The following is a 65,141-nucleotide window of genomic DNA, read 5'->3' as shown; positions in this document are numbered from 1 at the left end:
AGTCTTTGATGGATGAATCACTTTATTTTATTTTATTTTAAAAATTACTATATCATTAAAAATAACAAGAGTGGGTATTAAGCAGGCACTCCCAATTCTCTCTAGCAAAGCACAGAGTGCTTTTTCTAAGATGATGCTTGCTGTGAAGTATATTTTTCCTCTAAAAACAAAATATGTTTCCCCCATTTACTTCATTTGCAAATCTATTAAGATATAATTTTGAATATAGCCTGCATACGGACTTCTGAAACCAGATAGCACATAATCAAAGTGGACTTATCCCTTTCCTCACACTCCTCCCATGTTCATTTCACAGGTGTCTAACGAGAAAAGTCCACTTACCTGCTGGGAAGCTCCTAATTCTCTCGGTGACAAGTTTGCCACATTTATACTGGAGGGAGTCTCCAGCACATTAAGGTAGCATATACGGAGGTGTGTGGTAGGTTGAGTCATTGCTTCCTGGAGGAGGGAAAGTAAGCTCAGATTTGGGTCAATGCACATGGAATTCTCCTTAAACACGTGTTTACGTGTTTAAGTTTGGATTACTTAAAGGATCATGAGTTGGAGTGCTTGGGGCAGTGTGGTTTACTCAGCGCAGTGTGCTTAGGGCCCAAGAGAGGCTTTCTGGAGAAAATCTCGAATTTCTTCCCAACAGTACTAAAAGGGCATGTAGTACATCCTCTTTTGCAGATGCATCCTGTAGATGTTTACTCAGAAGTAATCCCCACCAGTGGAAGCTGATTGATTAGGACAAATGCCTCACCACTGCCCAACCAACCTCTTATACAGTGGTACCTCTGGTTAAGAACTTAATTCGTTCTGGAGGTTTGTTCTTAACCTGAAACTGTTCTTAACCTGAAGTACCACTTTAGCTAATGGGGCCTCACACTGCTGCCGCTGCGCCGTCGTCATGCGATTTCTGTTCTCATCCTGAAGCAAAGTTCTTAACCCGAGGTATTATTTTTGGGTTAGTGGAGTCTGTAACCTGAAGCTGTCTTTAACCTGAGGTACCACTGTACTAAGAACTAGCTGGCGCTTTGCTTCCAAGCCCAATTCAAGGTGCTATTGCTACTCTTCAAAGCCCTACATTATTTAGGGCCCCAAAATCTGAAAGACCACCTCCTTTCCTACAGATCCTCTCTGGGTCTATTAAGATCAACAGAGGAGCCCCTCTTGGTAGTTCCATCTTCCACATAGGTTTTGTAGTGATGGCCTGGCAGGGGGACATTCTCTGCGGTTGTGGAACTCTCTCCCACAGAGATATGCCTGGCTTCTTCATTACAGCTTTTGGTGAATGCAGAAGACATCCCACTTAACCCCGGTCTTTTGACACCTGAGATATGTGTTTTCTGGGTTCACCCTATCTCTGTGGCTGTACTCTGTTGCAGCTGTTTTTAATTCTGAATTTTAAATTGTTGTTACCTGCCCTGGGGTCTGCTGGTGAAGGGTAGATAATAAATGGGATTAATGATAATGACCACCACAGTGTGTCCTCAGCCAGCCCCCTCCTGCCTGCCTTACATGCTACCAGTCTAGGGGGTAAAACTTCCTGACAGTTTCCACCCCTCCTCCTCCTCCTCCTCCTCCTCCTCCTCCTCTTTCTCACTCGTAGCTGAGTTAGATTGTCTTCCATGAATATGGTCTTGACAGTGTGTCTGTAGGTACCAACAAACTGAAACTGACACGGGTACAAATAGAAGAAGATGCTTTTACCCCGGTATGGTTACCCTTTATCACATACACAGCCCAACAAGACAACAAGAAGAACCCGCCAACAGCATATGAATCAATCTGGCAAATACACACACACACACACCACTCACACACAAAAACAAAGCTCACTACAACCAACCAAAGACAACCAACCAAACCCAAGGCCACCCCCAAGGAAATACAACAAGTGAATAGTAAGAGAACACACACAACTGATGCTGACACAAAACCCCACACATACTCTAAGTAGATGAATTGTAGCATTGCCACCCGACCCCACCCCACTCCCCATTCCCCCTCCCCATCTTCTTCCTAACCTAACATTGTATATAACACTAATGTCTCACAACAAGTGAAACTGACCTGTAGAAAACGCAGCTTGGAAGAAGAGACAATGCATGTATTTTTTGTAAATTAAGAAATCTTTAATAAAATTTTTTATTATTTAAACAAGTGTGACTGTAGGTGTTTATGGAGGACAATTCTGGATCTTCACATCCTTCTGCAGTGGGGACATAGGTTGATTAAGGTGAGGATTTGCCCAGCATGCCTTCCTCTTAGCTTAGCTTAAAGGATCTTCCTTTATTAACGTCTCCAGCCTTCGTTTCTTGCTCTCACACCACACGCCCCTGTCTTCACTACTCAATGCTACCGCACCTCTTACTCTAACATTTCTTGGAACCCCCTCCTTAAAAGAGTTTGCTGAGCCCTTTGGTCAATATTTGTTGCCTCCTTTCACATGGGAGGGGATGGGAATGTATTTCGGCAGTCATGGCTCCTTAACCCTCTGTTGACTTAAGTCATGTCAGTCAAGAGGATTAAGAGCTCATGCCACCCACTGGAACTCACCCACTGCAAATGTTTTCTGTTATCTGATGCCTTGTGTTGCATGTTACACCGAGGGCCTTGGCCAGGGGTGGCCAACTCAGTCATCCAACCAATGACATTTGTGGGGACATAGAGGCCACCTTCATAATTCTGTGAGCCAACCTAGCACTTACAGACTAATGGGCCGTTTCCCATGAGATTCCATTAGTTTCACGTAGCGCTTGAGGACAAATGGAGCACACAGAATGTGACCGTTTTGCTGCAGTAGATGCAAGAATCCACCAGAACTTTGCTGTGACCATCTGTGCAGAGCACAAACTTGAGGGTTTAAAGTGACTATTGTGGGCTGTGACATCACGAAATGCTCAGGATGACAGGCATCACTCTTTACTTGTGAGCAAACAACAAACTCAAGATCCTGGATTGTGCACCCGGTACAAAAACAGAGCTGCTGAATGAAACCTTATCTCTGCATCGACTTTTTCTCCAGTGAAGTCAGATACCACAGATGAAAAAGATGACATTATGTCAAAGGAAACTGTTTGCAAAAACATCTGCACTGGGAGAAATGTACACGTAGATGCTGACAACTTTCAAAAGGACTATTTTTTTTTTTTAAAAAAGGGGAACTAATGTGGGAATGCACAAACTGACTTTAATATTTTTAAAATGTGTAATTGCCGGGCTCATCCTAGGGTTGCCATACATCTGGAATTTCCTGGACATAGCCGGAATACTGGTAACCCATGTCAACAGCGTCGTTTTCGGCGAATAAAAAAAAAAAGCTCAAAAATGTCTTTTTTGCCATTATGCCAAAAGAGCTCAACAACCCTAGTTCATGCAAAACTACTCCTTTCCAGTGTGTTGAGTTTTTTTTTTATTTTGTTTTGTTTAATCCATACTTTCTGGCTGAGCCATAGGATATTGTAAAATAAGCAAAACTGCATACAAAAGTATGTGCATTTGGGGAAATGTTGAAAAAAAATCATGTATATTAGACTTTTAAAAAGAACTACTGGTGCAGGAATGTAGCAAGCTGAATCTCAGACTGGAAAAAATGAGAACCTGAGACAAACAGATTAGTTCATGGTCCCACATACCCAGCATGAGTTGCAGATTTTGCTGGATTGAGCAACACAAGAGAATGAATGTGGAAGCCAAGCTTGCTTCTCACCCCTGTGTATTCAGGAAACTGCTGCTACAATATATCTGAAATGACTCAAATTGGAGGGGAATTCATTTTATGCTTGGTGTTTCCTGCTTACATCTGGGTAACATGAAAAGCAATTTGCCTTAGGGGTCTCACTTAGCACATTTATGAGCTGGTGCTATTGTGAACCACAGCACAGCAGGCCAGGGGTTGCCCTGTGGGGTTGTAAGGATTGTGGATGTGTAAGAACAGCAAGAATGGCACAGCAGCGTTTTGGAATTGAACATGGCCACAACTTTATTGATTACAGATGTAAGCAGGCGTTGGCTATGTATCCCGAATTAACCAATGCGCCTGCAGGATGATAATCCATCATAGTTGATCCTAGTGATAAGGAAGCCCCTCACAACACAAGTCATAATGAGGCAAAACCCACCAGGTCACCATTTGAGGTGTTTCTATGGCTTCAGGACATAACACTCTCCCCGGAGCCCTTTAACCCTGAAATTTGATCCTGAAGCTGAATTTGATCCTTAGCTTTAGGCTAAGGATCCAGCCCTATGCCTTTTCCCACCAAAAGTCGTGACAGTTGCTCCAAATAAGGCAAAGCCAAAATGAAACAAAACAAAAACCCAGACAGGCTGAAATTCCTTTCTGGCCCCAACTACAGTGACCAAATAGTTCCACAGCAAGGCCAAACATGTGCCCTGCCTCTTCTCTTCGGACAGAGCCACAGCATTCAGGGTGGGCAGGTGGGACATCCAGTTTGTGACTGCACTGCCCAATTGTACCACAGCTGCCTTTGGTCTGTTACCTGGGCATAACAGACCCTGACAGGTCTGCCCCACCACACCCCCAGGGCTGAGATTGGCCCATTTGGCGGGCAATCCCACCAGCACCCACAGCTGCCACGATGACAGCCGGCCACATATGACAACTATGTTACCCCTTGGCTCACCAGCACCCAAGCTGGGCCGCAACTGCTGCTGCCCTAGAAAAGCTAAGCCCTCTTTATTAGTGGAGCCACGCCAAATAGTTATTCCTCTGTTTACTTTCTCTCCATATGCCAAGAACCCTTATCTGTAACACAACGCAAAGCAATTGCAGCCGCACAATCAGCACAAACTGCTTCCTGTTCTTTCCTGATTCATATGGTCACCACAAAGCTCCATTGCTGCAGGAAACATCTCATGGTCGGGGGTATAGCAGAAATGTCCCCTGTTGACCCATGGCTCTCTTTAAGAACCGGACTCCCCTTGTCCAAACCTCAGACAACTGAGTGCTCATGAAGGCTCAGAGACACTCACATCAACTGCCTGCTTCTGCTGCCTCTCGTGCTACCATGTTCCCCTTCCCTAACCCTCAAGGCCATGACACAGAGACATAGAGAATCATAGAGTTGGAAGGAAACACGAGGGTCATTTTGTCCAAGCCCCTCCAATGCAGGAATCTTTTGCTCAACATCTTTTGCTCAAGCCCACGACCCTGAGATTAAGAGTCTGGCATGAGCACCTGACATCCCTGGGGATGCAACCATGTTTTAGCTAACAGTGTCAGCCAATTACACTGATTAGTGAAAGCTGAACCATTTGTATCCTGTGTACCCTTTTGGACATTTTATTTGGTAATGTATCTCTTATTGTGTAATAACCGTTTGTAGAATGTTCAAGTATATCATCTCATTTATTGTATTTGAATGTACTTGGTTTTATTTGGTATTATTATCAGCTGAGGAAGAACATTTTATCCTGGAAGGAGTGTCCTGCTGCTGTTTTTGGAGCACCAACATCCTTCAACTTATTTCCTGCAAAACACTGCATAAGTTGTGCTTTGTCTGACTTTACACTTACCTTGGAAGGCATGTTGCCTCAAGCTTGAGTGATTCTTTGTGATGTTATACTAACCAAACAATCCCTTACTTTGGGACATTTTCTTAACTTATATTAGTTGGTGTCATCCTGTATATATTGTAGGCTATCTGATTGTAAATTAAGATACAATTCAGTAGTGATATAGAAGTGTTGTACAGTGGTATCTCAGGTTACAGACGCTTCAGGTTACAGACTCCACTAATCCAGAAATAGTACCTCAGGTTAAGGATGAGATTGCTTCAGGATGAGAACAGAAATCGAGCAGCGGCGGTGCAGCGGCAGCAGGAGGCTCCATTAGCTAAAGTGGTGCTTCAGGTTAAGAACAGTTTCAGGTTAAAAATGGACCTCCAGAACAAATTAAGTTCTTAACCTGAGGTACCACTGTAATCATATTAGCCTACCATGTTGCTTTGAGGTTGATAGATTATTCTGTTTGCAACACAGGGGATCTTTGTTGTTTATCCCTGGGGAACTGCCTGAGTTCTGCAAGGCCCACCACCAATGCCTTCCCCCCTGAGACCCCACTTTCTGCTCCCCCCAACCTGACAGGGGCTCTGAGAACCACATTACAAAATTCGGAGAAGTGTGAATTTTGTAGGATGACTGTGTTTCGGTTGACATATTGTTTCAGAAAGTTCACATGAGATTTGCCTTTCAACATGAACTGAATCGGATTTCTCCCCCATCCCTATAAAGAACCCACAAAGGGAAAGCATGGTACTTGGAATCCAATGTCTGCTTGCATTACAGCTCAGTGGTGGGTCACCTGCCTTGCATGCAGAAGGTCTCAGGTTCAATCCCCAGAAACTCTTAATAATGCTCGACAAGACCCTCATCTGAAATTCTGGAGAGCCACTGCTAGTCAGTGTAGACAAGGCGTGAGAATGTTTTCGTTATGTATCTCCACCCCTGCTGGTTGTCGAGTGCTTGGGAACCACAGCACAAGGGGCTTTCTCAGCCCTGCACTTGGCATTTGCAAAGCTGCTCATCAGCTCAATGACCATCAGGTGATGGGTGTTGAAGTCAAGCCTACCAGCTGCAGGAATCGCTACCTTGAAGTGGGTTGCATTGAAATCACTGCTAAAACATAAGAAAAAAGGAACAATCAGGAGCTAACTGATTGTCCAGATTGTCCCTTTGTAGCCAAGTCAATACATGCCCCACACTTGACATCCTAGATGGCTTCAGGTGTGGGGCAGGTGGGCGTGGTTTGTGAAAAACAGCCTCATGGGCCAAATTGGGACTCCTGCTGGGCCAAATTTAGCACATGGTGAGCCATAGCTTCCCCACCCCTGGTGTAAACAATGCTGGGCCAAATGGTCTGATTCTGCAGTTCCCCTGGTTCCTAGGAGCACATCACTTGTTCTGCAAGCACAACAACCTTTGCTTGCACATTGCTGGTTCATAGCATAAATGCCCAATTTTGTTCCATGCCCATGTAACAAACAAATAAACAACACCTCCTGAACATGCGGAATGATGAATGAAATATATTTAATTTCCTGACCTAGGGACTTGTCCCGGAAGATCAGTTTTTGACTGGAATTTAACCACTCACTACGAAGTCTCAGAGAGCCTATTATTCTGTGGTTTGTGGCTCTCAGCCAAAGCTCTCCCTGGGGAATATGCATTGCTTGTAAATCACTGTGTAAGTTTACATTGCCAGAGGATGGAGTTAAACAGAAACCTCTCCTGTGTTAGCTGAAGGTGTTAGACAAATAAAACACCTGACATCCTACTCACGTATATGAGATTCCCACTGAAGCCTGAAGACGTACACCTCAAGCCACCGAGACCCAATGACCAAAGCAAACCATCCCTTTTCCCCCTCTTGGAACCAATTAGGATATTGGTTGCAATTTTCATGTGGGCTTACTGCAAAAAATATCTGATTTAAATAATTGCATCTCCATCTAAAAACAAAGCCCTGTTCACTAGTCATTCAGGCATACCTTCCTTCACAATACTCCAGTTCATTTTTATTTGGTTTTTCAGATTAAAATTTTATAAACACATATCCAACATACAACATAAAACAAGATTCCAAAGAATCTCCTGGGCTTCCCTCCTCCCCTTTGTGGGTCCTATTGTTAGTCATTTCCTCCTGCATCTTTTATGATAATCCAAATATTTTACATCTCCATAGTGTCCAAAATTCACCATTAAACTACAAGTGTTATTCCCATTTTTGTATATAGTTTCTATTAGTTTTCCATTTAATAATATACAATCATATCATTGTTATCCACTTTACCTCTCTGGCTCTTTAGAGCCCACCGACCTCCTTCCCTCCCGCCTTATGGTTTTCAAAATCAACCTTTATATCATTGCATTTTATACCTTTTCCAATTCTAGTTTCACTCATTACAAAAATACATTAAAATTTAGGTTAAAATAAAAAGGGAGAAAGTTTCTCATTACGAGTCTTCAGACAACCCTGCTAGTGATGTTAAATTGCTTAGAGTAATATTTCAAATATCGTATAAATTTACTCCAGTCCTTTTGGAATACTTGATCATGCTGGTTTCGGATCAAATATATCCTGAGTCTGTTGATACTTCTCTGATACACAGTGAAGGGAAAGTTGTGGCTCCCCAGATGTTGTTGGACTCCCATCAGCCCCCGTCGGTATGGGCAACAGCCAGGAATGATGGGAGTTGTAGTTTAAGAAGACTTGGAAGGCCACAGGTTCTCCATCCCTGTGGTAGAAAAAAGGAGTTTACCAGGGATAGAGGTATTTAGCAAAAGGAGGGCTCATCTACATTTACCTTTTGTCCCGTGCTTCCTAGGCAAAGGTCTCACACTTTAAAGCTCTGTGCCTGAGCAGCTACTGGCTAAAAACACTGTGAGGTGCAGGGCCGGATTTAGGTTTGATGAGGCCCTAAGCTACTGAAGGTAATTGGGCCCTTTATATGTCTAGCCGTCCTTTGTCAACACCAAATTGTCACTGTTTTTTGTGTTGAATATATGCTATATGGTGATTTATGGACCTAAAAGGTATCAAAAGCCATTATCACATTTTGTCATGCAACCAGTCCATGCAGAATGTAGGCACCCTATATATAGAAATGAGCAAACCAGTGATCTTTTAGAGAGCAGGCTAGCAGGTGGGGCCCATATTTGCAACATAGGAGCCTACACAACACAAAAAACTGTTGCTGTATGTAGGTTTTATTTTATTTGTTTTGTATCTTATATTTTGGAAATGTGCATCCAGTTTTTTTCCTTTAATTTTTTTGGGGGCCCCCAAAAGAGTAGGGTCCTAAGCTATAGCTTGTTTAGCTTATACGTAAATCTGGCACTGGTGAGGTGGAACAGCTACCCGAGCTCCTTTGACAGAAACCACTTAGAAGAGTAGCCATCCTCTCATAGAATTACAGAATCGTAGAATTGTAGAGTTGGAAGGGGCCATGTGGGTCATCAGTCCAATCACCTGCAATGAATGTTTGCATCACACTTGTAATGGGAATTGGGGTTGCTCGTGCGTAAGTTGCCTCTACTCTTGGCAAAGTTGCCTGGTTAAACCTTTCCCTGGCTGCACAGCCCTTACTCCGCGGCTGTGTCAGTCACTGGCAGAATCCGTCAGTGGGTGTTTCCTGAACTTCTTCCAGCATAAAAGTTCTTTGACGCCAAGTCTCCGTCTAGCCTCCCTGCGCGGAAGTCTTCTGCACAGGGTGGGCGTGGGCAGCGGAGGACCTGTGCTCTCCCTGCTAGTTTCTGTGGAAGAGTCCTGGAGACATCTCTCCGAAGCCCTCCCCTGCTCCCCTTTCTTCCTGGTGTCACGCTGAATTCCTTCCTCAGTGGATGAGTTCCCTCTCTCCCTGCTGGGCCCTTCTCTGGCATCGCTGGAGAGCCTTCCCTCCACTCCTGGCTCCGATGGCAGTTCCCTGACAACACTTAAAAAAAAGACTTTAAAAAAAGAAAAGAAAAGAAAGAAAGCACACTGTTTGAGGCCTCTGCCCAGGGCCACCAATTAAAACCTTCGCAGGCACCCTGGTTATAATAATAATAATTTATTATTTATACCCCGCCCATCTGGCTGAGTTTCCCCAGCCACTCTGGGCGGCTCCCAATCAAGTGTTAAAAACAGTATAGCGTTAAATATTAAAAACTTCCCTGAATTCATATGTCTTTTAAAGATAGGATAGCTGCTTATTTCCTTCACATCTGAAGGGAGGGTGTTCCACAGGGTGGGTGCCACTACCAAGAAGGCCCTCTGTCTGGTTCCCTGTAACCTCACTTCTCGCAGTGAGGGAAGCACCAGAAGGCCCTCAGCGCAGGATCTCAGTGTCCGGGGTGAACAATGGGGGTGGAGACGCTCCTTCAGGTATACAGGACCGAAGCCGTTTAGGGCTTTAAAGGTCAGCACCAACACTGTGAATTGTGCTCGGAAATGTACTGGTTCCTGCAAGGCCAGGTTGGCAACCCCTTCAAAAGGCTGTGGGTCTGCAGGATATCAGACTGGGGCCTCTCATAAGTTCTACTTGTAAATTATAGTTCCAGGGACTCACTGGGAGAAGTCATGCACTTCAAATAGCTCAGTTGTTTAGAGCATGGTGCTGATAACGCCATGGTTGCAGGTTCAGTCCCCGTAAGGGACAGCTGCATGTTCCTGTATTGCAAGGGGTTGGTCTAGATGATCCCCAGGTTCCCTTCCAACTCTATGATTCTATGAAATGTGTGTTAAGTGTACTTCAAATGAATGGCATGGTGCATGTGGCCATAGTGGAGCACACACATCTGTAAATGTCACCCACCAAAGTGACCATGGCCAACTCAGTCCCTAGACTGAGCTGAGTCTCAGCCGCCCATTCCAAACCAACAGATTTCGGCGAGGTTCTTGCCAAGTTAAACAAAAAAGTGTGGAAGCCAAATTTCATGGGTTTGCGTAAGAGGAGGTTCAGGATTCTGCTGGACTGATCCCGGAGTAGAAGTCTCAAGCCTATACGGACCATTACATACCCCAGAGCCAACATTTGTTCATCATTATTTGCAAGAGGGGGAGTGGAAACAGATGGTGCCCTGAGGGAACAGCTGACGAATAATGGTCTCTGTTGAACATAACAAAATAATTTATAATAATTGTGGAAATGAAAGGAAAATGTGAGCAAAGGGGAAGAAATGAATGAAGTGGGACGGTATTTGGGAGACTTAGAGAGATGGATATGGGTATTAATGCACCACTGTTATGAGATGCGGGGGGGGCGCTGTGGTATAAACCACTGAGCCTTGGGCTTGGCGGTTCGAATCCCTGCGACGGGGTGAGCTCCCATTTCTCGGTCCCAGCTCCTGCCAACCTAGCAGTTCGAAAGCACACCCAAAAGTGCAAGCAGATAAATAGGTACCGCTCTAGTAGGAAGGTAAACGGCATTTCATTGCGCTGCTCTGGTTTCTCCAGAAGCGGCTTAGTCATGCTGGCCACATGACCCGGAAAAAGTGTCTGCAGACAAACGTCAGCTCCCTTGGCCAGTAAAATGAGATGAGCACCACAACCCCAAAGTCATTTGTGACTGGAATTAACTGCCAGTGGTCTTTTACCTTTTTTTATTTTGAAACTGTGATATGTACTGTTGTATGTACAGTGTTACCTTGGGTTACATACGCCTCAGGTTACAGACTCTGCTAACCTGGAAGTAGTACCTCGGGTTAAGAACTTTGCTTCAGGATAAGAACAGAAATCGTGCTCCGGCAGTGCAGCAGCAGCAGGAGGCGCCATTAGCTAAAGTGGTGCTTCAGGTTAAGAACAGTTTCAGGTTAAGAACGAACCTCTGGAACAAATTAAATACTTAACCCGAGGTACCACTGTATTTGTATATGTGCTGCTTATTTTAGGGAACCTAGCATATTTTATATAATAATAATAATAATAATAATAATAATAATAATAATAACAAATTATTATTTATACCCCACCCATCTGGCTGGGCCTCCCCAGCCACTCTGGGCGTCTTCCATAAAAACCAAAAATACAGTAAAATATCACACGTTAAAAACTTCCCTGGACAGGGCTGCCTTAAGATGTCTTCTGAATGTCAGGTAGTTGTTTATCGCTTTGACATCTGCTGGAAGGGCGTTCCACAGGGCGGGCGCCACTACCAAGAAGGCCCTCTGTCTGGTTCCCTGTAGCTTTGCTTCTCACAATGAGGGAACCGCCAGAAGGCCCTCGGCGCTGGACCTCAGCATCCGGGCAGAATGATGGGGGTGGAGACGCTCCTTCAGGTATACTGGACCGAGGCCGTTTAGGGCTTTAAAAGTCAACACCAACACTTTGAATTGTGCTTGGAAACATACTGGGAGCCAATGTAGGTCTTTCAAGACCGGTGTTATATGGTCTCGGCGGCCGCTCCCAGTCACCAGTCTAGCTGCCGCATTCTGGATTAGTTGTAGTTTCTGAGTCACCTTCAAAGGTAGCCCCACGTAGAGTGCATTGCAGTAGTCCAAGCGGGAGATAACCAGAGCATGCACCACTCTGGCGAGACAGTCCACAGGCAGATAGGGTTTCAGCCTATGTACCAGATGGAGCTGGTAAACAGCTGCCCTGGACACAGATTTGACCTGTGCCTCCATGGACAGCTGTGAGTTCAAAATGACTCCCAGGCTGTGCACCTGGTTACCCCATTCAGGACCAGGGAATCCTCCACACCTGCCCGCCTCCTGTCCCCCAGAAACAGTACTTCTGTCTTGTCAGGATTCAACCTCAATCTGTTAGCCGCCATCCATCCTCCAACCACCTCCAGACACTCACACAGGACCTTCACTGCCCTCACTGGTTTTGATTTAAAAGAGAGGTATTAAAAGTTTAAATGAAATTAAGTGGAAGGATTTGCTGAACTAACATAATAGAAATTGGAATACAGAGAGGGGAGGTATGGGGAAGTCGGGAAAGTAAGGTATAAGGGGGGGAAAAGGCAATGAAATTATACTTGTTATTTTATGTTGTGTGTTTTTGTGTGTGTGTTACATTATTGTTTTATGTTGTTTTTATACAATTACTGGAAAACTCAATAAAATTCTTTAAAAAAATAAATAAAAGAGAGGTAGAGCTGGGTATCATCCACATACTGATGAACACCCAGCCCAAACCTTTATTTATATTTTATACTGCTTTATGCATGTATTTTATATGGCTATTTATTTTATATCGCTTTTATATAAAGCAATGTTTTGTGGGACACACCTTTTCTGCTGCATTTATACTGTTCTGTTCCATTTGGAATGTTTTTGTTTCGCAAATAATTGTAGCGGTTTTTACAACTGTGCATTGTAGTCTGCCCTTGGACCTTATGGTGAAGAGTAGTCCAACAAGCTCTGTGGACTTAAGGATGAAGAACACTGCTCTAGATCATATTGCTTCCTTGCCTTCTTGCTTGAACATCGCCTTCCTACCAGACCTGTCACATCTCTGCATATTCCCAGAGTTAAAATCATGCCGACAAAGTGAAGTTTGCCAAAAAAAAGCTTTATTGATTCTTAAGGAAAAGTGCCATCATTTTATTAGGCGGTCAGAGTAAACCTGATAACAGGTTGAGCAACTGTGAAGCCAGGGAATACGCCATACCAAGGAATTTTGCCCCAGAGTTTAAATGCGAAGTTTCTCCCAGAAGCAGCATAGGGAGGAGTTCATTTTGCTTCAGGCACTTTTTAGGCCTCACTAGAAGAGAAAATTGTGAAGAAGGCAATGCGAGTGTATTTACGTTTCAGTAAGAATCTTCTCAATGCTTCCTGCAGCACTGTAGAATTTTATTTAACATGTAACGGCTCAATTTGCAATGACTTTGCTCTCTGCATGTAATTAATCAATTACTCCTGGTTTTACAACCTGCTGTTTGCTACCAGATGCTATTTTTTTCTATCTGTAGGGAATAACTGCCTGCCTGCTATCCAGCCTGCTCTCTGGGGGAAGGGAGCATGGCAGGAGCTGCCTTGTCCTCCTGGCCTGGACACTGTTACCTTCCCTGCTCCTAGATTTGATCTGAGATGGAATGATGCTTCCAGGGAGAGCTGCTCTTTTTAAAAGACAAGAACTTAGAAAACTCCAAGACCCGTAACTTGAAGAGTTGAGTCTGCGTTTGAGTTTTCCATCCTTCCTCTTATTCCTGGTTTCACCCCTGCAAGTATGCAGGCAGGGATTTAATAACCAATTTTTGAAAACTGCTCTGAGTGCCTTTTTAGCTAATGAGCAACTTTCCATGGCCTTACTTCTGCTAAAAGACTGATACTGATACACTGGAAAGATAATACAGTCGTGCCTTGGTTCCCGAACGGCTTAGTTGCCAAACAAATTGGCTCCCAAATGCCGCAAACCCAGAAGTGAGTGTTCTGCTTTGCGAACATTTTTCAGAAGCCAAACATCCGACACAGCTTCTGCTTAAGCGCAGGATGCTCCTGCAGCCAATCGGAAGCCGTGCCTTGGTTTCTGAAACAGACTCCCGGAACAGTCAAACAGACTCCCGGAACAGATTAAGTTCGAGAACCAAGGTACCAGTGTACCATGCCCACCTTTGAATGAAGAAGAGTTTGGATTTGATATCCCGCTTTATCACTACCGGAAGGAGTCTCAAAGCGGCTCACAATCTCCTTTCCCTTCCTCCCTAACAACAAACACTCTGTGAGGTGAGTGGGGCTGAGAGACTTCAGAGAAGTGTGACTGGCCCAAGGTCACCCAGCAGCTGCATGTGGAGGAGCGGGGAATCGAACCCGGTTCACCAGATTACGAATCTATCGCTCTTAACCACTACACCACACTGGCTCATGAAGGATAGAAGATATGACCACACTTGCAACATGCAAATGGATTGCTTTTAGACATAGAGTATGTATGGATAAATACACTGATATTTGAAATCAATTTTTTCAGAAAGCATAATGACTTCTTAATAGGTATATATACTTGTTAGAATAACTGCAACACTTACATGTCCTCTTTGGTCAAAGACCTTTCTCAGAGCCGCTCACTTAGCACAGAATTCCCCCTCCTTCCAGACAGCAATGACCTCAGACAAGCTTCTTGCTACCTTCCCACTGGGCAGCTTCAGGTCATCAGAGCGATTTCCATTGAAGTTCCCGCAGGAGGCACAGAGCTTTCCTGCCAGGCTTTTGCAGACTTGCACCTTCATTTCCCCACGAGGTCTGAGCAGAATTTTTACTTCAGAGGCCAAATGAATAGTTATCCCGTCTTGAGAGAGGCTCACGTGGGCATCTTCAGATACCTTTGCTGGGAGCGTAATTTTGCGCCCATTGGCCTAAAGTGCAGAAAAGGAGGGAGAAAGGTGTTGGGTTAATGGGTGGAGCAGGGCAGGGAAACCTTTTCAGCCTGAGGGCCACATTCCCTTATGGGGGGGCCATGTGCCAGTAGTGGGTGGGACCAGAGGCAAAAGAGCCGAGGCAATGGATGGCCGCACACTTATCTTTGTATAAAAGGTAAAGGGACCCCTGACCATTAGGTCCAGTCGTGCCCGACTCTGGGGTTGCGGTGCTCATCTCGCTTTACTGGCTGAGGGAGCCGGTGTACAGCTTCCGGGTCATGTGGCCAGCATGACTAAGCCGCTTCTGGTGAACCAGAGCAGCACATGGAAACACCATTTACCCTCCCGCCGGAGCAGTACCTATTTATCTACTTGCACTTTGACGTCCTTTTGAACTGCTAGGTTGGCAGGAGCTGGGACCGAGCAACGGGAGCTCACCCTGTGGCGGGGATTCAAACCGCCAACCTTCTGATCGGCAAGTCCTAGGCTCTGTGGTTTAATCCACAGCGTAGGCTATAATTATGTTATTTTTTTATATACATATATGTTGGAAGCAGTCCAGAGTAGCTTGGGCAACCCAGTCAGACAGACAGGGTATAAATAATAAAAGGATTATGATTGAATATGATGTCCCTTCTCTATTATCCATCTAGGCAACCAATATGCATTATTCCTGCTGAAGTGCTATGATAAGAGGTGTGGCCAAGGAAGGGGGAGTGACCTGGGAAGAGTCCCATGGGCCAGATAGAGATGACTTGATGGCCTCAGTTTACCCTCTCCTGCTTTGGTCAATGTGATCTCGGGATGCTGCTCAACTACAATTCCCAGCGTCTCTCACCTTGGCCGGGATGACTAGTTGCTTAAAGAAGCCTGTTGCTCTGTTGGTGAAAGCCTAGCAAGGTTTTGCACTTCGGCAGCACAACATTAAATCTACTCAGGGTAGATCCACTGAAATGAATGAACCTAAGTTAGTCCTGTCCATTGTGTGTGACTAACACTGGACGCAAACCAGGATCCTGCACCGGGAACTTACCCATGCCTCCTTATTTGGTTTTACAGTGAGAAACAGGCATTTGAAAAATACATGTATCGTTGTCACTGCTGGCAAATCCCAGCCGTTGTGTTTGTCGACAACTGCCACAATCTTGAACCAAGAGGGGTCACTGCCATTGCAAAGGGTTGCAACCTCGTAAGCCCCTAGATATAGAATTTTCCCAGAGACACCGTCAAAGGAAGTCACGTGTGCTCCAGGGAGGATGGCACACTCTCCGTTTGGCCTTATGCAACCGCGCACACCGTTATGGAGGGCACAGATTTCTCCTTGCTGGCAACTGTTTTCTGCACAAACCAGTTGGCCTGATGGGCGGCAGGTGCATTTTTTCAGGCAGTCTTCTGAGACAATATTCTCTCCAGCCTGTAAGATTTACAGCCCAAGAGAGAGGGAAGGGGAGAAAAAAGAATGAAAATTTAAATGCAAATGTTTTAAAATATTATTATTTTTAATTCAACATGTACAAGCCTGAGTACTTAGAATTACTTCTATAAAGCTACAATCTAGTACACCAGTGCTGCATAAATGATAAATTGATAGTAAAATGGATATTAAAATAGGTCACATTTTGTACTTTAATACGTTTACTCATACTATTTTCGCATGAACTCTACGCCATGCTAATCAATGGATGTGAAACTGACATAGACCAGAAAGAGACAGATATATCTATCCCTGTTAACAACAGAGACATTCAATGGGGCAGAGAATAGGGAAGAATCTAATCTGGATTCTTCAAAGGGTCCAGATTTATATGTCATAGCATGCTGCATATAACATTATCAGGATCATGCAAAGTCCCAGAAGCCTTTCAGATTTTTCTGGCCCCTTGTCAAAGTCCAAAATGGAAGCAAATAACTTCCCCTCCCCAAATACAGTGGGCAGGTCTGGACTCAGTACATCCATCCTCTCACTAACTCCTTTGTGCTCAACATGTTTGGAGGTGAAACCCTGTTCTTCAGGGGTCAAATAAAGCTTTGTTATATAGCTGAGGTTATATAGCTCTGTTGGAGCACAGCCTGGACAAGGAATAGAGTGCCCATCTGTCCTCCTTTGCAGTCCTCTGTTTGAAGGCCTGTCTACTGTCCAGTATAAAGAATCATTAAAAGGAAAAACAGGAGTTATTGCCCATCAACAGTTCAGTGGTGTGCCTAACCCTCTCCCACTCTGGTGCAACTCAAATAATACCAATTATTTCAGATGTTAAGTTTTCTTGTGTCCATCATCTCCAAGGATTTTCACACAGCCAGTTGCTTATTACAGGTTCCACCTCTTGGCTCCTCAACTCCTCAAGGAGGAAAGTGCTTTTCTTATCAAAGGTTTTCTGCTGTGATGTGCAGGCCTTCTTAGTTACCTTTGTTATAACCTCAGGTCTCCCCCACCCCCCATCTCTTTCTCCTTCCCAGCTGCTCCTCTCACATCTGCTTCCCTCAGCCTCCTTCCTTGGCCTCTGCAACAGCCAGCTTTCTCTTGCTGTCCTCCCTCTCTCCTTTAGTACTCTGCCCCACCAGTTTTGCTGGGCCAGAGGCTGCCTCCCTCTATTCTTATTGTATCTCCTTTGCTCCACAATCTTGGCCTTTATCAGCAACTCTTCCTCCTTTTCGTCTCTCTGTGTTTTGCTGCTGCTGTCAGCCTCACCAGCTGTCCTTTATGAGGCCGAGGTGGGCATGAGAAGGTGACAACCACCCTTTGACATGGTGTGCTCCTTCAAGCCTCTCACAAGCATGCATATACTGGTACACTCACCTATGTTACTGTTGTGAAAATTTGAGTTCAGCACAAAGCAATGCATGAGTGGCAATCCGATGGAGGGAAGAGATACCAGCCCTTGCAGACTCACTAAGGGCTCATGTAGACTTCCGCTTGTCCCTTGCCTAGATGTTTTCCACTTGTCCTGTGCTTTCCAAGCTGTTTTGCCTTTGCCCCACCTCTTCCCCTTGGAAAACCCTTTCTATAATGCTAAATTGGAGCAATCTGCAGAATACCTAATCGCCATTTGTTCCAATTTAGTGCTAAACCATGGGTTTTCCTGGTGGAAAGCGGCAGGGCAAAGGGAAGTGTGCGTGAGCTCTTAAAGTGGCACACACATATGCACAGACACAACAGTTTCCACAAGTGCTGGACTTACCTTGATGTAGCGCCCCTCATGCATGCAGCCACAGTTCTCTATTGCCACGCACCTCTCACCGTCAAACAGGTAGCCACTGTCACACTGACAACCTTCGAAGCATTTCTTTGAGCATTGGCCCGGAGTGGACAAGCTGGTGCAGGTGGAACCACAGGTCCTTGCACACAACTCGTAGTGGCTGTTGGGTGGGCAAGTGAGAGCTGAGAAGAAGGAGAGAGAGGACCAGGGGTTATAGGAGGCAGGAACAGTTCAGGCAGGTATAGCTAACCATTCTTAAATTCTGAAGCATTTCATCCATATAGGACACCCCTCCACTCACCGTTCCATCTCTGGCTGCTTTACTGTCCCGTATCAGGGCTTATTTTTAAGGGCAGCAATAAAAGGACATAGGTGCTGGCATCGTCAAAATGAGGGCTGGAGAAGCAGGCCAGAGTTTTATTTTCCCCAACCCGGCAGGACAACTTTGACAGGTGAGTGGGACCTCCTACCTGCCCATCATCTGATGTCATAATGATGTCAGGTGCTTCACAAGTGTCAAAGTTGAAAGAGCTTGCAAAGCGCTTTGCCTAGTATGTCCCAAACACCCAACAATCTGCAAATTGACACGGGACTGGGAAGCACACAATGCTTCCAGCTGGTGGTGGAGCATTTGGAAAGCACTTGCACAAAGCAGTTTGTAAGTTCTGTGCTCAGTGCTTCTCAAATGCCAGGCACAATGTGCAAAGCTTGCAAAGTACTTCCAAAGCTCCTGGAAAACCATGACTCAGTTAGCAGGGCCTGCAAAGCCCCTTTTGGCCAAGCCTCATTCTTACCTGTGCCACACCTGACATCATAGCTGATATCAGGTCTATGTAGGGCAAATGGGTGTAGTTTAACCAAAATGGCTTAATAGGCCAAATGGAGCAGTGTGGAGGGTCTCATTTCTCACCCTGATCTAAATGCCAGACCCTCCAAGTGTCCCTATTTTCCAGGGACAGTCCCGGATTTACAGAAGCCATCCCGGTTTCTGATTTGATCCCAGAATGCCTTGCTTTTCTTTAGGACATCCCTATTTTCATCCCTATTTTCATTGGAGGGAATGGAGTTATGTGACCGCCGAGCCAAGGAGATAAGTAACTATACAACCTTTAGAAGAAATCTGAAGGCAGCCCTGTATAAGGAAGTTTTTTAAAAGTTTAATGTTTTATTGTGTTTTTATGTATGTTGGAAGCCACCTTGAGTGGCTGGGGCAACCCAGTGAGATGCGTGGGGTATAAGTAATAAAATTATTGTTATTATTATTATGGAGCAGGACATCCCTATTTTCACTGGAGAAATGTTGGAGAATATGAAATGCTGATTTAAATGTTGACCATGTTCTCCCACTGTGCTCCTCCCAATGGCATATATTAAAGTGGCTGTCTATTCTGACACAGTGGAGTAGCCAATATGGTGCCCTACAGTTGTTTTTGGACTCCAGTTCCCATCAGCCCAAGTCAACATGGTCAATGGCCAGAGTTGTTGGGAGCTGTAGTCCAGCAGCATATGCAGGGCAACATCTTGTCTAATATAGCAGAATGAATATTTTAAGCATCAGTGTGAGTGGGTGGGATAAAAAAGAAGGTGGTACTTCAGGTTGCTGTGCAAACTTACGGCAGAAGTTGTTTGTTCTCCAGGCTCCAATTGTAACTCCTGCAGCCTGACATACAGTGACGTAGGCCTGGATGCTCCTACAGAGAGTTTCTCTGGCACCATTGGCTGCACACATGTCATACAAACAGTGGTTGAAGAATTCGGTAGGGTCTACCAAGGAGTGACAGCTCCTGAAGGGGCCGGATTTGGCTTGGATCATTCCGCAGGAACTCTCAGGTCGGTACGGCGCTGTCTTGGCTGCATCACAGATGGGGCATTTATCTCCACAACCATCGGAGCATCTGACACCATCAATGGGAACCTTCCAAGAGGCCCCAAACTCGATCACATTCTGGGTGCTTTTCCCCGTAGGTAGAGTAAAGTCATCAGTCCTGTCACTATTGAAATTACCGCATAGGCCAGTGACATGTCCCTGGTAGTTACTGGGGACAGACACCAAGATATACGAAAAGGTATCAAAAAGGACTTTGAGACCAAAGTCAGACTGGACAATGATATTATTGCCTTCCTGGTTGGCCCAGAGTTTCCCATCCTTTGTCTTCATGGGCAGCGTGTAGAGCTGTCCATCCACCTGCATAAACCACAGAGAAGGTGACCATGTAAGGGGACAGTTTTAAATTACTATTATTTATTATTAAATGGATTTATCAACCACATTTTGGGGGGGGATACCTCCTAACACAGTTTTCGAACTAAGGGTGTCTGCAGGCTGCTACTATTTTGCAGGAGGGATTCAAACACATGCCAGAAATTTAAGTTTGCTTAACTGAAGCAGATTAAAGTATGCTTTCTCCCCAGGGCAAGAAATCCACTTAAAAAAAAAAATGGACTTTTTTCAGGTAGGAAAGTGATGGGGAAATCCACAGAAATGTGTGGAATGAGCAAATGTTTAACAGGAAGATGTGTAAATGCCGCTCAAGCAAATTAGGATGAATACTCGGTGGCATATGACCTGCCTGAAAACAAATCAGAACGAATGATCAGTGAAGATCAGACATAGTCTAGCCAGCGCACAAGATTTGTACGAGAAAACCAGGATGGATGCTCAATAAGGAGGTCATCTGAAGGAACCCTATATCAACACAATATTGATGCATCAAGTATCAATATATCAAAGCACAATATCAAAACCCCCTTTTAAATGTTTCCTTCAACAAGACCATTAAAACCGAGCATAAAACATACAATAATAATAATCCAGCACTACTCTAATATTTCAGAGCCAGCCCACATAATACCATTACTACAGCCCAAGTCATAATTTGTTAGCTACTAAAGACTACAGTCAAAAGGGAAATCCTTAAGGTCTATTTGAAAGAACTGAGGGATGGAACTTGCCTGTTCTCACTCAGGATCAAATCGCACAGCTATGGTAGAATTGCATGAACTCTTGTGCAAAATCCATGCAGCCATACCCTCAGTATAATCAAAAGCATCTTTAAAGTAGAGGTGGGTGAGTCCCTCAAGGCTCTTCTTGCATTGAATTAGGATTTTCCTGAGTTTCTCATGGAAAGAAGAACAGGAAAAACCTGGAAATTGTCCTGAGTCATTCCATAGGCTTGGAATGATTTTCCTCCACACTCCTTTCCTTGTCTCCACTTAGCAGGAGCAACAGCTACAGAATACCGAGGGGAAAGCAGAGAGAGGTTTTCCTCTCCTACCCTTCTCATAGAATCAAAGAATCATAGAGTTGGAAGAGACCACAAGGGCCATCGAGTCCAACCCCCTGCCAAGCAGGAAACACCATCAGAGCACTCCTGACATATGGCTGTCAAGCCTCTGCTTAAAGACCTCCAAAGAAGGAGACTCCACCACACCCTCCCCACCACAGTTGCTTACAGTGTGATGGGGCAGAAATTTGGTCTTGTTTGCCTTTGAATGGCAAACTCCTGAATTTGCACCTCCCAAAAACAATACATGAAGTGAAATGATCAATTTTCCAGATTTTACAATGCAGTTCTCCAACCAATCCATGAGCACAAAAACACATATATTTGGGGAAAATGATCATAAATGTAATTTACTGGCCAGAATAACATATGAAAATGCATTCTGTTAGGGAACATTCCTTGCCAAAATGTGTATATTATTTATTTTATTATTTAAAGAAGTTATAAACCACTTAATACTTTAAAAATCTTTGAGCAATCGAGACTGCGTATCACTAAAATGTTGATGGATTTCTATGAGGATTTTTTAAATATTAAAAAATCACATATTGCTGCAGAAATCTGGAGAACTGAACTTGGGGGAAATGAGAAATGGAGAGAAAACAAAATTAGCAGATTAGTCAATATCTACTGATAGGGAATGGGACGCGGGTGGCACTGTGGTTTAAACCACAGAGCCTAGGACTTGCCGATCAGAAGGTCAGCGGTTCATCAGCGGTTCAAGTCCCCGTGACGGGGTGAGCTCCCGTTGCTCTGTCCCTGCTCCTGCCAACCTAGCAGTTCAAAAGCACATCAAAGTGCAAGTAGATAAATAGGTACCGCTCCAGCGGGAAGGTAAACGGTGTTTCCGTGCGCTGCTCTGGTTCGCCAGAAGCGGCTTAGTCATACTGGCCACATGACCTGGAAGCTGTACGCTGGCTCCCTCGGCCAGTAAAGCGAGATGAGCGCCGCAACCCCAGAGTCACTCACGACTGGGCCTAATGGTCAGGGGTCGCCTTACCTTTTTACTGATAGGGAACGGGGGACAATGGGAGACGAAGTTCTCCTCAGGGATCCTGAAACCGTGGGTGAACTTTGTCACCATTTCTACCACAAAAAGACAAAACCTGGAACAGGACTTACCTTGAGCTTCCATTTCATTGCCCTCTCAATGACAGCAGTGTATCCATGAAAAGAGACTATAAGCGTCTTGGTCAGTGACCTGTCATTCTCCACCAACACTGAGAAGTTTGCCAGCTGAGAGTTCTTCCCTTGCAATTTAGCTAAAGTATAAGTGCAGGTTCCTTGGAAGTTGTAGGCCTGTCCATCAAAAGTTATGTAGTGGGAGCCCAAAGCCAAACTGCATTTCCCGCACCCTACCGCATGGCAGCCTGGGACACCATCCTTTACCCTACATTCCTCGTGGGGCCCACAGGAGATTTTCTGGCATTTGACAACTCCATTGTCTGCACATTGGCATCGTTCCTGGCAAGAGGAACCAGGGTAGAAAACCTCTCCCTTCTTGTAGTAGTTGCCCTGGTGCTCACAGCCACAACTGCCAACAGGGACACACTGGTCCCCACTCAAGACAAACCCAGGCTTGCAATAGCATCCTTCCTTGCAGGACGTCACACACCCCTCAGGAGCCGAGAGACCACGGCAAGTGGCAGGGCAGCCGTTCCCGCAGAGCTCGTAGCGAGAGTTGGGTGAGCAGGCAAGGCCTGGAAGAAAGGACAAAAACAGAATGTGGAGAATTTCAAGCTAGCATGTAAGTTATTTTGGCAGATACCTGGTTCTTTGGACACCTGGAGTTGAATAGGTCTGTTGTGCTCTGTTGCAGATTCTGTCTACAGAGTGACACCTGCTGATTAGAGCAGATCCTAGTCTGACTAAAAAACCAGCTTTCTCATATGGCAAGCAAAGCGACTTCGTGCATTTAACTTGTGCACGTTCAGCTTTATGCTCTTGGCAAATAAGAATAAATAAATGAAAAGAGGGAGGAAAGGGGGCTGGGGTTCCAGGAAGAATGACTTTGGCAATTCCACACACCATCATTAATTCATTAATTCATTAATTCATTAATTCATTAATTCATTAATTCATTAATTCATTAATTCATTAATTCATTAATTCATTAATTCATTAATTCATTAATTCATTAATTCATTAATTCATTAATTCATTAATTCATTTATACCCTGCCCATCCAAATGTGTTTTGATTATAAGCAATTTGACTTTTGGTGCGATCCCCAGAATGTAACCCATGCATAAGTTGTGGGCTTACTGTATTTCCTATGTTACTGGAGTAGTTGAACAACATGGATGTCTGTCTGTGCAAATACTACTATCACTACTACTATTACTACCTGGCTTTATCCTGCAACACCTAAAACTGCTGAACAATACCAAGCACAGATATTACAGATGTAACACCATTCATAGTGTCTGGATGGATCAGACTAAGATTGATAGTGCTGCCCAGCTGTTCGCTGGGACCAAGACTAAAAATTGGACAGATGTGAACCAGGGACATGAATGATCAGGGTTTAAATGAAATTGATGTGGAGATCAGTAAATTCAAAACACTTGAAATCTAATGTCAGATTTCTTACATGACCTTTTTAACAGAGTGGATCTTTCAGGTGGATCTGAATTCTTAAGTGGTCTGTACATGCCAGGACATAAATTTTGCCTGACAAAACCAGAGGATCAAATAAATTAAAAAATATTCCAAGTAGTCTTTGAAATCTATACACTATGGATTGCGTCCAACTAAGTTGTACTCAAAGTTTCCCCACTGAAATGAATGGACCTGAGGTAGAATTTCTGATATTTATAGTTAGCCTGCTCTGAGCATGATTCAAGTTAGTACTGAAATAAAAACATTTGGAGAGAGGAGAAATTTTACTTCCAAACCTCCAATTTTACACTTCTCAAGGTTTCGTGCAATTTGTTTTCGGCTCATGCACCTTTACATTTGGCACACAACTCCCTGCAGCAAAACATGGTAGGGGTAAAAAGTACTTGGTTTAATCCAGATACAACTAGGAAAGGGCCCCTGTCTGAGATGCTAGAGAATGTTCTGACTTGGCGTTAGGTTGCTCCTCATACTCCTATGCTAAAGCAACACCAGGTGGTGATACTTACTGCAGAAATTGTTAGATCTCCATTGTTCAATCGCAGCTCCCAGGTCCTGACACGCTGCCACATAAACACCAATGGCATCACACAGAATGCTGTGCCGGCCACGATACTGGCAGACGTCAAAGATGCAATCAGTGAAGTAGGGTGTTGGGTCGATGAGCTGATGGCATTGCCTGAATGGTCCGTCCTTTTTGATGAGGATCCCACAGAATCGGTCACCCTTGTAGGGGAGTTTCTCTGCCTCTTCACATGGTGGGCAATTCTCTGTGCAACCTGGTGTACAACCAGGGACCTCCGCCACCTTCCAGCTCTCTGCAAATTGGGATATGCTAGACGTTTGTCTCCCATCCTTCATAATGAAATCATCATTGGGGTTCAAGTTGTTGTTGCCACAGAGGCCACCAACGGCATTGGCGTATGCACTGGGTACAGTGACTCTGGCGTAGCTGTTCCAGTCGAAGGTGACAATCAGGTCAAAATCAGTCTTGAGGAAGCCATGAACACCACTGATATAAGCCTTTATCTTGTCTCCTTGGTAGAAAGGCAGGTTCACAAAAATGCCATTAACCTGGAATGTGATGCAAAGGAACCATCACTACTGCTATAGTATGTATCCAACATTGGTGAACACCAGTCATCCAAATAAGTAGACACAGTTAAATTAATGAGCATGACTGAATTATATCCATTAATTTCAATGGGTATATTTTGAGTAAAACCATCACCACTGTCAAAAGGCAAGAGGTACTTCGATGAGTGTTTACATAAGAAAATTGTATTTTGCTGTGGCAGCACCTGCACTTTGAAACCTCCCACCCCTTGACATCAGGTAGGTAACTTTACTGTATCCTTTTTGGTGCTGGTTTAAAACAATTTGGCTTAGGCAAGCTTAGTAAGATGCATAGATGCCAACTTGCTGTAAATTCACTTAAGTCTATGATTAATTTTAAGCATTTTTAAAACAGTGTTAATCACTTGTAGCTAACTGTTCCAATAGTTCATGTAAACCACCCAGAGATTTCATTACAATCAGGTGGTGTGTAACTTCTGTGAAATAAATGAAACATTTACAACATTGGCAAGCCCCGCACTCCACCCTCGGAGCCACAGGCACCATTTAAAAGGATCCTGGGATGACCCAAGGAACCGAAACATGCATCCAAATATTGCCTATGTCAGTACCTGGATTCTTTGTGGATACTCCTGGCTCAACATGATGGTTGCATTGTAGACTTTCAGAGTCACCACCTTGGTGTAGGAAACATCTGTGTTGCTGCTCCGGTGGTTGTTCTCCACAGTGACAGTGAAAGGCTTGAGAGTCGGGTCCTTAGAGGAGAGCCCAGCCAGCTGGTAGATGCAGGTGCCCATGAAGTCAAATTTCTTCCCATCAAAGGTGGTATAGTGAGGGTCCCCAGTTGCTATGCATGTAGCAGAAACACTGGAGTGACAGCCCCGGACACCGTTGACCACAGTGCACTGCTCACTGGCTTTGCAGCCAGCTGGTTTGCACACCACGATGCCCAGGGTGGGATCACATGTGCAGCGGGAACCACAGGTCTCATCAGCCCAGAATTCTTCTCCGGGTTTGTAGTAGAGCCCATTGTAGGTGCAGCCACAGCTCCCAACAGGCACACACTTGTCGACGCTGAGGACGTAGCCATCGTTGCACTGGCAGGTTTCCACACATGGCTGTTTGCAGGCAGAAGGAGCCTTGCGGTCGGCACAGCTGGCGGGGCAGGCATTGCCACAGAACTCATAGTGGCTATTCTGAGGGCACGGCAAGGCTGTAAGGAGGAGAAGAACAGCAGCGGGGGTCTAACTACTGATAGAATGTGCTAAAGCCTCAAGTTGGCAAAAGCTGATGTAATTCATGTTAGACGTACAGGTCCTTTGGAAATTTATGGATGAAACAAAGCTGCTCTTTGGTGTGGTAGAGGGTACCAGCATAAAATAAGATTCAGCTGACAGTGTTGTCAGCTTCTGTATATATACATGTTAAACAGAATGGGGAACAAGATGGAACCCTGTGGGACACCACAGGCAACTCCCATGGTGCTGAACAGAAGCCTCCCATGACTACTTTCTTGAAATGGCCCCAGAGATAGGAGCAGAAACACTGAAGTACAGTGCTACTAAACCTCCCCCTCCATGTTATGCTGCAGAAGGATCCCATGGTCAACAGTGTGGAAAGCCACTGAGATATCAAAATCAAGGAGAATGAGCAGGATTGCACTCCCTGCATTCAGTGCCATGACCTGGCCTGAAGCCAAACCAGAATGGTTCCAAGTAATCAGCTTCCTCCAACATGCATGAAGCTAGACCGCCGCCACCTCCCCAAGCACCTTGCCCAGAAAAGAGATATTTGCTACTGGCTGATAGACATTGTAGAACTTCTGGTACCTCGCCCTTTTCCAGCGTAGCATTAATCACTCCTTGGATCCACCTGGTCAATCCCTTATGGCTTGTTTGAAGAAGCCAAGATGGGCAAGAGCGAAGGAGGCAGGTGGCCGGCTGTGCGTCTTCAAACAGCATGTCCGTATCCACAGGCTGCAGTAATCTATAGGCCTTACTGAGACGACTAAGCTATTGTGTTTCTGTATAGAGGAAGAGCACTCACCACAGCCAGAGGTTGTCCTCCAATTGTATATGGTGGCCCCTGATTTCCTACAGGTTTTAGCATAGGCCTCCAAGGCCTGGCAAAGCATTTTCTTGGTCCCTCCGTTGAGACACACATCATAAATACAACTATCAAAGAAGTCATCTGGATTCACTTTGGCATGGCATTCTCTGAAGGGCCCCCCTGAGGTTTTGCTGATCAGCCCACAGTAATCTTCCTTTCCATACTGCTCCCTCTTGCTCTCATCACATGTTGGGCAATTCCCTTGGCAGTGATCCCAACAAAAGGGGTCCCCATCTTTGACTTTCCAGCTGCTGGCCCAGCTTTCGATGGAGGAAGCCTTTGTGCCATTGGGGTAGGCCATGTCATCTGCAGGGTTTTGATTGAAGTTTCCACACAGTCCGCAAATGGCCCCATAGTAACTACTGGGGATTGTGATCAGTAGATACCAGTTATAGTCATATGATACTTGGAGGCCGAAATCTGTTTGCAGGATAGCATAGGAACCACTCTGGTACAGCTTGATCTTACCATCTTCAAGGGTCAGTGGTAGGCTGGTAACAATGTCATTTAACTAGAGGCAGAATGGCAAGACAGAACACACACAGGAATTATTGGAGGCTTTTTAGAAACCGTGCCATACAATCCCACAAAGCTTTAGGTTGCAGTTCCAACTGCACATACCTGGGACTAAGCCCCATTGAATTCAATATGACTTATATCTGAGTAGATTTGGTTAGAATTGTGTTGCTTGATGTTAAAGTTGTCATTGGGACCAGTAGCAGTATATGCAGTAGCAGCGCTTACCTGACCTCCCATTGCCAGCATCACTGCGGCTTATCAGGAAGGGGAGGGTCAAGGGGTTAGTGAGGCTGCAGAAAGGCAAACACACCAATGGTACCAATCCAGTGCTCCTGCTGGTGCATTTTCATTGCACTGAGCTTGCTGTGTTCTCAGCCCTCCCATAAAGCCACAGTGACACCAGTGACAGGAGATTAAGTCAGTGATGCTGCCCCATCCCACTGACCAATACTGGATTTAGTCTTGAACCGAACAGCCTATTTTCAGAAAAGTTTTGACAACCACTTTGGGCTGTTGTTGTTCTTCTTCTGAGATGTCATCTTCTAAGATGACACTCTTCTAGACTATATCTGTAAAAGGTTGGAGTGGGATATTTAACATCAAGGTTGGCTGTTTGTAGGTTGTATTCCTAAAAGAGAGACAGACAGATAGACAAAGACACACAGACAACAGATAAACAGAGAAAGAGAAAAGTTCCCTGTATGGGCGGAATTACCCTTCATAATGTAAATCAGGGAACTCTGCCAAATCCAGCCTGGATGTTTTTCTTATTTAATTGGCTTGGCGTTGTGCCTTTGTATTGGACTACATTTGTACTTGCTGGTGGTTGACATCATCCTGATTCATGTTTGATGAGCTGAGTCACAGCCACCTTCTCATTCTTTGACGCCTTTGTTAGCGATGGCTCATTTCATCCCAAGAGACCATGACTTATTTACATGATCAGACAACATTACGCACAACAAGGCCTTGTTTAAACATAGGCTGGGAAATCTGCAAGCATGAGGAACCGGTAGGCCACCCAGATGTTCTTGGACTACAGCTCCCATCCGCCCCAGACAGCATGGCCAATAGTCGAGGAGGATGGGAGTTGTAGTCCAGCAATACTTGGAGGGACACAGGTTGCCTATCCCTGACCAAACCTATTGATTGCAGGTGACTCACAAGGAACTGAGACCTTTGCCAACTACCACTATCCATTGTTCTGCTTCGCATGACCAATGATCTATTTTTGGTAGCTTAAACTGTTCAATGGTCCTTGGGTACATTACTTGGCAAGCCAGACAAGTCAAGTGAACACTTCTGGTTTAGTAGTGCGTTCACATAAGGGCGTCCATAACCAAGCCAACTCCAAAAGTACTAACAGCTGCTCATGATCCAGCTTGAACCCATGAGCTCAAGACAAGGATTCAAATTGTGTGTGTATTTGTGCACCATTCAGTTTTCACTTTGCAGCATTTATATCATCATTGTTCAGTGTAATGCAAAGTTGTGTGTTGGCGATTACCACATTTTTCTGAATTGTATAGATATCTGAATTCTTGACACTGGCCTGCAATCATTGGCTTCTATTCCCCCTCCTTATTGTTTTTGTTCTACGTTAGTCCAATATTAAGGGATGCAGGTGGCTCTGTGGGTTAAGCTACAGAGCCTAGGGCTTGCCGATCAGAAGGTCGGTGGTTCGAATCCCCGCGATGGGGTGAGCTCCTGTTGCTTGCTCCCTGCTCCTGCCAACCTAGCAGTTCGAAAGCACGTCAGTGCAAGTATATAAATAGGTACTGCTCCGGTGGGAAGGTAAACAGCGTTTCAGTGTGCTGCTCTGGTTCACCAGAAGCGGCTTAGTCATGCTGGCCACATGTACACTGGCTCCCTTGGCCAATAAAGCAAGATGAGCGCCGCAACCCCAGAGTCATCTGCAACTGGACCTAATGTTCAGGGGTCCCTTAACCTTTACCTTTTAGCCCAATATTGGGCTTTCAAAGTGCTGTATATTGGAATGAATTCCATTACACTCAGTGGGGTCACTCCCCCCTGACTATTTAACATACCCGGATTTTTCCAGTTTCCAGTTTGTGGATGGAGATCTTGTAGCCATAGACATAGATGTTGGTCAGACGCACATAGGACACAGCCTGGTTGCCCCTGTTGTCATTCTTCTCATCGATAGTGAAAGGCACCAGCGTAGCATCGTTCCCACAGTACTTGGCAATAGTGTAAGAGCAGGTGCCCATGAAATCAAACTTCAAGGTGTCAAAGGTGTGATAGTGTGGGTCCCCCCAGCCCCAGCAGCTTCCTGAGAAGTCTGGGATACATTTGGCTTGGCCATTCTCAATCTTGCATGTTTCCTTTTCTCGGCACTTCAGGGATTTACATGGATCTGAAAAGGAAGGAGGAAATATGAGAAAGTGCTAAATGCTATTTAGGGATGGCAACTATCAGTGGAGAGGTGGAGCTGAGTTTTAGGCATGGCGAAAGACAACAGGACATCTTCTTGCCAGTATATCTGTGCCATGAACAATGTTCAGGGCTGAGGTAAATTGTAGTTCAACAACATCTGGAGGGTCACAGGTTGCCCATCACTCTCTTGAATGAATCTTTCCTTACCCTTATTTACACATATCATGACGCCATCTATGGTTTCACATTTCTCGTTTGCTGCACAGCTATGGGCTTTGCAGATAACCCCCTGGCCTGGGATGCAACGGCAGCTCTCCTGGCATACATTTTGCAGAACCATTTCGTTGGGCTGATGGGAAATTTGGGAAAAAATAAAATGAAGTAGTGATAGAATATGGGCAGAATCAGATATACAATAGAGATGTAGTTGCGTACTGCTAATAGTACTAGGGCTGTGCAAAGACCACCCACAGAATGGGAAGAACTGCCCTGTGTGTCCCCAGGGGCCAACCAGGTGTCCTCTGGTGTCAGGGACTGGAATGAAGAGACGGAGGAGTGGTGGAGATCACTTCCCCCATCTCCTGTAGCTGACAGGGGAGAGAGAGAGAGAGTATTGAATTACAGCCAAGCTATGAGGGAGATAACAAAGCAAAGACTGGTGAGCAGCCAAGCTTATATGGAGTAAGGAGACGTAAGGGGGGAGATAGAGCAGCCAGCGGACACTTCAATAGACAGCATAGAGGACCCTCCATCCCCTAAAATGCGACGGTCGTTAAGGGTACAAGAGCAATGTACGCAGAGACCTTTGGCAACAGGAGGCTTCCGTAGGGACCGATGCTGTTGAGGAAGGGGGAAGGAGGAGGAGTCAGAGTGAGCAATTCAATCATGGAGGAAAGACTGGAATGCTTTGTCTGTTACCGCAGTGACTGAATAAATCATAAGTAAAAGCTTCCTTGTTTCCTCCTTGAAACCATCGGGACTGGAGGGAGAGAATTCCTCAGGCCTAACATCTGGCTGCTTTCTTCCTAAGCCCTCCTGGCTGTTCACCTCTTTGGAGCTATGTAGGCTACATGACATGTCCTGCCTCTCCTAAACTATCCTGCTGGAGGATTTGATTTGAAAAGGAAGGGAGGTAGATAAGGTTTGGAAAGCCACCTACCTTGTAGTAGCGTCCATTCTTTAAGCACCCACAGTCTTTTGCAGAGACACAGCCAACACCGTTAAAGAAAAAGCCATCATTACACTGGCAGCCCTCAGCACAGGTCTCTGGACATTTCGTAGAGTCTGTGATCTTGGCACAGGAGGTGGCACAGAGCTGGGCGCAAATCTCATAGTGACTGTTGGCGGGGCAGCGCAGAGCTAAATTGGAACAGAAGAAAAACACTCATATTAGGCAAAAAGATACCCAACGATACTTAAGATGACTGAGAAGCTGGAGAATGAAATCAAAGAGAGTGAATAGTAAACTACAGAAAACACAACCTTGCTATGCAGCCTGCTTGAGTGTTTCTGCCTGGCTAGAATTATTAATTATTAAAAATTCTTATATTAATTAATAAATTAATTTTGTGCACTGCCCTGTACCTGCAGGGTGTGCCAAAAGATAAAATCACAATATAAAACACAAAATGCATGATAAAAACAAGAACAAGCTAATAAAGCCACTTTTGAGCTCGAGAGGAGGTGGGGTTGCAGGCTTCACGCCCCTCCCCACGTGCGCAGGGGCTGGGTCCCAGCCTCTGCGCCATTGAGGGAATCCTTGACTGCGTCATCTCCCGAGCCAGCCAATCGGCTGGCCTGGGGAAGGCGTGGTTTGCGCTATTTAGCATTGACGCTGCCAAGGATCTCCCTCTTTTGCCACCGTAGCTCCTCTGGTTTCCCACCCACCCGCCCTTTAGGTTCCATAAGACCTTGCTATAGACTTTGGTTGGTTGCTGTTAAGGGGCCTGGTAGGAATTTTTCCACTTGGCAGATTGGCACCAGCCACTTGGTTTTTTATCCTACCTTGTAGCAAATCGTCACAACTTCCTGCAATTGGCGGTTAGGCATTGGTAGGGGTAGCATATGAGGACTTGAAATGTATCGGGTGCATTTGACCACACACACCTTGGACTGTGTCCCAAAGCCAGAGGGAGTCAGATCAGAGTCTGCTCTCCTTTCACCTCTCCAGTTAAAAGCACAGCACTGCTCAGTCCCCAGTACTTACGGCAGAAGGAAGGGCTCCTCCAGGGCTTGACAGAGACCTTGGCCACTTGGCAGGCAGACACATAGCTCTGGACGCTGTCGCACAACACCTTGCTGTCCCCGCCACCCAGGCACAGATCGTAGACGCAGTTGCTGAAGTATAGCCTGGGATCGACCTTTCTGTGGCAAGCACTGAAGGGGCCATCAGATGCAGTGAGGATCCCACAGTAGTGGCGCTGTTTGAAGACCTCCCTTTTCTTTTCCTCACAGACTGGGCAGTCGCTTCCAGAGCATCCATCTGAGCAAGATTCAACTGCCCCACGGACCTGGACTTTCCAAGCAGCGCCAAACACAGCTACGTCAGAGGCTGTCTTGCCATTGGGGAGCAGGAAGTCATCCTCCTTTTTCCCGTTGTAGTTCCCACACAGGCCTTCCACTTGGTTCTGGTAAGTGCTTGGGACTGTGACTTTTATGTCATAAACCAGGTCATAGTTCACAATGAGACCAAAGTCAGTTTCTATCAGGACTTCGGTGCCATGCTGATAGACTCTGATCCGGTCAGCAGAAACGGTTATGGGGAGATTGTAGAACAGGCCATTCACCTGGGAGAAAGAAACAGAACATCCCCCGGTTGAGTAGGGCTGGCTTCTTGCAGAAAGAATGTTGGAAGAATGTTCATAAAGCATATTCAGGGACAGTATTTTATCCCACTACTCCGATATATTAGCCCAGGCATAGGCAAACTCGGCCCTCCAGATGTTTTGGGACTACAACTCCCATCATCCCTAGCTAACAGGACCAATGGTCAGGGATGATGGGAGTTGTAGTCCCAAAACATCTGGAGGGCCAAGTTTGCCTGTGCCTGTATTAGCCCCTTTCTGGGTGTTATAGACATGAGAGGAAGAGAGTTTGTGTGTATGAGCATACTGACAAATCAGGGGGCAATAAAAATTTACATCAGAAACAAGGAGGGATTGAAGATCTACATTGAGAACTGGGGCAGGAGAGAATCAAAAGAACCTTACCTGATGGTTGAAGTGGGTATCAAAGGACACAACGGAGGTGGGAGGGTTCTGCTCTGAATCATGCCAGTCAGGTGCAAAGCCCAGGAGACTCCAGAGGGCAGCCCCACCTTTTCCTTCTTAGAAGACCAGCAGTGCCTCCTACTCACCAAGAGGCCACTGTAGAGGACCATGGGGTGGGGGTTTCTGCGGATGCATCAGATCTGACCTTCAAGGAGTGTGCAGCAGCTGTTGTTGCTTCTGTGACAGCAGCAGCAGGCAATGCATTTTTGAAGGTCAGATGTGCTGCCCCTATGGATCCTGCCACCTGAGGCCTTCCCTCATGGGTGAGCTTGCCTTGGTTATTGGACTCCAACTCCTTTCTGAATTTTGCAATGCAGTTTTCAAACAAAATATGTACAAAAATATGTACAAGTGTCCTTTAATGCATACTTTTAAAGCTTCTTATTAGTGAAAACAACATACAAAATGCATCCTGGTAGGGAAAATTGATTGCAACAAAATGTATATTAAACGAATCTGCATACAAAACTTTGCATGTTAAGAGAACTTCGCAATGATGCGCACAGCTGAACTTAGGACTGGAAAAATTAGAAACTGAGAGAAACAGAAATTGGCAGATGTTTTCATGACTCATTGAATGAATGAACAAAGACAATGCCTTAATGGAAAAAGGGGGTGGGGATAAGTAAAGATTTAAAGATTGTCCTCCCCTTTTAGCATGGACTCACCTGCACTTGACCGTCTTTGTTCTGTAGTAATGTGAGTGTCATGCCGTAGACCCTGACTGAGACCATCTTGGTGACAGACGCCTTCCCATCCGCCCAGGCCTCATTTTCCACATTGACAATAAAGGGCTTCAAACCTCGGCTGTTTCCGCTGGCCCTAGCCAAGGTATAGGTGCAGGTGCCTTGGAAGTCAAAGGCCAGTCCATCGAAGGAGAGATAGTGAGGGTCACCTGAAGCAGAACAGGTGGCGCTGCCAACTGGGTGGCATTTCCGAACGCCATCTGACAACCGGCATTCCTGATTGGGGCCACAGGAGAATGCAGCGCAGCTCACACTCCCCCCAGTTTGGCACGTGCAACGCTCCTGACACGAGGGGTAAAACGTATCTCCTGCCTGGTAGTATTGGCCTTGGTGGAGACAACCGCACTGGAATTCTGGGATGCATCGATCACCACTCAGCACGAAGCCCTTGTTGCACACGCAGTCTTCCTGGCACTTAGTGGGACATGGGGCTGCAACACAGGTCTTGGCGCAGCCGCTAGCACAGAGCTCGTAGTGGCTATTTGGAGCACAAGAAAGACCTACCAAATCAAAGCAAGGCGGTAAAACACTGGCAGGAAGAACATGGCTGAAAAAGCAAGGTTGACCTGCTAAAAGAGGTTATGGGCGGAGGGACATAAGGAGAGCCCTGCTGTATCTCAAAAAGGCTTCCAGCTTTCTGTTCTATTCTCAAAGTGGCCAATCAGATGATAATTCACAAGTGGACAGAAGCACAATAGCAGTGTCCTACTTGTAATTGCCCTGCAGGGGCGCCAACTTCAATAAAATATCAGGGGAGGGCAGGTAAGCCCAACCCCACATAACTGATCGCAGGTTATGGTGCATGCACACCATTTGAATGGCAATTACTTGGGGGGGGGGGCGTTCCTCTTCAAATATGTTATTGGGGGTCATGGAGGGACTTTGGACCTAGAAGAGGCGCTGTGTTCCACCTGACATGGGGAGGGGGTCATCATGTGCTCATGACGTCAAAAGTGTGACACATGTGTGATGTCACAGGCACTGGGAAGAGGCTGTGCGGAGGCCCAGGAAGGCCTGACCCCTCAAGATGGGCTGGGGCATGGCTCAGCCCTGTCCCCACATATTTTGTGCAGGGAGGAGATGTCCTCAACCCCATAGAGTTGGAGCCTATGGCCCCTAGGAGTTGGCTCCTATGTTCCCCAGCATTGTATGGACAGTTTGAAGGCAGATTCCAGGCTGTGAACTGGTCTTTGACCTATTACTCCCATCTGGGTCCATGCTCCACAAAACACACACCCCTTTTCAATGGTAGTATGTGCTATTTTTCATAGTGGGTGCCTCTACTGATTTACAAAAGTCCCCTGATCCTTTGCAGCTGATCACTGAAGAAGTGAATGTTTGGCCAGGGGGTCAGGTGGGGCAATCAGGAGCCCCTGGGGCACAGGCAAGGCAGAATTACTTGCTTGGCTTGCCAATACTGCATAAGCAACGCTGTCCTGTCCTGTCCAGGCCATGCCACTGTCCACTACTAGGGTCATTGCTACATCCCACACATCTGCTTCAAGGCAGATCATCAGCAGGGAGTTTTTTGGACATAAGGTTTTACCCAAAATGGCACAGAAACAAAGTTAGTACAGTGGTACCTCAGGTTAAGTACCGTATTTTTCGCCCTATAGGGCACACTGGCCCATAGGGCGCACCTCGGGTTTTTTTGGGAGGGGGAAATAAAAAAATTTATTCCCTCCCAGCCGCGGGGCTGGGGCGGCAGAAGCCCGAGCTTCCCTGGCCCCAGCCCCCAGAACAGGCTGCTATCCGCAAGCCTCGCGAGCACGGCGGGCACTCGCTCTCCAGCAAGCCTTGCGAGCCCAACGCCTCTTGCTCTCCAGGCTTCAGTGAAAGCCTGCATTCGCCCCATAGGACACACACATATTTCCCCTTCATTTTTGGAGGGGAAAAAGAGCGTCCTATAGGGTGAAAAATATGGTACTTAATTCGTCCGGGAGGTCCGTTCTTAACCTGAAACTGCTCTTAACCTGAAGCACCACTTCAGCTAATGGGGCCTCCCGCTGCCGCCATGCCACCGGAGCCCAATTTCTGTTCTCACCCTGAAGCAAAGTTCTTAACCTGAAGCATTATTTCTGGGTTAGCGGAGTGTGTAACCTGAAGCATATGTAACCTGAAGCATATGTAACCTGAGGTACCACTGTATATATATTTCAGAAGCAAAAGCAGTGTTGGTAACTTTGTGTGCCATTTCAGATAAATTACCATGTTCTCTGAAGATCTGAGGAATTTAAAAAAACAGCTCTGGGCACTTACTGCAGAAGGTGTCCGATCTCCAAGGATAGAGGTTCACCCCAGCTGCCTGGCACGCTGAAGCATAGCTGGCAATGACCTGGCAGATCACAGCTTGTTGGCCATCAAAGAAGCAATAATTGTATACACAATCTTGGAAGTAACCTTCTGGATCCACTTTGCTGTGACATTCTCTGAAGGGGCCGCTCTTGGCTAGGATGAGCCCACACTCTTTGTTGAGGCTCCGTTGACGCTTCTCGATGGTCAGCCGTGCAGGGCACTCTCCCTTGCCCCCCTCACTGCAGCCTGCCACCTCCCGCACTTTCCAGCTCTGACCAAAGGCCGATGGGCTTGGAGCCACTGTGCCATCTTTCATGGTCAGATCATCCTGCTTGTTGCCATTGAAGTTCCCACAGAGACCACACAGGGTGCCATTGTAGCTGCTGGGCACAGTTACAGTGGCGCGGCTTTGCCAGTCAAAGGTGATGGTCATCTTGAAGTCTGTCTGGACCACCGCCTCTTGCCCTCTCTTGTATATGGAGATTCTGCCGTTGCCGATGCTGAAGGGCAGGTTGGTCAGCAATCCATTCACCTAGAGCCCATTTTAAAAGGGGAACATTTCATAAGTGCCTTTGTAATAGCCTTGCCAGTTAGCTCAGTTGGTTAGAGTGTGGTACTGATAATGCCAAGGTCACGGGTTTGATCCCCGTATGGGTGCGTATTCCTGCACTGCAGGGAGTTGGGCTAGATCATTGTTTCTCAACCTGTGGGTCCCCAGATGTTGTTGGACTGCAACTCCCATCATTCCTAGCCAGCATGACCAGTGGTCAGGGATGATGGGAGTTGTAGTCCAACAACATCTGGGGACCCACAGGTTGAAAACTGCTGGGCTAGATGATCCATGGAGTCCCTTCCAACTCTATGATTCTGTGATACTTGATGTATCTGTGGCAGCTTTGCTTAGCCTTATGCATTCTGATCCTTGAGAGATCAATACTATCTGGAATGCATAAGGCTAACCAAGCCTGCTCCAGAGTACAGAGGTCAACAGCAAAACTTATCATTTGGGGTAGAAAATTCAACTCTTATAGTCCAATGCCCCTGCAATGCAGGATTTTTTTGTCCAACGTAATACTTCATAAAAAAAAAAAAATACTGCTGGAAAATAGATTTCATATAATCACAAAATGGTCTCTTTGCAAAAGCAATGAAAAATGGACGCAGCCCACTTCATCTTTCTTCTGGGCACTAGCCATGGAGAGGAAAGGAACCATGCCAAGAACGGTCGTAGCTTTGGAAGTCAAATAGAATTTGTTCCGGAAATCCGTTCGACTTTCAAAACGTTCAAAAACCAAATCGTGGCTTTTGATTGGCTGCAGGAAGCTCCTGCAGCCAATCAGAAGCCACAGAAGCCCCGTTGTATGTTCGGCTTCCAAAAGAACATTCGCAAACCGGGTTCACGGTGTTTGGGAACCAAAATGTCTGAGCTCCAAGGCGTTCAGCAAGGTACGACTTTACCTTAATTATCATAATAATCCCCTCTACTGTTCTCAGTAGTTTCCAACTGTGATGTTCCAGATGAGGAGCGGGGAACCTTTTTCAGGCTGAGAGCCACATTCCCTTCTGGGCAACTTCCTGGGGAACCACATGCCACAGGTGGGAGGGGCCAAAAGCAAACGTGGCCAGAACAATGAATGCTAATTTTACCTTTGTGCAGTAGGCTAGTTTCACACGTGCTCATATATCCCTCTTTATCTTTCTTCCAGAAAAACATTATTAGGATTCAACGGACACATTGAAATCAGGAAAAGCACTCAAGGAGGTTACAGAGCGAGGTTAGGGAAGGATGTACCCTGGAGAGAAGTATGGCAGGGCAGAGGGTGCACTGTTGGGAGAGTCCTGAGGGCCAGGAAGACTTGGAGGGCTGCATTTGGTTCCCCATCTCAATGATTGGGCATTTGAAATATGCCACAGAGTGTGTGCAGAGTAGACCACACAAATGGAAACACTGAAGAGACGTAAGAATATATTTGCATGGTTTAGTAAGAAAACTCCTCTAACATACATCTTACATAGTGTCCATAATGATCACCCATCCATTCACCAGGGCAAAGTAAGCTACATACTGCATCTTATACATCATCCACAATTGCTGACACAGCTAATTACAGTGACTTATCAGCACCTGCTACACTGCTACACAGCTGTAAAAACTAGGTCAGGACCCTGGCTTTTAAAGTGGCACACAGCCTGTGATACAATAACGAACCCTAACATTTAAACAAACGATTCAACAAAACTCACCACGACTTTTGCAGGGTTGTCTCTGCTGATCACAATGGATGCCCCATCAACCTTCACTTCTACAAGCCGGGTAAAGGACACAGACTGGCTGCCTCGGTGGTCATTTTGGACGAGCACCTGGAAGTCAGCCAGGCCCCTCCGCTTCTCACACACCGCAGCAAACTGATACACGCAGGTGCCTATGAAGTCAAACTTCTGGCCATCAAAGCTAAGGTAGTGGGGGCCACCGAAAGCAGAGCAGGTGGCATTCCTGGTAGGGAGCATGGTGGTGGTAGGGAAACTGGGGGTTGTGGGGGTTGTGGGGGCAGGATTGCTGGGGGGAGGCTGAATGAAAGGGTAACAGTCCTGGACTCCATTCTGCACCTCACACCGCTCCCAGCTTCTGCAGTTTGTTGCCCAACACCTCACATCTCTGGTTTTTGCATCACAGACGCAGCGCTTTGTGCATGTCTTGTCTGCCCAGAACTGCTCACCGGGGGAGAAGGCGTCCCCCTCGAACACACACCCACAGACCGTAGTGGGAATGCATTCCCCTTCATCCAGCACAAAGCCCTTATTGCATTGGCAGCCCCCCACACAAGGCAATGAGGAACAGTCCTTGGGCCCAACTGTGTCGCTGCAGGTGGCCGGGCATGGAGACCCACAGGCTTCATAATGGCTGTTCTCAGGACAGGATTTTGCTGTCAAAAGAGAGAAGATCCCAGTTAACGGTGCAAGATCAAACTATTAAAAGATAGTCCTCGACAGTACTCTGAATTCTTTTAGCCAGCATGGGTGGCGCTGTGGGTTAAACCACAGAGCCTAGGGCTTGCCGATCCGAAGATTGGTGGTTTGAATCCCCGTGACGGGGTGAGCTCCCGTTGCTCGGTCCCTGCTCCTGCCAACCTAGCGGTTAGAAAGCACGTCAAAGTGCAAGTAGATAAATAGGTACCACTCTGGTGGGAAGGTAAACGGCGTTTCCGTGCGCTGCTATGGTTTGCCAAAAGTGGCTTAGTCATGCTGGCCATATGACTCAGAAGCTGTACGTTGGCTCCCTCGGCCAGTAAAGCGAGATGAGCGCTGCAACCCCAGAGTCGGCCAAGACTGGACCTGACGGTCAGGGGTCCCTTTACCTTAACCTTTTACCTCCCAAACATAGCCTCATATGCATCTTCCTGAGCTGCTTGGAGGAAGTCTTCTATGCAGATGTGCTAATATACCCTCCCTTTGCCTTCCTTGCCCATATAACTCAATTCCTCTTCTGCTGCAACATGAAAATGGCCATAAAGATCAATAAGAGCAACTTTTCCTGCTGCTGCTGCTGCTGCCGCTACTACTACAACTACCTATATCAGGAATGAGGAACCTGTGCCTTCACAGATGTTGCTGGATTACAATTCCCATCATCCCTCACTATGGGTCATGTTGACTGGAGATCATGGGAGTTGAACAGCATCCAGAGAGCCACCGGGTCTCCATTCCTGATTTATACAGTAAATTTGCCTATAGTCATGTTCCTTTCTCTATGGGGAAAAAAGAGCACATGTGCAACTTAGGATACTTACCACAAGAGCAAAGGGCCACAGAGCCATAGCCATCGGCAGATGCACCTCCAAGGATGAAGAGCCCAAAAGGAGCGCTGGGATGCTCTACAGAGAGGGCACTGGCTTCTTTGCCCAAGGTAAGTTGACTGAAAGAATACTCTGTTCCAGGGATGCGTGTCCACTTGGCATCTGTAATGGCTCTCTTCTCTAATGTGATCCCATTTGAATCTAAGGTTTTTGCTACGATGACAGCAAAATTATCAAATGCCTTAATCCCATCAATGTGATATGACATGCAATAGCTTTTTAAAGCAGGAACGTTGATGAGGAAAGGGTCGTAGTTCTTGCTGTTACCAGCAAAGAAGAAAAGGACCTGGATTCCTGCATTGGCAGAGAAGAAATAGGACTGAGATGGCTGCATTTGAAACTGGATGACTTCCCCAGCCACCGCGCGGCGGGAGCTTGGAGTGGCCCCAGACTGGTATTGGATCAAAGTGTTATCTTGGGAAGCGACGACATACACAATGTCAGTCTGAGTTTGGAAGGGCACTGGGGGAACTATGAAGGTGGTGCCCCAGCTGGAAACAGGCAAGAGCTGCTCAGCAATAGGGTCGCAAGATGAGAACTGCTTGGCACAGCTGTGCCCACTCAAAACAGCCACAGGCGCAACTGATTCAACCTTGGTGCCAGACAAATCAGCTGAGCTTTGCAGCTGGATTGATTGGAAAGCTTTCAGGTCAACAACAAGCCTGCTCCCTGCAGCATAAACCTTCCCTTGGAATGTCACAGCCCCTTTCAGGTGAATAGTGACTTGAGTGGGGAATTCATAGGCTACAACTGCAAATTCCTTGAAAGTGCTTGCCGTATCCCCCACTGGTGTTACCACATAATATGATGTGCCCAACTGATGAGTTGGGTACACAATTGTGGTAGCACTTGTGGAGCTCCTGTAATTGCGGGAAACAACTGAGATCTCTTTGTCGGCTTGAATCCACACAGCTGCATCAAAGATTTCAGTCCCCTTCATCTCCAAAGAGGTTGGGACCTCAACTGATAATGTCTGCTTATTGACAGAAACCTTTTTATTGAATGTAGACTTGTTCGCTGTGACCGTGACGGTTGTTGCAGGATGATATCCAGTGATAAGCAACTCAAACTTAGGATTGGGTTGACTTTCCAAGTAGTTCTGAAGGAAGGCTGTGACAAATTCCTCCCCACAGGAACTTGCTCCACAATACCCTGAAAGGCATAATTAACAAAGTGCAATTAACTTGTAGCTTGCGCAGGGATTACGTTCTGGAGATAGTGCATAAAGCTGAAATTCTGTATAGTCAAAACAATCCTCAGAACCAACTTTTTATGAGAAATCTTACCTTTCCAGAACCGTGCACCAACTGGGCCTTGCCCCCCATGTAGAGCAGATAGTTTCTGAGCTCTTCAAGTTGTTTATTGGGCTCTCAGAGGTTCTCGCAAGATCTTGGATAGCCCCACAAGATCTCCCAGGAGCCTCCCAGAGCCCAGTAAACAATGTGGAAAACTTAAAAGCTCTTTCCGCAATGGGAAAACCAAACACAAAAAGGTCTTTTAAGCTCTCTACCTTGTGTGCTTTTAATGCGTGAGGTTTCAGATGGTTGCTAAACATGTAAAGCTGCACAAAGTTCAACACAGCTCAATACGGTGCCAAAATCACATGGTGTTGTAGCATTTGAAATATTGTGTACTCCTCTGACTATATTCTCGTAGGACAGGACAATTGTGATAATGGAATCAAAATTATTAATTAAAGGAATCCTTTAATAATGCTACTTGGTTATATCAAGGACGTGGCATTTCAGGAAGCTAAACAAAATGGGTATTAATCTTTTAATAGCAGCTCACATGCATGGCCTAAACATGAGGGGGAAATGATGACGATTTATTTATACCTGGTTTCCCCAGCCACTCTGGGCGGTTCCAAACAGAGCAATTTATGCAGCTCTCTACACAAACTATTGTAAGCAAAGTGACTTCTAAGCATCTGAATTAGAAACCTGGATGATTAAATTTTGGGATTTAATAAAGATGGCAAAATTTAAAGATATAATTAGGGCCAGGAAAGGGAGGCAAAGAGATAATTGCTTTATTGAAAAACTGAGGGTTTAAAAAAAAATGTCATATGGGAATGAAAGTATAATAATAATAGTAGTAGTAGTAGTAGTAGTAGTAGTAGTAGTAGTAATAATTTATTATTTATACACCACCTATCTGGCTGGGTTTCCCCAGCCACTCTGGGTGGCTTCCAACAAATGATTAAAAATACATTAAAACATCAGTCTGGAAGAGGATGGAAGTATGGAAGATGACTTGAACCCTGAAATGTTCAACACTCTGCTATAAATACCAAGCCTTAACAGATGAATAATTGCTGCCTCTTTTATCTGTTAAAGCTTGGTGTTCATAGCAGAGTGTTAAATGACCTGAAAAAAGACACACTGCAGAGTTATACTTTGTAAATACTTGGCTGCAGGGATGAAGAACTGGTGAACTCCAGATTCTAATGGACTACCACTATCATCCCTGAATATTGGCTGTGCTGTCTGGGGCTGATCATTATTACTATTCCCACCCTCTGGAGGTGGCCCATGAAGAAGGGCCTCAGATGATGATCACAGGGTCTGGGAGCTGAGCATCATCGGCCATAGGCTCCCCACCACTGCAGGGGGTGGGCATGTTTCCCCCCACAACATACAAGATATCGGGCACTGTGCCAAATATCCATCGCCATGCACTTTACGCTTTTGTCAAGGGGAATTTGCCAGGCTCTGAGCGAGTTACTGTTCTGCCAATACAGTATCTCTAATTGCCCCGAAGAGGTCACACCCATACCATGCGTCTGTAGCACCCTTATACAGTGGTACCTCCAGTTACGAACTTAATTCGTTCCGGAGGTCCGTTCTTAACCTGAAACTCTTCTTAACTAGAGACGTGCTTTTGCTAATGGGCCCTCTTGCTGCTGCTGTGCCGCGGCACACGATTTCCATTCTCATCCTGGGGCAAAGTTCTCAACTCAAGGCAACTCTTCCAGGTTAGCAGAGTTTGTAACCTAAGGCCTTTGTAACTTGAGGTACCACTGTACTACTGTTAGTTATGGCTTCCCCCAAAGAATCCTGGAAACTCTCATTTATATATTCTAAGAGTGCTGGGACTTGTACCTCTGTGAGGCGTAAGGTATGCAGTTCAATTGTTCTTTGGGAGAGAGTTGTGACCAGGTACAAAACTGGAAGGCGTTTCTGTCTAGATGTGTCAACTTGCAAGTTCATAGTTAATTCCAAACTCACCACATAGGAGTGCCAACCAGGTCCAAAGCAGTAGCTGTTTCCTTGCCATGGCTGCATGACAGCAAAATAAAGTAGTTCAGATATTATGATTCAGGGTACAATTCAGTCCCCACCAACCCACCCTGGCTCTGGCCATCTGGTTCAAGCATCTCCTTTTAACTAACACTGGTAACCCCCCCCCCCAAGCTCTTGGCAGTAAAGAAATATGTATTTGTTTATGTCAGTCTGCATTTCTTGATACAGAAAGTATTGATCTGATGTGTAGAGATCTTTCCTGTTCTAATTCATTCAAAAGGGTTCTGGGAGCTTCTATGTGTGAAAGAAACTGGTGCTGACACATAAGTTTCTATTCTGCCTAGAAACAAGCAGACGCTTCATGATGTTTGGGTTACTGCTTCAGAGAAGCTGAGTACAGCTGGCTTAAACTGGTTCTGTTATCTCTTTCTGTCAAGGTCATGCTGGGTTTCACGTTCTAGCTCTCTTTCCTTCTGGTGTGGTGTTCTGTACATAGTATGCTTCATGTTATGGTTTTAGTCTTACTATAAGTTATTGTAAATTTAAGTTAAGTCTGTTGCAACTGGATCCTGAATGTATTGGATCTGTGACCATTACACTCATTTGCCTTCAGTAGCAGTAAAGCTCTGCTGGATGAAATATTAATCACCTCTGGTCTATTTTGGGAGGAATCCTGCAATGTGTTTTAAGTTTTTACACTGCTAACTATATGTTGGAATCTCCCCTACTCAGTATGAATAGAATTTCATGACAGTTTATTGTAATAATCGGCAAAATGGGACATCCCAGGATCCAATCAGAAGTCAATATGGCTTCTGTAATTCTGGGGTGTCCCAGTCAAATCAGGACAGTTAGCAGTATGGCCATGATAGGGAGAGCCCTGATGTGAATCGCTGCAAGGTTGCTCAGTATTCCCAAACTCAATTCTTCTTCCTGTCTCTAGATTCATATCTGCGGCTCTCTGGGCCTGGCCATCCCCCAGAATGCATAGGTTTACATGATGTGGCACACTGCCAAAGACGCAACTGGAGATGGAAATCTGTGCTTGTGGCGGTCATGGAGGAAAGGAAGAGTGAGTTTTATTAGGCTAGTGAAATGTAGTAATGTTTTCCTAGGACTGAGCAATTAACTAGTTTGCGTGCTTCGTTAGCTCTGAAATAAATGGCCCTGCAACAACTGCCTGATAACAAGAAAACTGTTGGACTTCAGTGGAGGGGCATACAGGCAGAGAATGCTTTTTTCTGCAGTGTGGGCTGGCACCAAAGAGGGTTGCAGTGTACCATGTTCAGTGGTACAAAAGGGAGATGTATTCCATAACATTATTGGTTACAACAAGGCATGGGGCTAGTATTGGTGATGAGAGAGCCTGACTGATATCCGATGCTGTGCCCACAGCCCATTTGCTAGGGCCTCACCAGGGAGCTGCATATTATCTTCCTATATACATGAAAATGTAAGGTTCGTCATGCAGCACAGTTTGTGTGGCTGCCAGTAGGTGACCACACCCCTTGCAGCATGAGGAGAGGCAGGCAGGCCAAGGAAAGCTGTTTAATGTCAGAGGAGAGGCTCTTCACGCAGCAATATTATTATTATTATTATTATTATTATTATTATTATTATTATTATTATTATTAATTCATTTGATATATTTATACAGTGGTAACTCAGGTTAAGAACTTAATTTGTTCTGGAGGTCCGTTCTTAACCTGAAACTGTTCTTAAACTGAGGTACCACTTTAGCTAATGGGGCCTCCCGCTGCTGCCATGCAATTTCTGTTCTCATCCTGAAGCAAAGTCCTTAACCCGAGTTACTATTTCTGGGTTAGCGGAGCCTGTAACCTGAAGCGTCTGTAACCCAAGGTACCACTGTATCTCACCTTTCTCCCAAGTTAGGATTCAAAGCAACGTACAACATTTAAAGAAACACCCAATATAAAATACAAAATAATAAGCCCTGGATATGAGCCTCATCCACCACTGATAAGCAGCTCCTGAAAAGTTGCCTGTGAGCAAATATGACACTCAAGCTTGAGAAGGTTCCGCATTTCTGAATTTTGGGATTGCGTTTTGAAATATTGTTTTGGTATGTTGAAGTAGTATCATCGATGACTTGCTCAGGAAGTAGAGTGGCAGAAGTCTTTAAAAATAATGAAGCAAAGAAGCAAGCACGGTATTGTTGCAGTGAAAGAACTCTACAGTGTTGTTGCTGTTGTTGTTGTTATTTTAAAAATGAATTTAAAATTACCTTCTGGTCACCATCATTATGGTTAATGGTGGCGACCAGAAAAGGTCCCTTAGCTCAGGTATGGCTTCATTCAGGAGAGGTGCAATATCTTACCTTCAGCCCTTCAGTAGACCTGTTGCGGCACGGCGAAGGAGAGAAAAGGAGGGTTCTGCCCACCCACCCCTCTATCTCTTCACCGTTCGTTCCCTTTTTATAGGGACGAGGTGTCTTAAGTAAGTCCAGTTCCACCAAACTGTAGAGGAAGTTCTTCAGTAATTTAGAAGCAGCCATAGGGACACTACAAAGGTCAAATAATGGTAGGACAGAGAATATGAAACCATTGTTGCACATATAATTCAGTTGTGAACTTTGGCTGATCCTGCCCTCCACCCAAAATCTTATCTCTCTCTTCTTTCTGCACACACCCAGTTCTAATTTGTGTGGCTTGGTTCAGTTCTTTGCTTCAGTGTGTGTGTGTGTGTGTGTGTGTATGTGCGTATATATATATGTGTGTGTGTGTGTGTGTGTGTGTGTGTGTGTGTGTGTATATATATTGTTTACCATTTGTGAGCTGTGTTTCAAGGATCTGAAAAAGCAGGATATTTGGAAAGAGATGGTGGGGACTGCTCATTCACCTTGATCTTTCAGTGACTTTTGATACTGTTGACCATTGTATCCTACGGGTGCATCCCAAGGGTTTGGGGGTTGTGGGAACTGTGCTTCAGTGATTCCATTCCTACCTCCAGGGCCATTTCAAGGAACTAGCTATGGAGATAGAGATGTTCTGTAGTGTCCTACACAGTTCCAAGTTCTGGATTCAACACCATCACTGAAGGCTCAGGTAAGCTCAGTGGCTAAGGCTGCCTTTTTCAGCTCTGGCAGATTCGCCAGTTGTGGCACTATTTGGACAGAGATGACTAGGTCACTGGACTTTCTGCTTTGGTAACTTCTAGGCTTTTTTAAATAAAAATTTAAAAACGCACTCTACATGGGGCTGCCCTTGAAGATGACTCAAAAAAAACCTTCAATTGGTGCAAAATGCAGCAATCAGATTATTGGCCAATCTCACATAAGCCCTGTTTGAAAACAGCTGGGCTGGTTGGTAGTTCATTTCCAGGCCCAATTCAAGGTGCTCACATTCCTTTTTAGGGCTTTAGAAGACTCAGGGCCCAAATACCTAAATGGCCACCTCCTTCCTTACAGGTGGAGCACACAGGTGCTAAGGTCAGCAGATGGGGCCCTCTGGGTTGTCCCACTGCCCTCAGAAGCTTGGGGTCTGGTGACCCAGGAGAGGGCTTTCTCTGGGGCAGCTGCTAGGTTGTGGAACTCCCTTCCCTCAGAAGTGCATCAGGCACCTTCATTATACAACTCCTGACAAATACTAAAGACATACCTGATTACCTCTTTACCCCAACTTTTGATACTTGAGTCCACAATACTTCAAGGACCGCCTCTTTCCATATAAGCCTACCTGCAGGGGCGTAGGAAGGGGGGCAGGGGTGGTCCTCCCCGGTTGTCATCCCAGAGTGGGGTGACAAAATCCACCGTGGGCAGATCGCCACACACCAATCACCCCCTGGGAGGATTGCCCTGCCCACTGGGTGAATCATCCCACCCCTGAGTGCCGCTCTGGGTGCTAGCTCCGCCACTGCCCACCCGGACCCTGAGATCATCTTCTGAGGCATTCTTTGTATGCTTCCTCCTCAAAAGGTCTGGAGGGTAGCAACACGAGAAGAGGCCTTCCCTGCAGTGGCTCCCCGTCTATAGAATGCTCTCCCCAGGGAAGTTCACCTGGCGCTTTCATTTTACATCTTTAGGCGCCAGGTAATTTTTTTTCCTTTTTAACCAGGCCTTTGGTTTATCTGATTTACATCCTATGCAGATCGGGGGGATATTGAGTTGTTTTTGTTTTTATTATGTATTTTGTGGCTTTATATCTTGATTTTATTCTGTGAACTGCCCTGAGACCCCCAGGTATAGGGGAGTATATAAATTCAATAAATAGTAATAATAATATTTTTAGAACCCACCTTATTTCTGTAATTTAAAGTTGTTTAAAACTGTTTTTAATGTTGTGCTTTAATTGTTGTAAGCCACCCTGGGTGTTTTTAACCCAGGGGTGAAGTCAGAGCTGTAACAGGTAAGGGAGCCATTTTGTGTTATGCCATGAACCACAGAGCAGCCATATTGTGACTTCCACCAAGAGCACTAAGGACAGATTCCAGTCAAAACACTCAAGACGAACATACCCTCTGACATGGAAAGGTGAGAATCAATGCCAGGGAGGGGTGTGGCTTGGGGAGAGCCCCCATGCCAGATAGAGAGGCCTGCAGGGTGACACCCCTCTAATGCTTGAAGATCCCAACTCTGGTTTAGAGAAACTGTGAAAGTACAAGAGGTAGCGAAATATTCTGCATGCCCCTTGTGGCCATTACAGTTCCCCATTGTTGTGGCATTATCCTACGTGAAGGTATTTAAAGCTCTGCCCTTAAGTTCTAATAGTATAACGATTGATTTTCCATCTAATGTGAAGCCTCGGGGCAGAGCATTTTGGCATCGCCATAAGGCAGATACAGAAAGTTTTAGGAAGAGGGCTTACAAGATGTCAGTCATTTAGGCTGACCCGTTTCTTGGACCTTGCTCACCTGAGCCCTGTGATTGCAGAGCTTCTTGTCAAATCTTGGGGGCTTGACCAGATTTCCCTGAAGATCCCCAAAGCCTTAAAAATTCCTTGTCCAAGTCTTGGGGGTAAGGATGTGGAGGCTGGTTGAAAATGATGGGGTGATATGGGGTGGTGTGGGGGGAGATACCTGGCCTGTTTCCGAGCATTCAGCAGAGATGCATGTAATTGGCTAATCAGAGTCCAAATTGAGTCAAAAGGTAGCTTGCCCATCAAGTGTCAACTCCAGTGCATTGTGTTCTTTTCGGAGCAGTTACTCATTTCACAACCCAACTATTGCAATACTGATGAGGAAGGCCCATGGCTGAATGCAGATGGTCTCAGGTTCAATCTTCAGCAACTCCAGGTGAGATTGGGGGCATCCACTGACTGAAACTGTGGAGAACTGTTGCTAGTCATTGCAGACAATAGCGAGCCAGATGGAGAAATGGTTTTATTTGGTATAAGGCACCTTCCTATGTACTCTTGCCCCAGGGGCACGGTGCAGTTTTAGGGACTGTTCATTTCTTTGGAATAAGGTGTCGAAACTTTAGACATTGTGGTCCAATTTGCAGAAATTGTGGTATTCATTGGAAGGGCCTGCTGAAATGCATTATTAGACCAGAGACCCACAGCCAAGAGTTGGATGTTTTGTTCAAATCAATAAGTGAAATCCAAATTATTTTCCCTCTCCCTCCCCAGTACGTGTCCCTATTTATGAAAGGCAGTCTCTACCTGTGGGTCTGGGTACAGGGGAGCCACATGTAGTGTGGTGAATGTAGGGCCGTAGGAATGTGTTTGGGTGGGGGAGGTCTGCCTTAGGTGTCATCCCTAAGGGGGTGACAAAATGGCACACCGCAGGGGGCGGCACTTACCGCGGGGCCTGGCTTGCAGCGCCCCAAGCCACGCGTCTCTCTCTCCATTTTTTAAAAAATAATTTTTATTGAATGATTTAATGTTACAAAAAGCATTACAAGCATACTACCACAAAATATAATCGAGAAATAAAAATTACATACATCAATATTTTGTTTGTTATTTGTTATTTACTGTCTTATTTCCTCCCAAACATTCCATTCAAAACACATACCCCCACAAACACCCACACCCACACAAATAGTGGTAATAAGGGAGTGACATGGTGGCTCGGGGCCCCTCTCTGCCCGAAACAGCAGTGTGGGGCTTGCGTCCACCAGGCAGACTCTGTGGGCAGATCGCCATGGCGCCCCCCCATGGCAGATCACCACAGCACCCCCATGGGCAGATCACCCTACCCCCACTGGTCCAGGTTCCGGAACACCTAGCTACGCCCCTGGGTGAAGGCATGATAAAGATGCCATAGCCACAGGGCAACTAGACAGGATTTCAACAGGTCACAACATTGTTGATTATAGATGTTAGCAGGCTTCAGCATAGGCATTGGGTGTGTATCCTAAATCGACCAGCCCCTCTGGAATCCAGTGACAACTGAGGCCTGGGCTTGTATAACCAGAAAATGGATCTTGTTTCCTTCTTCCAAAACCCTGCCCTCTGGCTCACCTGCAATGAGCCACAACCACGGACAAGCACCAGCAGCCAGCATGGCCGGTAGAGGAGTCTGTGCTGAAGTCAAGAGGCCACCCTGACTCGCTGCGGCCGTATGGGACTGCAGCACCACTCCCTTAGGCAACTTGGGCTAAGCTGTAATTTCTGCTCGTGTTTTTCATTAAGCAAGAGAGCTGTAGCTGTTTGCCAGTCCAGCCTGTTCCACCTCCAGAGCCTTCATCTGCATCACAGACCCTCCAAATGTCCCTGTTTTCCAGGGTGGTTCCTGATTTAGAGAAGACGTCCTGATTTCTGATTTGATCCTTTTCCTTAGGATGTCCCTATTTCATTGGAGAGATGCTGGAGGTTATGGAGTTATCCAACCCCCGAGCCAACTGAAGGCAATCCTGTTTAGGGAAGGGGGGTTTTCTGCTTGTTTCTTAAAGTTTAATATTTTATTATGCTTTTATATATGTTAGAAGGTACCCAGAGTGTCTGGGGCAACCCAGTCGGATGCGTGGGGTATAAACAGTAAAATTATCATTGTGGAATGGGACGTCCCTATTTTCATTACAGAAATGTTGGAGGGTATGGCATTGGCCTCTGCCCACTGAGGAGATGACGGGTGCCCAGTCCAATTTTCAGCCAGCATGGCCACCCCCTCCATTGCCTGGGGCATGGAAATGCCAGTGTTGTCATGAACTCAACCCCAACCCCCATGTGGGTTTTTATTTGCTTGCTCAATCCAAAGCTGCCTCCCTGCTGAAGCCCCATTTGCCCCACACATTTATAACAGGAATGCAGGGGGCATGTCATCTGTTGGATCAGTGCCTCCACTCACATAGCCATGTCCTGCACCTGCTGCACCAGTGCTCCTTGCTTTGTCTGTGCATCCTATGGATATGGGTGATATTACTGCCTAGCAGGGGGTTGGACTAGATGACCCTTGGTGTCTCTTCCAACTCAACAGTTCTATGATTCTGTAAAGCTTTTAGTAGAAAACGAGATCCGGATCCGAGTCCTTTGTCCATCAAGAGCCAGGAAAATTGAAATGAACTAATAGGGATTTCTGCAGTCTAATGGGATTTCCAATACGGGGGTTAACCCTAGGTCATTGCGCTTAAAATAGCATTTCCATTTTAATGAGAAACTACTTATTTCAGCACAGAGGCTCTGCAATTGTTTTTTTTTTTCCTTTTTAAATGTTTGATACCATTTTAGGGAATAGCTAAAGGAGATGAGGCAAGTTTAAGAGGAATTCATCCAGGATGTGGTAATGATTTCAGAAAACTGCCGTTTTATTAAGAAACTGCAATTTATCATGAAGAGATTAAAGACCAGCAGCCAGGGATTTGGGCAGATCCTTTAAATTCATACAAACCTCAGCTCTACCAGAATCCTGGTAAGGTGGGGTGGGGGTGGGGCAGAAGAATAGATGCCAGCGATTTTTGCTTTCCCCCACCTCTGCCCAGCCAGGTGACACCAGAAAGGGATGAAGCTCAGAGGCTGAGAATGGGAAGCAGGTCCAACTCCTCTAGTTGTGTTGAGCGAGGATTCCCCACGTTGCTGCCCTGAAGGCCAAAGCTGTGGTTAAGCATAACATCAAGCTGGTACCCTCAAGATGTTGCAGAATTACAAGCCCTTTACAAGCTTGCAGTTGGAAGCAGTAGGAAAAAAGCTCGACAACTTTTGTGTCCGGAATTTCACTTTTTGAACTCTAAACTCTTGTCACCCTTGGCCATTGGCCATGCTTTGCTAGGGCTGATGGCTGTAGGAATTGAGCTCTCTGAAATTTTAGAATTCGTTGGCTTTCGAAATCACCTTGTGCAAAATTGGCTTGCTAAATCATTCACTTTGCCAAATACCTTACAACCAAACCCCAACTAGTTTATTGTGAAATTACTGCAATGGACCTTGACCCTTATTCATCCCCAAAACTCCTTTCATGATTGAAAGTTCAACTTAAGTTCGATTAATATTAATCATTCATTCTTGGCTGCCAACTCCATAGGGGGTATTTCTCTGTGCCCAGAGTCTTGCGTTGTCATTGTTCTCAGAAAAACAAAGTACTCACCTTACACTTCCCCTAGTATTCACACCTTCCTGCAATCTTTCTCCTCCTCTAAAGACTGATTGCTCCACTCAAGCTTGCAGTTGGAAGCAGTAAGAAAAAAGCTCGACAACTTTTGTGTCCGGAATTTCACTTTTTGAACTCTAAACTCTTCTCACCCTTGCCCATTGGCCATGCTTTGCTAGGGTTGATGGGAGTAGGGATTGAGCTCTCTGAAATTTTAGAATTCGTTGGCTTTCAAGATCACCTTGTCCAAAATCGGCTTGCAAAATCATTCAGTTTGCCAAACACCTTACGACCAATCCCCAACTAGTTTATTGTGAAATTACTTCAATGGACCTTGACCTTTATTCGTCCCATTGAAAGTGATTGAAAGTGCAACTTAAGTTCGACTAATGTTAATCATTCATTCTTGGCTGCCAACTCCATAGGTGGTATTTCTTTGTGCCCAGAGTCTTGCGTTGTCATTGTTCTCAGAAAAACAAAGTACTCACCTTACACTTCCCCCAGTATTCACACCTTCCTGCAATCTTTCTCCTCCTCTAAAGACTGATTGCTCCACTCAACTTGAAAAGACCACACATTCTTGGTGTCTTTTGATAGCTAAAATGTTCTGGGATGTTCTTTTTTGTTATTGTTACTGTTATTTTTTAATAAAAAAGAATTGGGATGTGTGTGTTGTGTTGTTTACATTGTTAAAGGATCTTTTATACTTTTGTCCTACCTATTGTCTTCCTTAGTTTTTTTTTTTTTTGCCTTCCCATTTGTATATTACTTTCATGTCTCATTTTACTCACCAACCATGTCATCACTGACCCCACCTCACCCTTCCAGTCACTGCCTGTCACCCCCAAAATTTTATCCTGAGGCCACAGACTACCTCGCATCATTTTTGTTGTCATTTAGTCATGTCTTACTCTTCGTGACCCCTTGGACCAGAGCACGCCAGGCACTCCTGTCTTCCACTGCCTCCCGCAGTTTGGTCAAACTCATGTTAGTAGCTTCGGGAACACTGTCCAACCATCTCGTCCTCTGTCGTCCCCTATGCAATTTTTTTCTTTACAGCATTGGACTTTCCTTTCACTTCCAGGAACATCCACAACTGAGTGACCTTTTGGCTTTGGCCCAGCCACTTCAGCAGCTCTTAATCTACTTGTACTTGTCCTCCACTCTTCCTCAGTAGCATGTTGGATGCCTTCCGACCTGAAGGGTTCATCTTCCAGCATCATAACTTTTCTATGCCTGTTGTTTTTGTCCATGGAGTTTTCTTGGCAGGGATACTGGAGTGGCTTGCCGGTTCCTGCTCCAGGTGGATCACGTGTAGTCAAAACTCTCCACTATGACCTGTCCGTCTTGGGTGACCCTGCCTGGCATAGCTCATAGCTTCTCCATTCAAGCCCCTTCGCCATGACAAGGCAGTGATCCATGAAGAGGTCACATCATTTACTATAATTCAAAAGAGTGATCCATTGCCAACAACATTAGGTTTTACTACAATCTCCTCTGCCTTGTCCCACAATGTTCACTTATGGGTTTGCAAGGGGTAAAAAAGATCCCTTAAAATTCCTGGGTGCCAGGTTCTCCCCATAATTTCTGAAAGCAGTAAATGCGGGGTTTGATCAATGGATTTCACAAGGGCTAGAAAATAAGTCGCGCCAGCTTCCTCGGGAGATTGGCTGAGAGAGATGCCATAAAAAACCAAAAACAGGTGATGGCAGAGCCATAACCCTGAGAAAAGGTGTCACACAAGAAGGGAAGATGTGGTTGGATTACAGTTCCCATCATCCCTGGTTCATTGCCATGCTGGCTGGGGAAGAATTAGAGTCCAATGATATCTAGAAAGCTCCAAGTTCCCATCCCTGGTTTGAACAAATAGACCCATGGCCTTCAGGCCTTTGGCATATTTGGCAGGCAGTGTTCTTCTAACTGTAGCCACAGCTGATTAACACCATGCAGCCATCATTTTGACTTTTTCGCAGTGTCTGAGCACGTGTAGAGAGCCTTTCTGTCATCACCATGTTACTTTAGCTATGCATCCTATGCTACTGTCATCAGAAGACATGAGTTCTGGGTGAGGTGGGCTGGACCTTAGCAAGGGAACTGCTGGCAATTCTCGTTCTTTATTCCACATTTTATCAAGCAAATACATTCTTCAACTGTGCTGTGCTGCAGGTGTTCTTGACTCCCCGAGAGAGCAGTTAGTCAGTGGAGATTCCTGGGAAATAATAGGGCAGAGAGCAAATGATTTTTGGCCTTTGCTTCCTATCTCATCTGGATGAGAGAACTTGTCGTACTTGGATCCTTTTTGCTGACAGGCAACTTTTAATAACTAGTTCCAGAGAAAGGGGAATTAGCACTCTGGAGGTTTCCTTTAAAAAATGAAGTGGAAACTATAACTGTCCTCCAGTACCGCTTGTTGCCGGCCAAAATGCAGAGAGTATTTGGCGGCTGTCAAGTTCCAAGGCCTTGGTAGTCAATAGAACATGAGACCCATAATCTCAAGGTTGTGAGTTCGAGTCCCATGTTGGACAAAAGATTCCTCCATTGCAGGGGGCTAGACTAGATGACACTTGTGGTCCCTTCCAACTCTACACTTCTATGATTCTTTGACTCTAAGGCCATGGAAGCACATGAAAGCAGCAGCCCATTCCCCCACTTTTAAACATAAGAATCCCTTACCATAATCTGTCTTTGAAGGTTCCCAAAGTGAGACATGGGAGCCTGGTGCTTCCAAAAGACAAAGCACAGTCATATATATGGAGTTTTGTGGGGGTTTCAAGCCCACAAAAAGCAAAAAAAAATTAATCGTACCTATTTAGACAGATTATTATGCCTAAACCCAGCAGCAAAACGGAGTCTAATCATCATGCCCAAGGTGTGGTGTATAAATTAATTAAATAAGCAAGCACTGAATCAGAGCAAATGGGCGGGGCCCCTGCTTGTGAATCATTTGAAGTATGAAGCCAGAGTTTAGAGCTGAGTTGCAGTGCTTTGGGTCAGATGTAAAGGAGCAAGCTGGGAGAAGACAGAGAGAAAGAGCAATATTTGATGTATGTTTGAATCCAAGGAGACCCATTGGGGTGTTATTGCTGTGAGCCCCTCCATCATAGGCTCTGGTTGTATATATGTGTAAATAAACCATCTATCCTAAAGACACCACAGTCTCCATTTCCAAAGGAAACATGAACCATGGGCAAGCGCCTGGAACCCCTGAAATCTCTCACCATTCAGGATTTGGGGTGACATGCAGCAGAAGGTACGAGAGGGGCCCCCTAATAGTGTGTGAGGAGGAGGCTGAGCCTTTTGTGAGGGTGTCTAAGATGGCTGCTGACAAGTGAGTAAGGGGTTCTGAGCCTCCACAGGTTTACATCCAGAATAAACAGCTGGTTTTCCTCCTAAAAGGCTGGGGTTTCTCCATTGCTGGAAACTTCTGGAACTCCACTGCAGCAGAATATGGAGGGGAATGGCAGCTCTCTCTTCTTGTTCTTGTGAGAAAGCAGATCCCTCTTCTCATCCCCTCGTGAGGCAACGCTGGCATTCAAAAAAAGACTTCACTGTAGCCCAGCCATTCAGGAAAAAGCAACACAGAATGGATGAACAGCTCTTTGTGCCTCCTTCGCTTTCTCTTCTCCCTCATTATGAGGAACAGAGCTGGAGTGTGTCAAGGGCCTGGTCTTTTAAAGAAAAACAAAACAGAGAAGGATGGTAGCTTCTACTCTTGGCGTGAGGCTGAGGAATAAGCCTGGAGCTTCCCAGAAGCTGAGGCACATATTGGAAACTGAGTTGAGATGACTAAATATGCCAGTTTTCTAGTCTTAAATTTCATTCTCCACAATTCTACATTTGAATTTTCTTTTTTTTAAAAGTCCACATGAAAATTCATCAGTACTTTAGTGCAAATTTCTCCCAATTTTCACATGTGATTGCAATTTTGCTCAAAATGCATATTTTTTTATTTTTTTGTAAAACAGTTTCCCCCTGGAAGAATGCATTTTTGTATGTAATTTTTGCTGCTATCTGTATTTTTATTGGCACTTTAACTGAGTGCATGCTGGGGGGTTTTGTGCACAGTACTTGGCTGGAGAACTTCTTTGAGAAATTCAGAGAACTGTGAATTTTGAAGGAGGATTGTGCTTTGCTTTTTAAAAAATTGTTTCAGGAAGTACCGATTAGGTAGGTTCACCTTTGAATGAAAACTGAATTTCTCTTCCATCCCTAAAACAGAATATCAGGAGTGAGGGACTCAAATGGTAGCCCTCCAGGTGTTGTTGGATTACAACTCCCATCATTCCTGTCCATTGGCCATGCCACCGGGGTTGATGGTAAAGGTAAAGGACCCCTGACAGTTAAGTCCAGTCGCGAACAACTCTAGGGTTGCGGCACTCATCTCGCTTTACTGGCCAAGGGAGCCAACGTTTGTTCGAAGAGAGTTTTTCGGGGTCATGTGGCCAGCATGACTAAGCTTCTTCTGACAAAACCAGAGCAGCACATGGAAATGCCGTTTACTTTCTTGCCAGAGGGGTACCTATTTATCTACTTGTACTTTGACATGCTTTTGAACTGCTAGGTAGGCAGGAGCTGGGACTGAGCAATGAGAGCTCACCCCGTCGCAGGGATTTGAACCACCGACCTTCCGATCGGCAAGCCCAAGGCTCAGTGGTTTAGACCACAGCGCCACCCTTATCCCCTATGGGGTTGATGGTAGCTGTACTCTAAAAGTATAAGAGGCATAATGTTTAAGCACTGTCGTCTCCGATCATTTTGTGAGAAACTAACCTGCTCCCAAGTGTCAGGGTTTTTAATTAATGAATGAAGCCAGTAGCCAGAAAAGAATTTAGATTGTATTTATTCTAGGAAATGAAGTATAGAAACGAGGGCAAAATGAACACCACCATCACCTTGGCAACTGGAATAATGTCCACGCTGCATCTGAAAAGTCTGATTGCAGGGATTATTCAAGAAATTCAAGGTATGCGTGTGCTTAAACAATTTCCTATCCACTCCACCTCTCTTTGCTGATGTGAAAAATGTGCAACAGATACGGAGTGTATTCCACAAGTAAATAATTGTTCAGCTATTATTGGAAGGGATGACAAAATGGTAATAATGGTAATCTCCAAGGCTGGCAGACAAATAAAGCTAAGAAAATCCCACGTAACTAATGAACAGAGTACAGGCAGGACAATGAATATTTGTGCCAGAAGCAGAGTTCATAATGCTACAGCTAGAGACCCTATTCTAAAATCTCTGCCGCTGCTGAATAAAGACAGAGAATAGGGATGGGGAGCCTGTGACCTTCCAGATTTTCTTAGACTACAACTCCCATCATCCTGACAGTTGGCCAAACACAGGCTGGGGGTGATGTGAATTGGAGTCCAACAACATTACAGGGAGGGGCACAACTTTCCCATCACTACAAAAGAGGCAGGTATCATCTGACTTGTGGAGTTTGGAAGTCTGGTTTTTGGAAGGGAGGGGGTAACACACACACCTTCAAATGATATTAAAACAAACAAATAAAAAACCTTCACATGCAGAAGTACAGAGGTACCTCGGGTTAAGAACTTAATTCGTTCCGGAGGTCCATTCTTAACCTGAAACTGTTTTCAACCTGAAGCAACACTTTAGCTAATAGGGCTTCCCACTGCCGCTGCACCGCTGCTGCGCGATTTCTGTTCTCATCCTGAAGCAAAGTTCTTAACTCGAGGTACTATCTCTGGGTTAGCGGAGTCTGGAACCTGAAGTGTCTGGAACCTGTGGTACCACCTGTGGTACCACTATATCAGAAATCTTTAAGATATAAAAACCCTAAATGGGGGAGGCAGAGGGAAGAGAACTCTCAGAAAACAACTCAACATGGAGTGTGCTCAGTGATCATGACAGACTGGTCCATCTAGGTCACTGTTGTCTAGAATGACAGTAAGCAGCTTTTCGAGATTTCAGGCAGGGGATATTCCCAACCCCACCTGGAGATGCTGGGGGTTGAATTTGGGACCTTCTGCATGGAAAGCAGGTGCTCTTGTGGAGGAGGGCATGAATGAATGACCGGCACAGTAAACATGAACATGCCACACTGCAACATTTCATTGCAGTTTCCACTTCTGCTATGGTTAATGGGTGTTATTTCTAGATGTTCAATCTGATTTATTTAATTTTTCAGGCAAGGCCATGAGAAAATTGCAACAGTTACCCACCCTGCTTCCAAGAGGGAAGAAAGGAATAATTTGGTTTGGTCATTGGGTCTGGGAGCCTTGAGATGTATATCTCCAGGCTTCGGTGGAAATCTCCACATACGTGAGTAGACAGGCAGGTGTTTTATTTGTCTAACACCTTAAGCTAACACAGAGAGGTTTCTATTTAATGCTGTCGTCCGGTAATGTAAACTTACACAGCGATTTGCAAGCAATGTAAATTCCCTATTGAAAGCTTTGGCTGCAAGCCACAAACTACAGAATAAAAGGATCTCTGAAAAGTGAGCGATTATATTCCAGTCAAAGACTAATATTGCCTAGTTCTCTAATTCTCATGTTAATCCATTCTCCTCTGAGTAAATTGAATATATTTCCATCAGAGTATTTCCTCTGCCCCAGGAGGGCAGCTCAGGAGGTGTTCTTTGTTTATTACATGTGCATAGAACAACACTGGACATTTATGCTACAAACTAACATGCAATGAAGGCTGCTTGTGCATGCAGAGCAAATGTTTTTCTCCTAGGAATGCAGGAATATGACATGCTCAGTCTGACCATTTGGTTCACCTAGCTCAGATCTAAATGCGCAAACAAGTACAGTCATACCTCATGTTACGTTTGCTTCATGTTACGTTTTTTTCAAGTTGCGTCCCGCGGCGACTTGGAAGTACCAGAAAGGGTTACTTCCGGGTTTCAATGCTCGCACATGCGCAGTAGAACTAAATCGAACTTCGCGCATGCACACAAGCGCCTAATCATGCTACGCAGCTGCGCAGATACGGCGCTTCAGGTTGCGGGCTTTTCATGTTGTGAACGCGCCTCCGGAATGGATCCCATTCTCAACCAGAGGTACCACTGTATATCCATCAATGGCGAGATGCCCCAAAAGTGACTGAAAAAGAGTATGAGTTCACGTGCAGAGTTGTGAAAGGTTGAGTGGTCCACACAACATTCCAACCATGACCACGTTAGAAACATTTTAGATCAATATAGCATTCACAGAAAAGAGAGCAAAGCCTCATAAATTGTGCTGAAAACAGCACATGAAGACCAAACATGGTTCCAATGAAAGGCCTGGAAGAATATAAAGGTCATCTTATGGTACCAAAATATGTTTATGTGCACACCTAGAGGGCTGCACTTAGGAAGAATATTGTGCAACTGAGGTGCTACCACCAAAATTAGGGTAGAGATGGGAAACTTGAGGGCCAAAGGCAGCTCCCCAAACCTCTCTATTTGCTCCTGCAGGTTCCCCCTAAGCCACACTCTCCTGGAATGAGGATGGAGAGATGTCAATTGGGTGTGTGAGTGTGTATGCACCACCTCACGCTCCTTGGAAGAAGAATTGGGTAAAAATGCCAGAAATAGAGCAGACAAATGTCTTTATCTACTTGATTTATGGCAGGGGCAGAAATAGCTCCACCTACAGAAAGACCCCTTAGCATTTAGTTCTGCCTGTAATCTGCAATTCCAAACTGTTCCAACAATGGAGATTTACTGTCACTGTTTTTTAAAAAATAAATAAATGCAGGTGCTTTCCCTATTATAGTTCAATGATGCCCTCTGCTGGAAGATTTGTATGTTGGCACTTCCTGTCATTTTCCAGGCATGGATTAAAGCTGCATGGTTGATTTCCCAAGGCTTCCCCTGTGGGCTAGATCTCTTTCATGAGGTTAAGACTTTCCCCCCCAAAGAAAACAGTATCCATAGTGGAGCTCCTATGTGGCCTGGAGGTCTTGATGCAGAGGCTGAACAGCCACCTCTTGGGGATGCTGTAGCTCTGGGTTTCCAGCATGAAACAGGGAGGTGGACCAGGAAGGAAGTCCACAAGTCATAGGGGTGAAGGACCAATTAAATTCAGTTCACATCTAAAGGCGCAATTTACCTAATCCACACTTTCCAAAACAATATGCAAACCAGAACACAGTTACCCTTCAAATTTCACACTTTTCTGAATTTTGCAGCTTAGTAATGTGCCTTACAATGTAAAGTGTGTATAAAAAATGCAGATATTTGTGAAAATATACAATGATGCATGTATTAGGGCAAACATAAATATTGATGGAGCGCAATACAGTGGAACCTCGGGTTGAGAACATGATCCGTGCGGGAGGCACGTTCGCAACCCGCAGCGCCATGTCTGCACATGCACACACGTATGTCGCGATTCAGCGCTTCTGCACATGCGCAAAGCACAATTTAGTGCTTCTGCACGTGTGCAAGTACCAAAACCCGAAAGTAACCTGTTCCGGTACTTCCGGGTTAGGCGCAGTGCGCATCCCGAAAAAGCGTAACCTGAAGCGCCTGTAACCCGAGGTACCACTGTATGCTTTGCAAAAAAAAAGTATTCTTGTATGCTATGCCAATCTCCAAGTGCTGCAAGATTCCAGGGATTCCAGGCACTTACCCAGGGTTATATTTCCTTTGGAGTGATGCCCAGTGGAGACTGTAGTGTCTTTAGGATATATGGTTTATTTACAAATATATGCATGCTGTACCACTGAGCTATGACCCTTCCCCAGGACAAGAGGGTGCTGAGAAGACCAGATAGGGTTGCCACATTTCTTTACTGTGCCTTTAAAAAAGGGGGGCAGTCATTTTGGACTCACAGCTGTCCATGGAGGCGCAGGTCAATTCTGTGTTCAGGGCAGCTGTTTATCAGCTCCAACTGGTACACAGGCTGAGACCCTACCTGCCCGTGGACTATCTTGCCAGAGTGGTGCATGCTCCGGTTATCTCTCGTTTCGACTACTGCAATGCGCTCTTTGTGGGGCTACCTTTGAAGGTGACCCGGAAACTACAATGCGGTAGCTAGACTGGTGACTGGAGGCAGCCACTGAGACCACGTAACACTGGTCTTGAAAGACCTACATTGGCTCCCAGTATGTTTCTGAGCACAATTCAAAGTGTTGGTATTGACATTTAAAGCCATAAATGGCCTCGGTCCAGTATACCTAAAGGAGAGTCTCCACCGCCATCATTCAGCCGGGACACTGAAGTCCAGTGCTGAGGGCCTTCTGGCGGTTCCCTCATTGCGAGAAGTAAAGCTACAGGGAACCAGGCAGAGGGCCTTCTCGGTAGTGGCCTGTGGAACGCCCTCCCATCAGATGTCAAAGAGATAAACAACTACCTGAAATTTAGAAGACACCTGAAGGCAGCCCTGTTCAGGGAAGTTTTTAATGTGTAACATTTTAATGTATTTTTAATCTTTGTTGGAAGCCGCCCAGAGTGACTGGGGAAACCCAGCCAGATGGGCAGGGTACAAATAACAACTTATTATTATTATTATTATTATTATTATTATTATTATTATTAATCATTTTTTGATACAAACATCAACCGCAAAAGACACATACAACAAAAACCATAATAGCAATAATAACACAATTTGACAATTCAGATTTGAATACACTGCTATACCTACAACTACACCTTTTTAAACAATATTTCCCCACCTCTCTCTCCTCTCCCTACTTCCCACCACTATCCGCCTTATCGCTGTGCCTTTCTACCAGCTTGGTCTGCAGACATTGGCCAGTGATCATGCTTATGGCCAAGTGCCACCTTCCTGCCAGTTTCTGCAGACTGAATTGCTGCTAAGGAATTGCGTAAGAGCAAGCCAGACAGGGTTCCTCCCCAAAGTCATTTGGCACCCCTAAGATAAGAAGGCAAACAGCAAGGAAGGGCAGAAAGAACCAGTGGAGAAATTGTTTCTGCACTGTCATTATCATCACCACAAAATGATGTAGCTGGGAAAGAGATTAAGATGGTCACCAATGACCTTTTCCCAAGCAACAGTTGCTTGTTAACCTTTTTGCCCTTTTTTCTGCACAAAAAATAAGGGCCCCTCCAGACTCATTTTGTAAGGGGTGTATTGTGCAAAATGTAATTGAAGCATTGCTAGTGCATTTGTGGTAGATTTATGCTGGACTGGACACATGGAGTTCTACTTTATTAGTTGTCCTGCAATCATTCCCCATTGTCATCTGGAGGGGCAGCCTTGCACTGCAACACGGCTAAACTGGGAGAAATAATAATAATTTGGAACGTCTGTGGTACAAAAATCCATAGGATTTCAGCAAGAAGTTGCAGGACATGCAGCAGTTGGATACAAAGCAATATGCCCACTCCAAAACCTTTGCAGGCAAGGAGTATTGAAAGCGGGATTGTTTATAACCACCTTGATACCATCATGAGTGCAAATAATCATTACTTCACAACAAAAGGGATGTCTGGAGGGACCAGAAGTATATGTCAGCCTCTATGCAACTTGATTAAAGGCACATCCTGAAACTGTAACCAGTCGGGACACATCTCATCCTTTGAAGAGAGGTCTTAACAAGCAAAGGGGCAGAAATCACCATTGTTTTATACTCCTGCTTTACTATGGTTGTCTGAAGGGATGTTGACACTGGAGGGGTCACTGTGGTCCTTCAGGCTGCAATTAGCCATGGCTTCCATTGTCATCTGGCCCTCTTGTGTAGGGTTGCAAATCCTCTTTCTGTAACTGAGGTCCCCGTGCTCTCGTGCTCGCAATAATTGAGCCTTCCGGGAGCCGCTGTGCAGATCACAAGCTTAATGGCTTTTGTTCTTGATGCAATACATAACTCATAAGTGCCTCAAGGTCTTAAAAAAAAATCACACCCTTAGTCACTGAAGAGTTCCAGTTTCCAATTTGCAACCACCATTTTTAATGCAGCTGGAAGGTCCTCACAAAGCAACTTATCAGGGTGGCTGAAGATAAAAAACAGCGCTGCCAGATCAAGTCAGTTGTCTGCCTAGGTCATAGTTCACTGTATCCTGTTCCCCACAGTGACCAAGTGCCTTACTCCTTTGGTATTTTAATCTTAGGAGTCATCCAAGGAGGTTCACTAGCAGGATGTCCTCCTGATACAGAAGCTAGGGATAAGATCATAGAAAGGTCATGCTGCATCCAACCAAAAGTCCACCCAGGTCTCAATCACACCAAACGTTCAAAGTGCTCTTTAGCAATCATGGTTACCCTGCAAGAATCTTCGGAACTGTAAATTCATAGAATCATGGAATTGCAGAGCTGGAAAGGGTCCGGAGGGTCCTCTAGTCCAACCCCTTGCGATGGAGGAATCTCAGCTAAAGCATCCCTGACAGATGGCCATCCAACCTCTGCTTAAAAACCTCCAAAGAAGGAGAGGAATTTGTTAAGCATGCTGGTCATCGGAGCTCTGTGAGAGGTCTCCTAACAACTCTCAAGATCAGGCATAAGTAATAATAATAATAATAATAATAATTTATTATTTGTACCCCGCCCATCTGGCTGGGTTTCCCCAGCCACTCTGGGCGGCTTCCAACAGAAATGAAAAATACACTAAAATGTCACATATTAAAAACTTCCCTGAACAGGGCTGCCTTCAGATGTCTTCTGAATGTCAGGTAGTTGTCCATCGCCTTGACATCCGGTGGGAGGGCATTCCACAGGGTGGGTGCCACCACCGAGAAGGCCCTCTGCCTGGTTCCCTGCAACGTGGCCTCTCGCAGGGAGGGAACCGCCAGAAGGCCCTCGGAGCTGGACTTCAGTGTCCGGGCAGAACGATGGGGGAGGAGACGCTCCTTCAGATATACTGGACCGAGGCCATTTAGGGCTTTAAAGGTCAGCACCAACACTTTGAATTGTGCTCGGAAACGTACTGGGAGCCAATGTAGGTCTTTCAAGACCGGTGTTATATGGTCTCGGCGGCCGCTCCCAGTCACCAGTCTATCTGCCGCATTCTGGATTAGTTGTAGTTTCCGGGTCACCTTCAAAGGTAGCCCCACGTAGAGCGCATTGCAGTAGTCCAAGCGGGAGATAACCAGAGCATGTACCACTCTGGCAAGACAGTCCGCAGGCAGATAGGGTCTCAGCCTACGTACCAGATGGAGCTGGTAAACAGCTGCCCTGGATACAGATTTGACAAACTCAAGCCCTCCAGATGTTTTGAGACTACAATTCCCATCATCCCTGACCACTGGTTCTGTTAGCTAGGGGTGATGGGAATTGTAGTCCCAAAACATTTGGAGGGCCGGAGTTTGTCTATGCCTGCTCAAGATGCTTAACAAGACTTAACAAGACTTAACAAGAGAGCCAGTGTGGTGTAGTGGTTAAGAGCGGTAGGCTCATAATCTGGTGAACTGGGTTCGCTTCCCCGCTCCTCCACATGCAGCTGCTGGGTGACCTTGGGCCAGTCACACTTCTCTGAAGTCTCTCAGCCCCAATCACCTCACAGAGTGTTTGTTGTGGGGGAGGAAGGGAAAGGAGAATGTTAGCCGCTTTGAGGTGGTTATAAAGCGGGATATCAAATCCAAACTCTTCTACAGATCCCACAATTCTTTGGAAGAAGCCATGGCTGTTAAATTGTTATAAGAGTGCTTTAAATGTATGCTGTGAATGTGATCCCAGCCCAGCAACCAGTTTCCCACAGTGGCCACGCAGGTGTCTCTGGGAAGCCCACAAGCAGGCCATGAGCCCAACAGCATTCACCTGCTCATGGTCCCCAGTCTCCACCCCGTCATTCAGCCCAGACACTGAGGTCCAGCACTGCGAAATGTGACGTTACAGGGAACCAGGCAGAGGGCCTTCTCGGTAGTGGTGCCCGCCCTGTGGAATGCCCTCCCATCACATGTCAAGGATATAAGTAACCTTTAGAAGTCATTTCAAGGCAGCCCTGTATTGGAAAGTTTTTGGAAACCCAGTCAGATGGGTGGGGTATGATGATGATGATGATGATGATGCTTATGCCAGGTCAGTCTAAGTCTTTCTTGCTTATTGGCATCTGCTCTCATTGGCAGCATCTCTTCAGGGTCCCAGTCAGAGGTGTCTCCTACCACCTACTACCTGATCTTTTTAACTGCAGGTGCCAGGGATTGAACATCCATGAGAGACATGTGCTCAGCAACTCTATCAGTCCATCCCCAAAGGAAGCTGTGGAGTGAAGGAGAATGAAGCCCCACTGAAATTCAGTGCAGAAAAGTGCTTAGCTTTGCCTTGGCTTTGCCCACAAAGTCTAGTCACACCTGCCGAATCAGAGATGGAGAACATGCAG

At 45.6% G+C, this 65,141-nt stretch overlaps 1 protein-coding gene across 1 annotated transcript; it reads right to left on the bottom strand.

Moving 5' to 3' along the window:
* Positions 1 to 12,998: 12,998 nt before the first annotated feature.
* On the bottom strand, positions 12,999 to 45,821 carry LOC309375089 (IgGFc-binding protein-like). Its single transcript, XM_081920472.1, has 19 exons — positions 45,757 to 45,821; positions 43,404 to 43,454; positions 40,108 to 41,325; positions 38,564 to 39,243; positions 36,284 to 36,851; positions 33,947 to 34,524; positions 32,216 to 32,795; positions 31,169 to 31,368; positions 30,217 to 30,358; positions 29,661 to 29,989; positions 27,031 to 27,604; positions 25,596 to 26,197; positions 24,417 to 24,981; positions 22,411 to 22,988; positions 19,619 to 20,189; positions 17,987 to 18,186; positions 15,841 to 16,221; positions 14,478 to 14,804; positions 12,999 to 13,213 (listed from the first exon to the last, which is right to left on the bottom strand). Exons 2-18 carry the CDS (start codon positions 43,450 to 43,452, stop codon positions 14,514 to 14,516), a joined length of 8,106 nt encoding a protein of 2,701 aa, XP_081776598.1. The 5' UTR covers positions 43,453 to 43,454; positions 45,757 to 45,821; the 3' UTR covers positions 12,999 to 13,213; positions 14,478 to 14,513.
* Between the last annotated feature and the right edge of the window lie 19,320 nt (positions 45,822 to 65,141).

The sequence above is a fragment of the Podarcis melisellensis genome, assembly GCF_964234715.1.
Source record: "Podarcis melisellensis genome assembly, chromosome: 8".
Taxonomy (NCBI): Eukaryota; Metazoa; Chordata; class Lepidosauria; order Squamata; family Lacertidae; genus Podarcis; species Podarcis melisellensis.
The sequence above is the reverse complement of the archived record's forward strand: the minus strand, read 5'-3'. Positions and strand labels throughout refer to the sequence as shown.

Excerpts from the sequence above, each read along its gene's own strand:
- LOC309375089 (XM_081920472.1), bottom strand. The coding sequence starts at position 43,452 with ATGGCAAGGAAACAGCTACTGCTTTGGACCTGGTTGGCACTCCTATGT. Across the intron at positions 29,990-30,216 it reads CATGATATGTGTAAATAAGG|ATCCATGTAAATCCCTGAAG; the intron begins GTAAGGAAAGAT and ends CTTCCTTTTCAG. Across the intron at positions 18,187-19,618 it reads GAGAACAAACAACTTCTGCC|CTCTCACTTGCCCACCCAAC; the intron begins GTAAGTTTGCAC and ends CCTTCTTCTCAG.